The sequence below is a fragment of the Salvia splendens genome, chromosome 22 (assembly GCF_004379255.2).
Source record: "Salvia splendens isolate huo1 chromosome 22, SspV2, whole genome shotgun sequence".
NCBI lineage: Eukaryota > Viridiplantae > Streptophyta > Magnoliopsida > Lamiales > Lamiaceae > Salvia > Salvia splendens.
In genome coordinates, this window is record NC_056053.1 from 16,021,156 (window position 1) to 16,089,619 (window position 68,464).

The window sequence follows — 68,464 nt, forward strand, 5'->3', positions numbered from 1 at the left end:
CGGTGGCTTACATCATCAGTAATTATGTCGTGGATGTCGTGGAGGTCATGAGAGCCTGCATGGGTCCACCACTAGATAGATCGTGTCTCCCAGTCCGGTATTGCCGAGCAGCTTTTGCCGATGCTGAGACCGAACTGCTGAACTATTGCCGAGCAGCTTTTGCCGATCTGAGAGTAGAGCTTGATTGGTTGGTTTTTACTGAGCTGTAGGCTGAGGCCGAACTCTTTGGTCATGCCGAACTGATACTCTTTCTTGGGCTTTGTGCTGGCTTGTTTAGTACGTACTCCATCATATGCTGATGCAGCTCATTGCTACAAAAAGTGCAATACACAAGGTGTGGTTATCTTTCATCTGCTGAATTTGTCAGCCTTCGTAGCAAAAGTAGTTCGACATTGTTATGTTATAGCTCATAGTTTAGGTCAAAACTTGATTCTTGTAGAATTTTATTGCATTGAAATAGCTGAGTTGTATGAGCATGACCAGAACTTAATTGAAAGATGGCAATTTGACTATTTGAGAGATCTTAATTTTGCAGGAAATAGCTGAGTTGTATGAGCATGAACAGAACTTGGAACTAGCTATCGTGTATTTTGAGAAAGCTGTTGATCTCTTCCAAAGTGAAGAAGTATCAACATCAGCAAATCAGTGCAAGCAGAAGGTAGCTCAATATGCTGCTCAGTTAGAACAGTAAGTCTGTGTTCTCTCTTGTTATTACAAAACGGGCTGTTGGATGATTTTATTCCATTATCATTAGTTAAACCATTTCATTATGCTGCAGAGTGTGATATATATGAGTATCTCCAACCTTTGTTATTTTCTCAAAGTACATGTATATTATTGTTATTTATTGTATTAACTTGGAATTTTGTACTTAATCATTTTAGGTCGCATGGCGTTGGAGTGGTACTTTGCTCTTTTGACAGGCATAAGAGGCTCACATTTTAAAGAAACAAGCAATGTCCCTACAAGCACTTTTGGAATAGATTAAGACTTTATAATTTTTACTTTTTTAGTACTAATTTTTGTTTGTAGTTTAAGTAAAGATGACCAACGCTTATGTTTAATCCTTCTGTTTAAACGCATTAGATAACATCATTTGATACTTTGGGTATTATTGAAAATTGCCATTTTATTTGAATTAATTATTTATTAAATTTTGTTGAATGATTAATAATAATATAATGAATTTTGTACATTGAAACTAAAATGTAATTAAAGGATTAAAACATAATTTATGAATATTTGAAGGACAATAATATAAATTCTACAAATATGTAGGTGAAAAAATAAATAAAATAAAATGTAGGGTAAATTGTAATAATAAAAATTTATGGGGGTATTTTGTAAATTTTCGTCCAAAAGTTAGTGTAGGTTAAGAAATTATATTGTGGCATTTTCTAGTGACATTACACATTATGTTTCATGGCACCTTTGGAGTGTAATAAAGAAGGATTTATCTTCACACTTTGCTTGTTATCACACTTTTTTTCCTCACACATGCAATAAGTGTCATTACACCTAAAGTGTCAAGATAATAGTTTTCTAATTGCATTTATACATGTCATAATATGTGAATTTTCTAGTAGTGTCTGTAGTAGAGGCGTTTCATTTTGAGCACTTATTTTAAAAAAATGATAATAAATAGGTAAAGTGTAGAGGACGTAAAATAAGAGAGAGAATAATATAGATAATAGTCTTCTCTATATTATTCTATCTCTTATGTTACTTTTTCTATACTTTAACTATTTATTATTATTTTTTCAAACGGGTGCTGAAAATGAAAGGCCTCTACTGCAGAGGGACGGAGGGAGTAGTATAGAGTATTACTCCCTCCGTCCCTCAAGAATATGTTTTCCATTTTAGTTCGTCTCACAAGAATATGCACTTTCTAATTTTGGAAAGTCTTTTTCCTCTCTAATGAGTTGTGACACATTCTCCACTAACAATACTTTATTTACTTTTTCTCTCTACCTCTCCCTTACTTTTTCATATTTTACATTAAAACTCGTGCCGACCCCAAAGTGCATATTCTTTGGGGACGGAGGGAGTATAATTTAGGGATTTTCGCTCCTAATATCACAGATTTTCTTAAAAGTTATTTTTTTCCAACAAACCGTAAACTTGGTACGAAGTACTATAATATCATAAACTTAAATAGTTGTTGAATTTTTCCAATGACAAAAAAATCTAGCTACATTTAATTTGTTATTACATCACATAAGATATGGTTACCACTGAAAAATGGTAATGATATGATTACAAAGTCCATAAAAGTCAGATATGGTTATCCATCTCATTTTAATTCGGATTTTGTCGTTGGTAGAAAAAATTCACCAACTATTAAGTTCTTAATATTATATATCAAACTCAAAGTTCTTGGGAAATTTTTTTTAAAAAGTTTCATAATATTAAGCACCAATATTCCTATAATTAGTTATTCCAGGCATGAAACTTACCCTCAAGGATATAAAGTTGATTTTATTATTAAGGGTCATTACATAGAAACATATATTTACCATATGAATTCATTGAGTAGTGATAAAATGCAAAATCTATATATTATACAAACTCCAAACTTTTCAACACGTCAACACAATGTCGACACATTGTAAAATTTCAAGATTTTGATGTCAACACAATATCAATACAATGCCAACACAATGTCAACCGTAGACAATGTGTTGATATTTTTTGTTGATGTTATTTTGTCATCTGTTGACATTTTCTAACGGTCCAGATCATAGTTTGGAGTTTGTACAATATATAAAGTTTGTAATTGATTACATCCCTAAATTCATTTGTACTTTATACTATTACTTAGTATTTTTTTTTTATTTTTTACTCCCTCCATTCCATGTTAATAGATTCATTTTTCTATTTTGAGAAGTTCCAAGTTAATTGAGTCATATCTATTTTGGGAAAAAAGTAATTCTCCGTTTTACTTTATTCTCTCTTCATTTCACTTACTTTATTCTCTCTTACATTTTTCATCATCCATTTAACACACTATTCTTAAACTCCGTGCCGAAAAGAAAAGCCTCTTTAACATGGAACGGAGGGAGTAGGCCTGCAAATTTAATCTGCGGGTTTCGGGTATGCCCGACCCCTACCCAATACCCGACGAGTTTTGGGTACCCAAAACCCGAAATTATGGGTTCAGTTACGGGTTTGGGTAGTTAATGTTAGAATTTTTCGGGTTTAGGGTACCCGACTAATACCCGATTAATTATGTATTTGCGATAAATATTTTTATTTAGTATAGGGCCATAGGCCCGTAGGGTAAATCTAGGGTAAATTTATTTAATCTCTTTATGTTTCAATTTATGCCAAAAATTTCTTTATTTTAAAATTAAGTAGTGTCTATTTGACTATTTGTCTAATCTCTATTTTATATATATTAGAAATATAGAGAAAATTAAAACATTAAAAATTTAGAATTGAAAGAATTGAAGTTAGACTTTTAATAATAGTTAATAAATAGTAGTATTGTGTTATTTTTAATAATTTCTATTCTCATCACAATATAATTTATACTCCCTCCGTCCCAAGTTACTTAAGTCGTATTCCTTTATGGTTGTCCCAAGTTACTTGAGTCATTTCCCTTTTTGGCTAAAAACAAAACATCTAATCACACATATTTTATTCTTTCTCTTACTTTACTTTCTCTCATCTCTCTTACTTTATTCTATTTTCTACTTTATTTTACTTTATTTAACTCATTAAACACAACTTTCTTAAATCTCGTGCTGAAAAGAAACGCCTCAAGTAACATGGGACGTAGGGAGTATAAAATAATAATAATTTCGGGTTTATGGGTACCTGATTAGTTGGGTTTGGGTACCCGCATCGGATATTAGGGTACCCAAATTCACATACGGGTCGAGTACTGTGTACGATATTTTTTAGATTTCGGGTTCGTGTACCCGAATTTTCGGGTTTGGGCATCCACAAGTTCCCGAATTTACAGGCATAGGAGGGAGTATTAATTTTGAGAATCTTACTCTGATTTTCTTAAACCCCAATTAAGTGACTTTAGAATCCAAGCAGATTTACTTTTATTTTTAATTGATTTTTAATTCGCATGAATCTCGATTGCGTATTTACAAAATTTACTTTTATTTTTAAATGATTTTAATTCGCACTAGATTTTTTTATTTTCATTAATTTGATTTTTTGAATAAGGGTATTTATTAATGAAGTTAATATATTAATTTAATTTTTTTTATCCAAAATAGCATGCATATTACTATAAGATAGTATTAAATTATAATTATAAAAAATAAGAATACTACTGCACAATTCTCCTACCATTAAACTGAAGAATGTTATGTCGTCACTGACATCCCATAAAAATATAAATTTTAAAAACGACTCATTTTAATTTGAATATAGAAAGAAAAAATAATTAAACTATTACTATTATTAAAGAATAAAGGGATTCACATTGAAAAAAAAAGACTTAGTTTAAAAAAAATGAGTTATTTTTAAGTGATGGATTAAAATGTAAAAGAAATTATATTTATCTGGAAGAGGGAGTAATAAAATAATAAATTAAATAAAGGCCCATGATTTAGAGCATTCACAGTGGTGCAGATGTCCCGCCGGACATCCCAACGGACTTCTCAAAAATACATTCTGCCACGTCATAAAGACCTCCCACTGCACTGTCACGTCTTAAGGACATCCCACTGCACAATGGCGGACATCCCCAAGGACATCCCGACGGACATCCACAATAATAAAATTCACAAATTCAGAAATATGCAATTTAAGTAATTAAAATTTCGGCACGATTACAGGGAAAATGCAACGATTTTATTTTAAAAAAAGCATATATATATATATATATATATATATTTAAATTTTAAAAAAATACATAATTCACCTAAAAAACCATCCCAAACCAAAAAAAATGATTCAAACAAAGTTACATGTTATGCCTTGAATATAGAGTTTGCAACGAGCCGTATATATATAGTTTGCAACGAGCAGTATATATAGAGTTTTTAAATAAAATAAAATAAAAATCTGGACGTCTGTCGTGGCACCGCAATGGCGGACGTCACGACGGACGTTGTCGGAAAGTCGCGGATCTGCGGTGTCCGCAAGTGATGTCCGCTTCCGCTTCTCGCACGCCTAATGGCGGACGTCCCGCGCCGACGTCTGCCACGCCGGTCCGACGTCCGCCGGGACGTCCGCCATTGCTGATGCTCTTAAGCCGGATTTGTACATTCATTCCTATTTGGTGACGCAATTTCATGTACGATTTTTTTTTTCTTTCAAATTAGTCAACTTACACTCATGAGTCATGAGAATGCATGAATACGATTTTCATAGATGTTTTTATTGAAAACAATCAAAAGATGAATGTTTAGTTTTTTCAATTCAATGTAAGCATTCTGTTGTAATTCAGCAGTGTGTAAGCTACCGTATGTATATAAATTTAATTGATTGATGATTGAACAAAAGTAAGATACAAAAGTAATCGAAAGACGTAAATAAATTATGTCAATATCAATTATTAAAATATAAATAATAAGTCAGAATATTTGACCATTTAAAAAAAATTATGCATTTAGTTTACACGGGATCATAATTTATCAAATGTAGAATTTATTTGACAAAGTCAGCCCCGTAAAAATAGGCATCAATCTTTTTCGAAATTAAATGTTTGCACAACTATAAAATTCATGTCTTTATATAACTGATTTTTTTATTGTTTGGTGGATTATGTTGATAAATTAGTTTAGCACACGGTGTTAAAGGAATAAAAGGTAACCGCGGGAGCTTTACCGGGATCAAACCAAGAACAATACAAAATTGAAATAAAAGCTTGAAAATAAAAAAAGGATAATGGTATTTCTAGATTGATTGAAAAGAATAACAATGTGTCATATATATAACACTAGCCATAACTTAATAAACAAGAAAACAATATATGGGAAAGATATGATAATATAATACTAATAAGCTAAATAATAGATATGATAATTTAATAATTTGACCGTATCAACTCCCACACGGATGAAATCCACCTTGTCCTCAAGTTAGAAACCAAGATGCAACGAACAGAGGTGAAAGTGAAAACCTTGGTGAGGTATCTCCTCCTAGATCAAACACACACCAAATAATTGTGCATCTCCTTTCATCATCTCCATCCAAAATCACCAATGGAGGACTGTGTACAAGTCATGGCAGACTTCGAAGCAGCATTGTGGTCGTGATATCCCAAGGCTACAACGGAGAGCATGTCAACGCGTTCATGAATGCTCAAACAATGTGTGTTAATGCGCGGAGGGATCAACTGTGCATCAGCGTCGGGCGATGTTGATCGATGTTTCATACTTGCAACATCACCGACATGCAAATCCACATAGAAAAAGGCAATTTTCGTCAAACCTTTTGCAAGGACATGTGCAACAAATGCACCTAGTTCAGCAGCTCCTTTATGAACCAATTCTTCAGATTCTAATCTAAGCTCATCCTCAAACAATCTTCTCATCTCTTCCATTCCTACTTGTTTTGTTGTCTCCGATACAGTCTTGTGCTCATCAATATGGGAAAGATATGATAATATAATAGTAATAGACTAAATAATAGGGATGATAAATTTAATAATATGACCGTATCACTGATACGCGCTGGAGAGTGTACAAGCGCGGAAGCAGGGAGGTAGTTTGGCCCAACCAAACGGCTGAGTAAAAGAAGGAGTCAAAGCTAGAAAATCTCGGCAGTAGTTAGTTGTTATTTTATGATTTATTGTTGCATCTTTTTAGCATTATTTGTTATTGTAAGCCTATATATATTGATGAACCGAGAGATGAGAAATTATCTTCGGGGATCAATATTTTGGGAGAAATATTCGCATGCCTCCTTGGTGAGGATTGTTCTTTCAAATTCACTTCATTTCCAGATCATTAAATCAACAAAGCCGAGTTCTCATTTCCTATATTTATTGGTTTACTCTGTATTTTCAACATATATTTAGTTCTCCTAAACTGATTACCTTGAGCACTCCTTGTGCTCGTATATTTCGGTGGCCTTAACTCTAACAAATTGGTGTAGTGATGATGGTGGTTGGTACTCGTAGTACGGACTCCCAGTTGGACGGATTAGAGAAGGCGACCGGCGAATTGGAGAAAGGTGTTGATTCACTGCAAGTGTCGGTGGGTGTGTTGAACGCCCGGTTCCAAAAAACGGACGAATGGATCTCCGCAGTGGCTTCTCAACTCGAGTTGTTCATCGCTGAGGTACAGAAATCCAGTGGCAAAACGGGGTCAAATGATGAGGAATCTTCTGACAACTTGGAATCTAATCCCACGGACAAGACCAGCGCTGCGTCGCTGACTATGCCTTCTTTCGACGGATCCGAGGCTGTTGGGTGGCTAGCCAGGGCCGAGCAATATTTCTTGGTTTCGAATACTCTAGCTGCAAATCGGGTAGGCGATGGTCGCGTTAGCAGGACCAGCCCTACCTTGGTATCAACTCTTGATCAAACGAATCCCTACTCTTTCTTGGGATCGTTTTGTGCAAGAACTAATAAAACGCTTCAGAAACAATGGTGCTCTCGATGAATATGAGGCGTTCGCTGCTATCCGCCATACTGGAACCCTCGCCGACTATGTAGCGGTTTTCGAATCGCGACTCACCTTGGTACCAGATTTGGCTTACCACCAATATCTGGGTTTCTTCTTGGATGACCTTCGTCCTGAAGTTCGGTTGCAAATGAAGGCAGCCAAAATCACTAACTATTCAGATGCGGTCCAGTTTGCTCTTGACATTGACCAGGCTCCTGGGTCCCAACCGCTGGACTCTGGTCTCTCACTGAACTCCAACCAGGCCGTCAGTTCGGCATCTGCCCCTGGCCGGCCGGTCTCCATAGGTTACTCCCAATCTTTTTCTTCTCAATCAGTCGTGGGACCCATTCGAAACCCATCGCGCCGGTTTCGAAATATGACAACGGAGAAATACAAGAAGCATTTCGCAATAGGCACGTGCTTTCGATGTGGCCTGAAGTTCGGCCCTACGCATTGTTGTCCCCCTAAGATACTCAACGTGTTGGTGTTTGACGAGAAGGAGGTCTACCCAACCGAAGGGCTGGTCAGGGAGACAGAAGAGGAAGATGTTTCGGGCGAGTTGCAGCTATAAAAAATGTCCTCAAACGGATTGGATTCATCTCAAACCATGAAGCTATTTGGATAAATTGGTTGCTATAAGGTGATGGTTATGGTAGATAATGGTGCTAGCCACTGCTTTATCTCTAACCAACTCGCAACTTCACTGGCTTTACGGGTGACTCCAACAATTCCTTACTCTATCACATTAGGAGATGAATCTAGGATCCGGGCTGCCGGGATTTGCCGTGATGTCGCTCTAACATTGGAATTTGAGGTGTTTACTGTTTCTTGCTACGTGTTTCCTCTGCGGAACATCGACGTCATCCTCGGTGTATCATGGTTGGCTTCTCTGGGGGATGTCACAACAAACTGGAATGATCTATCTATGGAGTTCTCAGTACAGGGTCGACTGGTGGCACTTCGGGGCGACCCCTCCCTGACTCGGCGGGCGTGCTCGGCCCGCGACATCCAGGCCCTCGACGTGGGCGATTCTTGCTGGGTTATGCGCTCGATGGTCAGTGCCATTTCGTCAGACCAGTTTGAGCTCGGTGATGCCTTATCCGAGGCAGAACAACAACAACTGCGTGTGTTGACTGAACGTTTTCCGGCTGTCGTCAACGCTCCTGTTTCACTCCCTCCAGCTCGGAAAGTTGATCATCGCACCACCCTCCAGCAGGGCTCATCACCTGTGTCAGTCAGGCCTTACAGGTACAACCACCTTCAAAAAGATGAAATGGAGAAATTGGTGGCCAAAATGCTTGCGTCAGGCGATATTCAGCCTAGCACAAGTCCTTACTCGAGCCCTGTTCTCCTCGTTCGAAAGAAAGATGGATCGTGGAGGTTTTATTTTGACTATCGCGAATTAAATAAGCGGACGGTACCGGATAAGTACCTGATTCCGGTTATCCAAGAACTGCTTGATGAGTTACACGGCGTGCGGTGGTTCAGTATGCTCGATCTCCGGGCCGGTTATCACCAAATCCGCGTCGCCTCCTCGAATGTCCCCAAAACTGCGTTTTGCACACACTCGGGCCACTATGAGTTCTTGGTTATGCCATTTGGCCTCACCAATGCCCTGCCACTTTCTAAGGACTCATGAACGACATTTTCCGCTCCTTTTTGCAGCGACACGTCCTGGTCTTTTTCGATGATATCTTAATATACAGCAGCTCATGGGAAGCTCATCTTCGACATCTTGAGCAGGTTTTCCAGATTCTCTGAACCCATTCGCTGGTGGTCAACCTAAAGAAGTGTGTGTTAGGAGGTGGAGTACCTCGGTCATATTGTCTCCTTCGCTGGGGTTAGAATGGATCCCTCAAAAGTCTCCGCTGTTATGCGCTGGCCGAGCCCCTCCACCCTCAAGGGGATTCACGGATCCCTGGGTCTCACCGGGTACTGCCGCCGATTTATCAAAGATTATGGAAAAATTGCAGCCCCTCTCACTGCCTTATTGAAGAAAGCAGAACCGGCCCCACCTCGACGCGCTTGGAGTTGGCCAGCCGAGGCTGACAAAGCATATCATGACTTGAAACGCGCTCTCACGACAACCCCCCTTCTCCGCACCCCAGATTTCTCTAAGGAATTTGTAGTCGAGTGCGATGCTTCCGGTCGTGGCCTCAGCGCAGTCCTAATGCAAAACCGCTTGCCCGTCGCATATTTCAGCAAGACGTTGTCCTCTTGTTGGCTCGCTATATTAGCCTACGAAAAGGAACATATGGCATTGGTACTCGCCATCCAACATTGGCAACCCTATCTCTTAGGCCAACGTTTTGTCGTCTACACAGACCAACGAAGCCTGCGGCAGTTATTGGCGCACCCCCTGTCCACTCCAGCACAATAGAACTGGGCAGCCAAATTATTGAGGTATGATTTCTCAATTGTGTACAAGTAAGGACGGCTCAATCGGGCTAATGATGCCCTCTCACGCTGGACACCGACCAGATGGAGCTAGCGGCACTCTCTAGACCAGTTTGGGCAGACTGGTCTGCCGCGCAGTCCTTGTTGGCAGCAGACGCCCCGCTCCAGAGGATCAAATCGGAGCTGGAGGCCGGCCGACCTGCAGCACCACATTATGAGCTTGTTCACGACATCCTTTTCTACAAGGGATGATTCGTTGTTCCTTCCAACTCTTCTTGGATCCCGAAGCTGCTGGCAGAGTTTCACGTCACCCCAAGTGGGGGACACGCAGGAGCCTACCGAACATATAGGCGCCTTGCTTCGAACGTCTACTGGCCCGACATGGTCAAGCATGTGACAAATTTCGTTGCGGCTTGCGCAACCTGTCAGAGGAGCAAAACCGAGACTCAGGCCTCAGCGGGTCTCTTGACGCCCTTACCCATTCCAGAACGTGTATGGGAGGATGTGAGTATGGATTTCTTATCGGGTATACCGAAGGCTGGAGGCATGGACTGTGTGTTCGTGGTGGTCGACCGTTTATCTAAGTATGCCCACTTTTTGGCCTTCGTCACCCATTTTCCGCCAAACAAGTGGCTGAGGTGTTTACTAAGGAGGTGGTTCGCCTACATGGGATTCCCCGGTCCATTGTCTCTGACCGTGATCCTATTTTTCTCAGCTCGTTTTGGCATGAACTATTTCGGGTGACAGGCACTAAACTCAAAATGAGCCCAGCTTACCATTCGGAGACGGATGGGCAAACGGAGGTGCTGAATCATTGCCTTCAAACTTACTTACGGTGTTTCTCTTCCGACCAGCCAAAGCAATGGGATAAGTGGTTGGCATGGGCTGAATACTGCTACAACACCAGTACCCATTCCGCTTCAGGCATGCCCTCCTCCCACAATCCATGACTTTTTACCTGGGGAAGTCCATGCACAAGCGGTTCTGGACAGCCTTCGCTCCAGAGATGAGATGTTGGTCCAATTGAGGTCTCATTTGGAACGTGCCCAGCAGCGGATGGTCGCCTCAGCCAACAAGCACCGATGAGATGTGGAGTTCGTTGTGGGCGACATGGTGTTTCTTAAGTTCCGTCCTCACAGGCAGACCACTCTTTTCTCGGCGCCAAATAGGAAGCTGGCCCCTCGATTTTTCGGGTTTTTTCGGGTGGGAGCGCGGATTGGCAGTACTGCCTATCGTTTGGAGCTACCAGCAGACTTTCGGATCCACCCGGTTTTCCACGTCTCTTTGCTTAAACGAGCGATAGGTTCGGAGGTGCCCGACCAGGATTTACCAGAGTTTTCCACGTCTCTTTGCTTAAACGAGCGATAGGTTCGGAGGTGCCCGAGCCACTGGATCCCCCTGTGCTTCCAGAGCAGGTGTTGGATAGGCGTTCTGTGACACGGGATGGGGAGTCACATGATCAGGTCTTGATTCAGTGGCTCGGTCAGGAGGTTTACAACGCCACTTGGGTGGATGTGGCGGATATGCAGGGTCAATTCCCTCATTTCCACCTTGAGGACAAGGCTTCTTCGATGGCCGGGGCAATTGATACGCGCTGGAGAGTGTACAAGCGCGGAAGCAAGGAGGTAGTTTGGCCCAACCAAACGGCTGAGTAAAAGGAGTCAAAGCTAGAAAATCTCGGCAGTAGTTAGTTGTTATTTCCTAATTTATTGTTGCATCTTTTTAGCATTATTTGTTATTGTAAGCCTATATATATTAAGGAACCGAGAGATGAGAAATTATCTTTGGGGATCAATATTTTGGGCAGTATTCGCAGGCCTCCTTGGTGAGGATGTTCTTTCAAATTCATTTCCTTTCCAGTTCATTAAATCAATAAAGCCGAGTTCTCATTTCTTGTATTTATTGGTTTACTCTGTGTTTTCAGCATATATTGAGTTCTCCTAAACTGATTACCTTGAGCACTCCTTGTGCTCGTATATTCCGGTGGCCTTAACTCTAACAATCACATGGCTTCTCTCTATATGCATAATTGCATCATAGCCATAGGACTGTTTTTTCAAGGCAGATAAATTGACATATGAGATAAAGTGAGTGTCAGTTCAACATACTCATGATTTATTTACAATGAAAGATAGTAAAGTGATATATTCTGCTGGAATCGGAAATACTTGATAAGCATATATACAACAGCAACCAAAACGACAATCCATACAACAGATAGAAGCATATTCATCAACGAGCAGCCACCTTCAGTCCTCTTGTTCAATATTGCCACCCTTCTTCCAATTTACTGTAACATCCAAAACAAATGAAAAATATTTGGAAAAAATGTCATTCATAATCTCAGCATGAAGAACCTATCCATACATTACATTTATTCTAATGGTTTTTCTTGGTTTTCAGTTCTAAATTTGAGCCCGGATTGGAACTATACTGTGCATATAATATACTAGCACTGGTTTTTCTGGGAATTTTGTAAGACAGTCAAATCAAATATTATGCCCAAGAGTATTACAAATTATCACCTGTAGTTTGGAGTTTGAAACATCAACATCTTCACCAATTTTCTCCTTCAAATTGAAAGTCGCTAATTTCGTTACCAGAACACACTCTTATGATTATAATATACGGAATCAAGCGAAAGAAAGAAAAAACCCACGATTAGTCCCTTTTGCAGATCACGTTCTTCATTCACAGCCAGTGCAATGTGTTTGGTGCTTACAATTGTCACCTCCAATTGTTCAAGATCCTCGTCTTGCTCTGCAGGGGGCAACCAATATGAATCAAGATTTGAGGGGAAAAACCAATGAAGTTGAAGGACGGCATCACTAGAGAAACTAGCCTTTAATGATTTGTCTTTGAAGGCCGACAATCCCTTGATTGTCAAGGCCGGTAACTCTGCTCATCACATAAGGAGGCTTTACTTCAGGGCCAACTAAGCTGTCTCGACTACCAAATCTCGACATGTTCAATGTGGAAGCCATGTCATTTACTTTTGATCTCAATTTTGACACCATGTCCACCCGATGATCCATTTCATTCTTTGTCCTGTGCACAGAAGCACGCAGGATCAAGACACATGATTGTGTACCAAATTGGAAAGCAAAAAACTTGTTCACATCCGGAGGCACCATGCATCCAGGATTTATTCGCAAATCACAGTTAGATTGAATTAGGGTGGATGCACCACAGTGTGCCTCAATTACATGTTACAAGAAAGATAAAAAATGTTACTACTAGTTCGATTTTTCAGGAAGACTAGTAAAACAACTTACAACGAAGGAAGCCCTGGCAGAAGAGAGTGCAGGGTATCCAATCTTGTCCGCAATATGGATATTTTCCTTCGTGTATCAGACACATAACGCTGCGCTTCTCTCCCCGAAGCTGGCAGCAAACTTCGTTGTTCGGATATCATGGTTGTGATATCCTCAGAAAGTCTTAACAGCTACATTGTATTCCCTTAACCACGAGTCACCCATTATCTGATCAAAACATAACAAGGTTATCACAGCTGAGTCACTTTTTTTTACTAAACTAACAGCTTAATGCAATACAATATCAAATCCAAGAATCAATTTTTATTCGATTCCCCTAATACAGAGCATAGAACGTGATTCTTAGTCTTGAAAATCCAAGATTTTGCAATTTGTGTTATTTAATTAAGACGAGTTCAAAACAGTGTTGCATATCTTTGAATTAGCCTTGAGTAAGCTAGACAGGCCCTCTTGAGCAATCAAAACAAGCGACAGTAAAAGCCAATTCAAGATTCTGACAATCAAAGCATCATAAATTCCGGGGATAGAACAAGAAAACAGCAAAAAATCCTTGCAGAATTGCAGGTAATCGTGTATTCAAACACACAAATTTGAAAAGGCGGGTGGAAAGAACAATTTCACTGCATATAAAATTTTAAAAAAAACGTGCGAGTTGACAGAAAACGAAAGCGATGCGTGTTTTACCTTGTTGATTAGGATGGGGTGGTTGAATTATAGAGAGGAATTGCGCGAATTTTAGAGAGGGTTTATACTTTATAGGATAGTTGGTTTGATAGTAGGTGTGCACAAACCGAACCGTCGGTCCCCCCGGTTCATGAACCGGAACCGGGACCGGAACCGGCGGTTTGAACCTGCCGGCGGTTTCACGGTTCATAAGGGCCGGTTCAGGTTCGGCAATATATTGAACCGTGAACCGGCGGTTCGGCGGTTCGAACCGCCGGTTCAAAGGGTCAAATAGTGTTTCGTAGGTTAGGGGTTCAATTAGGGGTTTAGGATAGCCGGCGGTTTACAGTTGGAACCGGCGGTTTCCGGCGGTTTTCAAGTTGAACCGCCGGTTTGGGAGCCGGTTTCCGCCGGTTCCGGCAACTTTTCAGAGGCTAGGTCGTAGATTCAGTGTTTAGGCCTGCAAAAACCGGTCAGAAACCGCCGGTTTTCGGTCAGAAACCGCATGTTTTCGGACGCAAACCGTGGACAAACCGCTGGTTTCGGGTTGAACTGCCGGTTTCGGCGGTAAACCGGCGGTTTTCGGCAGAATTCAAATTTTCAAAATTTTTTATTTTTTTTTATTTCATCCAATTTTTTTTATTTTTTTTATTTCATCCAATTCAAACCGTGGAGCATTGCATGTACATATCCCTTGGTTTTAAAACTGCAATGAAAAATGCTTCCTCTTCTCCCGAGTTATATGATTGAAAAATGGCTCAAGTATTTTAGTGAGATTCCTAACGTGTTTTTGATTGCAAAGGTATTGGATCCAAAATGGAAATTAGCAGGTACCTCTAGAATTTTAGATTTTTATTATAACAATTTGAGTTCAATTGATCTTGGTCCCCTTCAAGCAATCCAATCCAATACCAGTGACGAATTTGGAGTCGACCTCTCAGAAACCTTTCAAATAAACCTCCCGGACCGGTCAGTTGTGCAACAAAACCTCGAGTTTAACTTGCGCTCTCTCTACACCGAATATGAAACCAAGTATAACACCACTCACCAAGTCAGGAGACCCCCTCCTCCACAACATAACTATGGCTTTGCATTTCAAGCCGATTATGATGACCCCGACGCGCAATCCCAACTAGCCGACCTATACAACTACAGCACCGGCGGAAGGTCCTCAGGTATGGTCAGTGAATTAGATTTATATTTTGATTCACTATTTTCCTTTGGTGATGAAGGTCCTACTCCTCCCGCCCAAATCGACGTCCTCGATTGGTGGGGAACCCACGAGAAAGATTTTCCCATCCTTGCTTCAATGGCCAAGGAGATTTTTTCTGTTTCGGCTTCCACCGTAGCCGTCGAGTCCGCTTTTAGTGTTGGTTCGCGCGTGTTGGATGAATCAAGAAGTAAGCTCTCGACGAAAAATATGGAAGCCGTGATGTTACTTGATGATTGGGCCAAAGCTGACGTCCGAGAATAAGAAAATGATTGGGATGATCGTCAAGAGGGATCACAAGATGAATTCACCAGGGATGAAGCTTAGGCCAACCGTCAACCGCCGCCGGCCAAGCCAAATAGGTAAGTAAGGTAAGAGAACTACGTGGACTTTGATTCCCTAATGCAAATGAGCAATTGAGATACGTAGGCACCTCAACTTAAATTTTAAATTTAAGTTGAGCTCAAGTCCTTTTTCTTTTATTTCTTTTTTTTTTCCATTAATTCCTACTTTAAAAATATGCAAATACAATTACATAATTGTATTTGTATATACTCTAGTCGATGAAGTATATTTCTCTATACGGCTAAATGAGGGAAACTTTTGACAATTCTACTATAATTGTTTATTGTTAGACGAAACTCAACATTTAAAGTTGAATTGTTAAAGGTGTCCTTAATTTAGTTATGTAGAAAGATCTTCTTCGCCGATTAAGAGTATATATATAATACACTTATACGTTTAAGAACTTCAACGTCGTTCTTGTCATTTGTAATTAGTTGTTGACTAGTAGTCTCATTTGTATTTAAATTTTGTTTAAGACTTCAAGACCGGCATATGTTTTCGATTTGTAATTGTTGTAACTTGTAAACATGCAATTTCAATAAAATTGCAACTTTAGTCGTATTTTTTTCAATTTTATTTACTCACATTTCATACATAAACAACTTTGAAAGTGTAATGTAATTTGATTAAAAATTGAATAGTTGAAAAATGCAAAAAAAAAAGTCGACGAACCGTCGAACCGGCCCGGAACCGGCGGTTCAAGCCGAAAACCGGCGGTTTTGAACCACCGGTCTTTTGAACCTGAACCGGAACCGCCGGGAGCTAGGCGGGCCGGTTCAGGTTCAAGCATTTCCTGAACCTTGAACCGCAGGTTCATGAACCGGAACCGGCGGTTCGTAACCCTTGTGCATGCCTAGTTTGATAGTCGTCGAATTCTATTCGAACTCGTTTTCACACAAAACACAATATAGAAGATGCTTTAGAGTTATACAAGTAATGTAGAAACACCGCGGCCACAAATCACATTATTTTATTAATCATTGATGTATTTTAATCTAATTAGAATAAAAATCATCAGACTAAAAATATTTTTAAAAAAATATAAATTAATTACAAATAAAATTAAAACTAAATATTCGTTGTATTATAAATACGAGAAAATTATACAACGAAAATTTTATAAAAAAACAAAAAACATAACACTGCCACTACCTACTCGGTGGCGTCATCGGATCCGCCGCTTCTTCTCCATCGCTGCCGTCGTCGCCCGCCACCCCCAACCCCAGCAACAGCCTCTGCCTCTACACGAGCTCGAAGTACACCCCCTTGGTGACCGGGTCGGTCGCGGTCTCGTATGCTCTGGCGTTCTCTTGAAGTTGCTTCATCATCTGGAGGTCCAGGTTCCTGGTCAACACCGAGACCGGGGTAGCCATCACCGTGCGCGATCCAGACGCGGCCGCAGAGAGGCTGGAGGCGACTCTAGTGTCTCGGATAGTGGATTGTTGGCCTTGGGGACGTGGGCGCCTGGAGAGTGTGGAGGGGGCTCCTCCGAAACATCGTCGTTGAGGTCGATGGAACATGAGCTGCTGCTACTGTTGTAGTTCCCGGCTATGCCGAGTCTTGTCCGCTGCGACCCAGGAGAACGAGAAGTTCGTCCCAGTAGCTGAACTTAGGGTGCCCTTCAGTGATGAACATCTCGAACGACAACGCTTTTATGTCGGCTTCGTTGCGGCCGCTCTCAGCTGTGCGGGGGTTGTTCTTGTATATGCCCGTGAACCTCTTGACGACTTTAGAGATCCTTGACCACTTTTTGCAGATCTGGTCCGGTCTACGCGGGGCGGCGTGTGCCGGCTTAAAGTCGTTGTAGGCCACCAGGACGCGCCTCCAGAAACCTAGTTCTGTCTTATCTGTGCCAATTGCGACATCCGATGTGATGGCATCTCAAGCCTTTGCCACAGCAACAGACTTCGCTGTGGAGTAGTACGTGGACGACCACCGCCCTCGCTGCCGCCCACAAGATCTCCATCGCCGCCAACACCGCGACCGACTCCTCCACGTGTCCGGATGTCGTGGTCTCCGATAGGCCCGGACTCATACCCATCATTTGCTTCAATGCGAATCTATCAAAATCAGACAGAGGAGATTGGCTGGGTTGGAAGTTGTGAGAAAGGGTATCAGGACGCGGATAGTTGATTGCGTCCATGTTGGGTCGGTAATCCCCGAACGCCGATTGGGGATGACCCACGTTCCTCTGATGAGAGGAGGACTGACTCCGAAATTGGCAGTCCTACTGTGGACACTATAATAAAGTATGTTACCCGCAATCCTTACTAACTAAAAAGCTGAATAGTCCATACATATTTTCGTGTAAGTGCGTCCACTAAACACAAATGTATAAAGAGAACTAAAATAAAAACAAAAGTGATTTTCTTCATAAATACTACCATGACACACTGAATATGTCCAAGACTACTAAATTTTTGTTCAACTTAGAATAGAAACTCCCACCAGCTGCTGCAGTATTATTCATCTAGAACAGAGCAGCATAAGACAACGATTTATTCTAAAGAGGGTAAACTGCAATTATTTCCATTTTGAATACGTATAACCAAAATGTTACATATATACATAGACAGCATGATCTAACTATACATTATTGCACAACTTAAGATTATTTGTGAGTGCTAATGTTACAGGAAATGGTTTCAGCATGAAACCCCCTACGAGCCATAGGAGCGATTCTTCGAAAAGTAGCGCTATCCCTCCCTCGACGTTGTGGTGGCTCAGCTTTCACAACTGCGGATCCCAAACGTATATACAGTTTTCCGGTCACGACTAAAACAGAAAATCAATATGCACATTTTTATCAACAGAGTCTATGTGGGTTCCTGGAAAACTTGCATCTTGAAGTTGATATAGTTTAAATGCACACAACAAAAGACCAGATTTCTTCACTTGACAGAAACTAAATGAGATTGTACTGTTTTGCAGGCGCAACATCACTGCATATCACAATCCAAGCATCTGTGCATAGAAGTTGGGCATATTGAAGCTCGTAGCCATGGAAGGGTGGAATCTGATATCCGGTGGTGAGTTTTAAGTTGACATACAGCAACACCAAAGTCCTCAGAGTGGCAGAAACTAGTGTCTGCATATTCACAGAATGTCACATGCTAAACATAAAAGAGATGCATATACATAACTTTCACAAGACATGAGCAATTAAATCTATGACCCATGTGAAACCAACTGCAAAAGCCTGCACATCAGGTAAATGATAAATGGCTTGTTGTTCCATTTTATACTTCATTCAAACTCATTGTCACCCCAGACATTATTGATGTAGTCGGCCCCATCCACAACTCTACGAGTCATGTAAGTCTTAAGACTAGGCAACATCATTATATTATCAAATGTTTAAGTACTCTAATTTATCATTCCAAAGAAAACACCCCCATGACTTATAACATTCCTAGTCATTAAGACACCTAAACCCACCCGTTTCTCTATTAAATTTATATAACTAAATAATATTTTTGGTATTCTGATCTCAAATTGTCTTACAGCTTACGATTCTCCAGAAGTTTTATATTATAGTGATTATTAGTTATTTTTCCTCCCCTCTACCCCCACCTCTTGGGACTTGGGGGGGCGGCAGTAGAGAAGAGTTAGAGGGCTGGAAGTGGGGTCACCAAACTATTTTTTCCAACTCTCTTAATACATTTTAAATGAGATCCCAATCAATGCAGCTAGGTGTCAAACAATGATCTACCAGAAACTAATACATGGAATTCAGAAAGATGAAAGAGGTACCTGGACTAGATACATGTGCAAGTCGCCAATCTTACTCCAGTTAAGTGACATAGTGAATTCATTTAATTTTGCGACTCCAACTAAAGTGTTTCCCAAAATCTCTGGACTAACAGAAGCATCAATTACCTGCAGTATAACAAATTAATCACTATAAAGTGTAGAGACTATGAGGGTGAGACAGAGAACGTAGACCTTGAAAGGTTCAAACTGATGGAGAAGGCTAGATGATCGATTTTCCTGATATAGCGGATGATTACCCAATGACAGTTATTACACTATAAATAGTTCAATATAGATAATTAAGTTGATACTCAAACATAAAGGACTCATATACATGTACTGCCCTTCACTATGAATCATTGGACATCATGAGATGTTTAGGCAAGGTTGTACCACGGTAGGCTTTCCATTTTTTTTGTTTTTCTCGTTCTTCCAGAAAAAGCATGTAGTCCATTTATTCAAATTATCTCAGTTCTAAGGGAATGCACCAAATGAATTATGTATAAGACTTCGTTTCAGAATTTGTGAAAAAGCAAAGGGGCTCAAAATATTTCAGAAATCATGTGTACTTATTTAATGTTACATAATATATACTCCATACTTATTTAGTTGTCTCACTGAGCTTACCACAGATATGCACACAACTGGTACAACTTGTCCCACATCCAAAACATCAATCACCACATCTAAGGGGATTTTTGCCTTAATCTGCCGCTTTTCAACTTCTATTGTTGGTGGAGAAGATACAGTGAGATTCAGACTCATGTCATCATTTGGATACCTCTTATACAACTGGGGAATGATGAACCTCCAACCAGCTGTGTTCAATAGAGATTGATCTGGTACTTTGTCGACAATCCAGTGCATCTTCCTTGCCTAAAATAAATATCAAATAATTTAGACTATAAGACGAGATAATTCGGCACTGCAATTTCAGCAAGACAAACACACAATCAACACTCAAATTGAACAGATACTCCAAAGTTGGTACTTGAAATCAGGGTTATCTTATATAAAATGACTCTACATTTGACCACTGAATAAACTTTATTACCCCATCTCTTTCTGATACATTAACAAAAGAATTAAAACTCACCTCAAAGTAAACTGATGATGCTGACCTGAACACATCTTCATGCAATGATATCTTGAGCAATTTTATCTGCTTCCTTGCAGGAACCTGATTCTTGTGCTATTCTGTGATAGGGGCTGGAAAGTGTAGCTTCATCTTTGGCTGATAATAACCCATCAATTTCAAGGTCAAGAGACAATTCATTCAATGCTGGATCGCCAACAAGTGTAATATTCAGTGCAGCAATGCTAGTTACTGATACTTCTTTAGGAAAATATTGCAGTGCATTGTCAAGCTTCACTATTGCATCTTTTATTTTCTTCGGAATCGCATCTTCAACAGCGGAACTAATTTTATCCTCAAAAGCATCCACCAACCTGAGACAAAAGGTTAAATTGACTGTCAAATTTTTAGGGAAACTAAATAAATATTCCACGACTGAAGGACTCAACAAACCAGTCAACAAGCAGGCAGAAAACACTTGGGCCACAATGGGAATAAACAACCGCAAGGACTTTTACTCAAGGAAGCGCATCCCAATGTTACAACTTTACAAGAAATAACAAAATGGTTCACAAGTGGTCCTAGGCAAGGGTAGTCCTAGGGTGGTCGAGATGGTCCAATACACCGGCCAGCCTGAAAGACCCAATTGTAATTATTACTTAACCATTAGTTTTGTTGTGGTTGTTGTTGTTTTGGTCATTTTCATCAAATATACATCTAAAAGATAATTGACTGCCTAAATAAATTGAGAATAACTTATCTCCTGTCCAGATGGCAAAAATACACTTTTTTAATGTACATGATAGACTGGTAGACCCCCTCTCAGAGAATATTATGTAATGTAGGAAAAAGCCACTAGTGAATCTTGGAAAGTAAGATAACAAAACCAAGATAAAAGGCACCTAAATGAAGCTGAGGGTCTCAGTTTTTGGCGCATTGTGTCCAAAGGGATACAATTTGTCACAAATTAGTACAGGTCAGAAGTTTAATGTCCTACAGCCATGATCCAACCAAAATAATACTCTGATGGAATTTTTATCTTAGTCTCGGCAAAGTTCAAAATTTATCACTACTGAGCAAACTAGATTTAGCAGATAATTTGTAGACTGGTTGGCATTAAAAAATAAAAAGAACTCAATGAGGAAACATACCATTGATAGAGCCACGATGCACCCCCGTTTAATTTTATAGAGATGCCATTCACATAACAACCACAATCCAAGAGTGACACCTTCAGAGCTCCTTCTACAGTTTCTAGACTGAGTGTAAGGCCAACTTCCAGTCCTTCAACCTTCAAAGAAGCATAAGCTTATCAGTTAAACTTCGATTACAATTTGTCCAGCACAAACATAGGATTTAACAATGAAAAGAAAAAATCTTTTGACCATTTAGTAGAATTAGCATGTTAATATCATCGCCCAAAAATGTCTTGATCATCCATAAAGCTAAGGAAGAACAGCTCAATTGTTCCGACCAGAAGAAGCAAGATGTTATCAATTCCTGGCTAAAATCTAAAATTAGCTAAGGTACTAACAACTTCCACGCAATCACCGTGAAGAAAAAATGCTGAAAATACCTGAATGGTAGCATTACCCTTATCAGAGACCGAAACCGGAAGCCACCAACTACTGTACGAATACTGCCAATTCATGCTCAAATTGGCGGTGGCGCCGGAGACATCGATTACTATCCCGCTATCCCCACTCTTGAGCGTTGACGACGTCACGTTGATCGTTTCGATCGTAATATCGGTAGCAGTCATTTGAACAGTACCTATAACAGGAATTTTTACGGACTTGACAATCTTGGGGAGATCGAGCGGGACGATTTCGAACTCCGCCTTCTCAATCAGCAATTCCTTTAGGAAATCAAGCCCTCTGTTGGTTATTTGGGCGTTGATGTGCCCTTGCTCGATGGATTGAACACGATTATAGGAAAATGTGAACAAAAGGAGCAATAGAAATGGGGGGATTAAAAGTCCGCCATGGAATAATTGGGTGAATAATTGATATCATTTGCTTGATGATGAAGTTGTTGGATTGGGAATTGGGTCTTGGGACGCAAGCAGAGTATAGTAGTATAGTATATTCTTCGAATTGTTTTGATTGAAAATTTTTGATCATTTTGGCAATAATTCTTTGCAATAACCAATACCACACCTTGCCTTGTCGTTTATATAACTAAGCATCTTGATAATTTGATTATTATGTGATTCATTTAAAACATATTACTCATCCGTACATGAAAATTTATCATACATTTACATTTCCGTTTATTCCACAAAATGTCATATTTTACTTTTTAGAATTTTTGGTAGTCAATCATATATTCTACAGACTCATATGCACTCACATTTTATTATAAAACTAATATTTAAAATTAAAACTCACATTCCACATACTTTTTCAACTAACTTTTCATTACATTTTTAAAACTCGTTCCCAGTTAAAATGTGACAAAATTTAAAAGACTATATTATATGAGATTGTTTTATGCGATAGGAAGCAAAAAATCAGTTTATCTTTTTTTGTACTACTAATAAACTCGTAGACTCGATGCATCTCAGGCTAGTAAACTTGTATTGTAGACTAATTGCATCTCAGGCTAATAAGATTTACTAATACTTTGGTCTTGTACTAATACTCCCTCCGTCCCTTGTGACTTGCACTTTTGCTTTTCGGCTCGTCACAAACTTCTTACACTATTTATAGTTTAAGTTAGAATTAATGCATTTAATTAATATATTAGATTAAGTTAAGAACTCCTTTATTAAGTGACGCCTCATTATACTTAAAATTCTAATTTAATTATACTAAAAAATCAATCTCAAATTTACGGCCTAAAATAAAAAGTGCGAGTAACATGGGACAGAGGGAGTATTTTTTTTTATCTTACTACTAAAATTAAAAAAATTTAATAACGTTCTATATTTACTTCAATATTAAATCTGATCAGTGGTCCGATCAATTATCAATTGAACCATTGAAGACTCTAGAGTTATGCTTTCACATTTCACAATTATGCTTCACATTTCAACCTCGTCTCTTTAACCTGAAAGTACCACCGTTTAGCCTTGAAGTACCACCGTTTTACTAGAGTTATAATCCAAGGTAAATATACTCCAAAATCAACAAAAAGTTCATAAGCTGCAAATACATGTTTTATATTTAGTGCAAAGCCTCAAAATCATGAAACCATATGATGATCAGCATTCAGCAATGCGAGAACCGTGTTCATCTCAGTTGAAACATACATACATACAAAGTTTTCCACTCGACATACAGTTAACAAAAAAATCATAGATGTATTTGAGAATCGAAACACACGAAATGGAGAATTTATCTTTCTCAAACTTACAAATATTTGACTAGCACATATATAACAGCAATCAAAACAACAATCCCTATGACTGATAGAAACAGACACATGCAGGAGCAGCCACCCTTAGTGCGTTTGTTTAATATAGCGAGCCTCTTCTGTACTCGCTGTTCAATTCCCAATAAAGTAAACAATGAGAAAAATTAAACCTCATTGCTTGCAGAATATAAGGAGAGGATGACGAGAGGAAAGAAGACAAAGGTTTACGATTACATAGATGTTGAGATGCAAAATCAGAGTTTTTCACTTCAACAATTTGAAAATACAGAAGTCTATTGCTTCCAGATTAAACTAATCCTTTCACAGGGACGGGAGTTTACTATGAGGGATAACATAAATTAAAATTAAAATTAAAAATAGGCTAGTTTACCAATGAGTTTGATGGATTGCTAAATTTTGATATAGTTTGATCATCTTATCCTTCAACTACTTAATATAACATTTTATGATTTATCTATTCATACTTATCACCAAGTAGTTTGCATCATGACAATGCCCTATTGATGAATCATGATTTCCATTCACACAAGCAAATCACTGGATTTGGCATTTGGGAAAATAACATCTAGAATCACTGACAATATCACTTTATTTTTAGTGAAATTTTCTTGCAGTTATATTATACTATCAAAGTGGACGAGCTATGCCTTACTTCATTTTAAAGTGAGATGAAAGCACTATTTTCAATGCACTTTGTTATGTAAATGATTTAGTATTAGAGGTAAATCAACAATGACCATAGAAATTACAGAGAAAAAATTATGGATGCATAAAATTTTCACCTGTAGTCTGGAGTCTGTAACCTCAACATGTTGATCGAGATCATCCTATAAATCAACAGATACGAACTTCATTATCAAAACACACTTCGATCACAATTTATGAGATCAAACAAAAGAAAACGCACAATTAGTCTTGTATGCAGATCAAGTTCTTCATTCACTGCAAGTGCAATGTGTTTGGTGCTTATGACTGTCTCCTCCAATTTTTCAAGACCTTCATCTTGCTCTGCAGGGTCAGAAGAATATACGAATCAAAGTTAGAGGGGCAAAACTAAATGAACTCAAGATCATAGCTAGAGAAACTAGCCTCTCATGACTTGTCTCTGAAGACTAACAACCCCTTGGTTGTCAAGGCCACTAATTCTGCTCATAGCATCAGCAGGCTTTATCTCCGGGCCAAGTAAGCTGTCTCTATTAGCAAAGTTTGACATGTTCAACGTGGAAGCCATCTGAGTTACTTTTGATCTCAAATTGTTTACCATGTCACTTCGACGATTCATTTCTTTCTCTGTCCTGCATACAGAAGAAGCAGGATCAAGACACATGATGACAATACATTTAGGAGTAAAACAAGTAACGGTCCCATCCGCATAACCCAAACACAGGGAGTTCTACAGTCAAAACACCTATTTAAACGAAATTAGAACTGAAGAATATAAATCCTGGTCCACAATCACAGACCACGGAAAAAAAAGGAGAGAGAGAGAGAGGAAAGAAAAATCCATTGGAAGCTCATAACACTGCTAGGCCAACTATGTCACGTAATTTTCCCAGGTCGTGATTAAAATTGTGAGTGCTATTTCGGGTTCAGATGCTAAAGTGGCATAACAAAGATTAGCTGTAAATAAGCCTTTAGGGATATATATTCTCCATCCATCAACGGAAAATAGTTTCACTTTTTCATTTTGGTTTGTCCACCAAATTACTCTTATTTCTATTTTTTGAAACTTTCTCATAACTTTTTCCCTTTCTCTCTCCTACTTTACCCACATTTTCTCTTTCTCTCTCCTACTTGACCAGTTACGCGGTAAACTTCGTGCCATCCACAAATGAAACTATTTTTAGTGGATGGAGGGAGTACAAAATAACTGCTCCTATGTAATTTGAGTCTTTCAATAAGTTTCAGATATTTATCAAAGAGCAATTCAAAAACTTACAGAGATTGCTTTCCATGAAGCTTTTGCAGAAGAGACTGCAGACTATCCAATCTGGTTCCCAATATGGTAATTTTCCTCCGTATGGTCGATGCATGCCGCTGTGCTTCTTGCCCGGAAGGTGGCAATGAACTTCTTTCAGATATCATGTTAGTGATATCGTCAGCAAGTCTAACTGCTTCATTATATTCCCTTACCCATGCGTCATTAGAAGCTGCCATTGTCTAACAAAAAAACACACTCACAGCTAGTCAAATTGACTAAACCTAAAGGTTAATCTCCATGAATGCAACAAATCACATCAATCGAATACTTTTTTTACAAGATACACGGTCATACTCATGTAGGTAGTGATAATCCAACATTGTGCAATACAATTCACCTTTCACATATGTAACACAGAGAATTACGATGACAAAGCTTCAGAGATAAAAGCAAGATGGACATAAATAAAAAATCGTGATAATATTGCATCTCTTGGATTGAATAACAAAATTTCACTGCTAATAAATAATTATTCACCTGTTCTAACACCAGTAATTCTTAAACCTAGTCTTGATTAAGCGAAATAAAGAGGACGACTTGAATCGGAAAAAAAAAATCATCAAACCGATCCCTAGCTTATGCAAAAAGTCGAAATTTTAATCATAAAACAGATCTCGAATTAACGCCAGTCCAGATAAATTTCATCGAGAACGCAGCTGAAATACGTGTAAGAGAATGAAAGAGATGAATATTTCACCTTGGGGTTAGGATCGACTGTTTGAATTATCCTGACAGGAATTGCACGAGAACGATTTTATGATTTGTTTCGATAATTTGGGTAGGCGACGGGCGGCGCCACCGGCTATCGGCGAAAATTGTCGTACCTAACCGTCGTATACGCCAATTGCGTTTACACCACAAATCTACACTTTTTTATTCCTCTACTGTTTTTTCCTCTTCATCAATCAGATTCCGACGAGTGCAGAATTCCAAATATAATTGTTAGAGTATAGTTTTAAAATAGTGCGAATGTCAAATTTCGAATGCGAGAACATGGAATTGGACGTATGGAATTGGAATTGGAATTGGAATTGGAATTGGAATTGGAATTGGAATTGGAATTGGAATTGGAATTGGAGCCTATAATTTCAAATCAAATGTTTGGTAGTATCATAAAATATTTGAATTTAGAATTGAATTGTAATTCTAAATCTTTCATAAATCTGTGCATTTGAAATTTTATTCCATAAATAATAAATAAAATTTCAAACTAGAAAAACTCTTTGTAGAATTAATTTAATTCAGTCACATACCAGACAAAGAATTAAATTAATGGATTAAGATAATCTTAAACGTGAGAAATATTATAAAATAAAATGGAACTCAAGTTTTTCGTAATTTGGTGATTTAGATGTGCGTTAAATAATATTTTTTAGTGAAATAAAATAATATATAATTGGATAATATATTAAATCATGTGTTAATTGATTTAATAAGCTTATTATCTGATGGGCTAGCCCAACATCTAATCACTCCATGGATCTTCACTTTAGCCCAATAAGTTAATCTTATAAATAGTGAAGATACGTGGGAAACCCTAGCACACAATATACAATTAACACCTCTCCAAACCCTAGCTGCCCCTCACATGGCTTGTTTCTCTCCCTTGTCTCGATTTTCGAGCCCGACAAAAGGGAGAGCTAAAGTTTTGGTTCTTGTCTTGTCTTGTTCATTTTAATTCATAAAATTGAATCAAGATAATTTGTTTTGTGTATTGATCTCCCAAGATCTCATCCCACTATTGTTGATTCTTCAAGATCCGTTCATCCGAATGAATAATCAAGGACGTGGGAATAAAATGGAAGACTTGTGGTTGAGAAATCATGGATTGCCGGGAGATTCAGCAAGCAACGTCGATCAATTCTTGGATCAAAAGGTAACAATCGGTTCTCTACATCAAATAGCATGGTTATGTGTGATTTGAACTGATTTTCTATAAATCTAAATTAAATTGCATGAAATTGGAATCGAATACATAATCACCTAAATAGATCCGTAAGGATGTGTTTGTTTTTCGTGTCTTCCGTTGCGGTAACCCCAACATCGGTCGCGGTTTTGGTTTCTGTCCCATTGTTTTTCTTGTTTTAGTTTGGTTTCTTGATACACAAGTATATAATTTTAGTTTAAAATCCTTAATCCAGAAGAATTACTTAACTTGTGAGAGATTGGAATGATTAAATTAATTAATCAAGATTTTCAATTTGTAGAGAATTTGTTGACTTCTTTAAAATGGTCAAAAACAATTGACTCAATAATTGATTTAATTTGTTAATTAACTGATTTAGATGGATTCTTTCCATCTTGGCAAAGTCAAAATAATTAACTTAAGGAAATTCAATATTCAATTGACCAAATTTTTGGCCTTTCCATAATTGGATTAAATTTTAAAGGAATATTTTCTCTAATATGCTTTCATGTTTTATTTTAAAGTTTAATTGAAATTGTCTTCATTTTAATTGGTGGTTTGTGGATTTATTTCCTATAAATATATGTTGGAAAAAGACATAAGTCTTTCAATTATTTAAAGGCCTTAAAATTTTGAAAATTACATGTTAATAATTGGATGGATTTTAATTGGAATTCAATTCCTAGATTAAAATTTTGAATGTTGTCTTTAATTTGATGAAGGTGAATTTTATTTCATCTAGAGAACGTCAATTTAATTTAAAGATCTGAGAAATTCTTTTGGCACTGACATGCTACTAAAATCCTCAATTATTAAAGTTTGAAATAATTAATTGGATTTTAATTGAAATTCAATTCCTAGACTAAAATTCGAATTTTATCTTTAATTTTGATGAAGGTGAATTTGTTTCATCAAAAGAACATCAAATTTAAATTAAAGGTATGAAAGATTCACATAGCATTAATTTGCTACTAAAATCCTTAATTGTTTACTTAAGTTGAATTTTTTCATCAATCTTTGATGATGGTGAATTTTATTTCATCTAAAGAATGTCATTATAAATTAAAGATGTAAGCAAATTCTTCTTATCATGTGATTTTGTGAAAGCTATGAGAATTTTATTTCTCGAATTCAATTGGTGTTTTTAAACGGATTTAGTCTTAATTGGATAAATGCGGATTTATATATCCATGTGGGCATTATCTTACTAAATTAAAGACTTGGCTAATATTTTATAATATACACCTAGAAATTAATTTAGGATAATGATGGGTTATTTCTATCTAAGTAAATCATAAGTATATTAATAGGTACTAATAATCAAGATACGTTGTTTTAATTAATAATGTATGATTATTTAAGATTAGAATTTAGATCTAATCTTGTTTATGTGAATGTAGAATTTTAATTCTATCTATATTAGATGCTCAATTAAATAATCAACTTTCGTCATTTTTATTATGTGAACTACTTGTAAGTGTATTTACATGTTTTATGATGATTGATGGTTATTTAATTGTTTGAGCTTTATTTGTTAAAATTTAGTTTAACTTAAGCATCGCCTATGTACTTGTTGTATGCTATGGTCAGTTGTGGATTCAAGATTTTAACGTTGGGGGGTTCAATCTCTTGAAAACAGTTGTAGGGTATTTTTTGATGTCGGTGTGGCTGAAAGTTACTACATTATTATAATGCTAGAAAGATGAGTAACAAGATAAAAATAATTAAATGATATAAAAAAAACTAGAGGTTTGTATATAATATTATTAATTATGAAATTTTTTGGAAATAAGTTAAGTAATGTATAACATGAAAATTTTGTGTGTAATAGTAGTAGAGAAATAAAAAATTATCACAAAATATAGCTAAAATAAAATTGAAATTATTGAATAAATTTTGAAACAAGTTGACTAATAAAGTATTATAAAACATGAACTTTTGTATATAATAAGAAAATTTTAAAACATCATAAAAAATAGTAATATAACATATAAAAATGATAAAAGTCCAGCTAGGTTTGGAAGGGAACCCAACTCAATCTACGAAGTCCCTTGCCATAGAAGCTGACCAATTGAGTTAGCAAGTGAATATGTCAATTGTGTGAATAATATAAATTATAAAACAATTTGAAATTATTGGGGTTTCAATGGGTCCCCCGAGCCCCTATATAGGTTCGACCTTGGCTATGGTTTATGTGCTTTCAATGCCTTAGAAACTTGCATGCATGACTAGTACATGTTTAGTTATCTTTTGAATGTGAATGTATGTCTGATTTCCTTAAGTGATAATTGAACAATAAAACCACAAACTCCAAAATATAAAGCGATAATTACAACATGTTTGTATATGTTCTCCATAAAATTGATCTAAGTACGACGTAGTGACCGACCTGTCTTTACGGAAGGAACAATACTAGTTTGTACGTTTAGATTTCTCTAAATAAAGGTTATTAAAATCGGTAAAATTAGTTTTTTAGTAATATCACGACTGGTCTTTACGGGAGCAATATTGTTGCGAAATTATAAACACTTGTATTTTAATAATGTTTGGAGAGAGTTATAGGAGGAATTGCTTGTCCGGTTCCACCCTTCTTTAGAGGAGTTCACGCATAAGTAAGAAATCCTTAGTGCTTAATTTTATGCTTAAAGCGATTTAGCAATCTTAGTCAGCCATGCCATTTTAGTGGTCTCTAGACTATCTGTCGATATTGTGGCCAGTAAACCTAATAAATTTCTTGCATGAATATGACATTGCTTCCTAGTTGAAGACCTTTGTGCTTGATTTTTATAGATGTAAGATGTATGAATTTTTTTTGTGGTTATTTGCAGTTCCATGATATTTTACATATTTATATTATTGGTGTTTGTTCTAAGCTTGTACAAAATGTGCTTACAACTTGGGATATTTATAGTGTCATTCTTAAATCAAAGGAACATGATTCTGATGTATATGTGTAATGGAAAAAGAGACTCGATACTGATCGGTTGGCTAGTGATCTGAAATTGATCCTCACTGAGGATCGTCCTTTTGCCTTTCATTCATCAGACAAGGATAGAGAAGCTTATGATCGGTGGCATGCTGCGAGTAGTAATGTCAAGTAGTTTTTGTTGGCCTCGGTCAGCAATGCTCTTTGCTGGATTGACAAGCCCGACCGGCCGTTGATACAAGAGCCCAAATGGTTTGATGGGGTGTCCACCAAGTGTCTTATGAGATCGGTGGTGAACACATTGAGGAAAACTGTCTTGAAGGAAGACCAAAACATGAGCGACTATGCCGTGGATATGATGGATGATTTTGATAGACTTGAAACGTTGGGTGGAAAATAAGCCCGGAAATCCAACAACTCATGATCCTCGATTGTCTTCCAAAGAACACGAAGATGTAAAGAAATCATGAGTTGTTGGGTTTCCGGGCTTATCTTCCCAACCAACGTTTTAAGTCTATCAAAACCATCCATTATTTCCACGACATAGTCGCTCATGTTTTAGTTTTCCTTCAAGAAAGTTTTCCTCAATGTGTTCACCATCGATCTCATGAGACACTTGGTGGACACTCCATCAAACTATTTGGGCTCTTGTATCAACGGCCAGTCGGGTTTGTCAATCCAGCCAAGAGCATTGCCGACCGAGGCCAACAAAAACTGCTTGACATGACTACTCGCAGCATGCCACCGATCATAAGCTTCCCTATCCTTGTCTGATGAATGAAAGGTAGAAGGACAATCCTCTGTGAGTATCAATTTTAGATCACCAACCAACCGATCAAAATCAAGTCTCTTTTTCCATTCCACATATACATCAGAATCATGTTCCTTTGATTTAAGAATGTCACTATAAATATCCCAAGTTGTAAGCACATTTCGTTCAAGCTGAGAACAAACATTAATAATATAAACATGTAAATATCATGGAATTGCAAATAAATATAAAATAATTCCTACATCGTACATCCATAAAAATAAGCACAAACGGTCTTCAACTAGGAAGCAATGCCATATTCATGCAAGAAATTTATTAGGTTTACTGGCCACAATATCGACAGATAGTCTAGAGACCACTAAAATGGCATGGCTGAATAAGATTGCTAAATCGCTTTAAGCATAAAATTAAGCACTAAGGATTTCTTACTTATGCGTGAACTTCTCTAAAGAAATGTCGAACATGATAAGCAATTCCTCCTATAGCTCTCTCCAAGCATTATTAAAACACAAGTCTTTATAATTTCGCAGCAATATTGCTCCGGTAAAGACAAGTCGCAATATTACTGAAAAACTAATTTTACCGATTTTAATAACTTTTATTATACACAAAAATTTCATGTTTTATAATACTTTATTAGTCAACTTTTTTCACAATTTATTCAGTTATTTCAATTTTTATTTTAGTTATATTTTGTGATGTTCTTTTATTTCTCTACAACTATTATACACAAAATTTCCATGATATAGTATACTTCATTACTTAACTTATTTCCAAAAAAAATTCGTAATTAATAATATTATATACAAACCTCTAGTTTTTATATCATTTAATTATTTTTATCTTGTTACTCATCTTTTCGCACCGTAATACTGTCGCAACATTCAGCCACGCCGACATCAAAAAATATTCTACATCTGTTTCCAAGAGATTGGACCCCCCAACGTCCACTGACCATAGCATACAACAAGTACATAGGCAATGCTTAAGTAAAATCACAACTCAAACAATTAAAGATCCATCAATCATCATAAAACATGTAAACACACTTACAAGTAGTTCACATAAACATAATGATGAAACTTGATTATTTAACTAAGCATCTATAGATAGAACTAAAATTCTACCTTCACATAAACAAGACTATCTAGACCTAAAGTCTAATCTTAAATAATCATACATTATTAATTAAAACAACATATCTTGGTTATTAGTACCATTTAATATATTTAGGATTTACTTAGATAGAAATAATCCATCATTATCCTAAATTAATATCTAGGTGTATATCATAAAATATTAGCCAAGTCTTTAATTTAATACGATAATGCCCACACGGATATATAAATCCGCATTTATCAAATTAAGACTGAATCTATTTAAAAACACCAATTAAATTCGAGAATTTAAATTCTCATAGCTTTCATAAATTCACATGATAAGAAGAATTTTATTACATCTTTAATTTATAATGACGTTCTCTACATGAAATAAAATTCACCTTCATAAAAAATTAAGGACAAAATTCAACTTAAATAAACAATTAAGGATTTTGATAACAAATTAATGCTATATGAATTTCTCATACCTTTAATTTAAATTTGACATTCTTTTGATGAAAGAAATTCTCCTTCATCAAAATTAAAGGTAAAATTCAAATTTTAATCTAGGAATTGAATTCCAATTAAAATCTAATTAATTATTTCAATATTTAATAATTGAGATTGTAGTAGCATGTAAGTGCCAAATGAATTTCTCACATCTTTAAATTAAATTGACATACTCTATATGAAATAAAATTCACATTCATCAAATTAAAAATAAAATTAAAATTTTTAATCTAGGAATTGAATTCCAATTAAAATCCATCCAATTATAAAAATGTAATTTTTGAAATTTTAAGGCCTTTAAATAATTGAAAGACTTATGTCTTTTGCTAAGGTATATTTCTAGGAAATAAACCCACAAACCACCAATTAAAACAAAGACAATTTCAGTTAAGCCTTAAAATAAAACATGAAAGCATATTAGAGAGAATATTCCTTTAAAATTCCATCCAATTATGGAAAGGCCAAAAACTAGGTCAATCAAATATTGAATTTCCTTAAGTTAATTATATTGACTTTACCAAGATGGAAAGAATCCATCTAAATCAGTTAATTAACAAATTAAATCAATTATTGAGCCAATTATTCCAATTGGCAAATTTAAAGAAGGCAACAAATTCTCTACAAATTGGCAATTTTGATTAATTAATTAAATCATTTCAATTACTCACAATTTAAGTAATTTTACTAGATTTAAGATTTTAAACCAAAATTATAAACTTGTATATCAAGAAATGAAACTTAAACACGAAAAACAATGGGATGAAAACCAAAACCGCGGCCCAAATCCTAATTAGGGTTTCGGGCCGCCGTCGATCGCTGCACCCGTTGCTGCAACCTCCCACCGCCGCCTCTGGTGGTCAGGAGCTGCTCCACCCACGAATGGTGTCTGGAGCCATCAAACGCCATCGTCGTTTTCTCTAAGAACCGCTGCGAGTGATGGGTTGACGCCGCCAAGCAAGTACAGCCGCTAAACAAGACTGTCGTCGTTCGAATTCGACGTCCCCCCCCCCGACCTGCCGCCATCTGGAACACTCTTTCGACGTTTTGGATTCATTTTTGACGAAGATCAGCCGATGCAACAGCCATCGGAGGCTCACGTCGCCGGATCTACCGAAGCAGACCCGATGCGTCGTCGATAGCGCTGCCGCCACCCTGATCCGTGACCTGCTATGCTCCCACTGGACTGGAGCAGTCGCCGGACGAAGACCAAGATCAGTCGTCGCCCCGAGCTCCTCCCGCGTCGCTGATCTCCAGTGTGTTCCAAGCTAGGGTTTTCGAAACCCTAGTTTCAAAAAACATTTTTTTTCGATTCAATTTGATTTCTCGTTTCTCAATAGTAACAATCACTTATGTTCATGTCAAAATATGTATATTTAAATTTCAAGCTTTTAGCAATTTAAATCGCTCTAGCATATTCAAGAGCATAAATCGATAGATCTATAAATACTTGCTTAGATCTAGAATATTTTTGTGAAAAACTTGAATTAGATCCAAGGTTCATAATATTCTTTCATCAATCCAAGTATTCAATCATGGATCACCTTATTTCTTGATTCAAACACACACTCACTCACACACATACACACACACACACACACACACACACACATATATATATATATATATATATATATAGGATTTTGATCAAAACAAGTATCCCATTAAATCAAGAAATACAGACCGCATTTAGACCATTGGATTAGGTGAGTTAATCTTATGATTAGAAGATCTTATGGCTTTAATTATTTTTCAAGTATTATTATTTTAATCACTTCAAATACTAAGGGGTTACTAATGTCATTCTCTTCCATCCGACTGTTATTGCAATCCCTATAATCATGCACCTTTCTCTTCCATTAACAAATGTTAGCGTGATTTTGGAGTTAACATTCATCATCTTCAACTCCTGCGTATTTTCCATCTTCTTCAGCCAATCTCCCATTAATATTCCAGTATACTTCTTTTCATGAAGATTTATTATATTCAATCAATTAGTTTTCTGATTAATCAGTGTTGTTAATATCGTTGTACACTCCGTCGGCGTTTCTTTCATCGGTAATTTCTGTTCTTATCATTCTCTCATTTTGTAATTAACTTCCTCAGTCGTTTATCATTATTAAACCTGTAAATTCACTTTCTTAATTTCCTCTAATTATGTTTCATGATTTCGTAACTTACATTTGTTGGTTTTTTTCCCATAGATTTCTGTAAATCTGTTAAATTCACTTTCTTAATGGAAACCTTAACGCATACTACTTCGCTTGGTTACAATTAATCATCCTCCGATGATGTTTTAGAGAATATAGGTTATGTTTTTAATTATTTTCGTTACAGTTTTCGTCCTTTCTGCTGGGCTTTGTTGGGAATTGCGATAAATTAAAGAGAAAGAAAAGCGGCGGTCTAGAAGAAATTCTGAAGTTTGATACCATGTATTCTCTTTATTGAAGTAACGTCAGTTTAAGTTTTTTATTGGACTCCATTTTATTTGCATTGTCAGGTTGTTTGAAACTCCCTTCGTTCAGATTTGTATTAGGCATCCTAGTACTCGGTAGTTTTATGTAATGACTCGAATATCGGATTATTATGACCCAATTTACCCATAAGTTGACATGACCCAAATATTCGTTTAGTATGACCCAAAGAATGGATGATGTTTGGGTTATTGTTTGTGTAATCTTCGGCCGTATTAATATTGGGTTTTTTAATATGTCAAAAACACGAGAATAATCATGTATTTTACTTCAGTTTGTTTGATACGAACATTTCAATCAGATTTGTACTCCTCAGTGTTATATAATGACCCAAATGTTTATTTATTATGACACATATTAACCATATGATGCTATGACCCAAATATTCATTTATTATGACTCAATGTATGAATTCTCAGATACTATTATTTTTTTGCCTAATTATGCTCATAATGACTCTTACCTGCATATATTATGACATGAACTGCTAATTTACTTAATCAATTTTTTCTCACAAGTTGCTTAGTTACAGTACAAAAATTCCCGCAACAAATTAATAATTTTATTTTTATCTTTTTTGCTCAAAATGACTCTAACATGTATGAAGTATGACATAGAGTCATCTTATACTGTGTTTTTACTTTTCAGAAGAGATCAAACAACCATCATAATTTACCTTGGTCATAGAGTCAGAAAAATAATTCATATTAAAATCTAATTTGAAGAAACAATAAAATCCAATGTCATTTTAAAGTATCACCCTTTGATAAAAATAAAATGTTTGAAAATCCATACGTTAAATACGCACATAATTATATCAATGAAACATACTTTAAATCCAAAATTTATGACATGGCCATTACAGAAGCTCTGTAGCTTGCTATCATCTTTTTAACGTCGATCTTCATCTTCTTGTTGTCTGTTGCATAATGTTTGGCTGTCGATGTTTTATTGGAAATGGAGCTGTGATTATTTTCGGTCAACTTCAACACAATAGTTTTTAGCTCTTAAATACTGAAGCACACCCTTATATGTAGTCGATAGTCCACAATTCCAATGGCTTCTCACCCATGTTGACTTCCATCTAAGAAAATAATCACTGTAGTCACTTATGACATAAAAGTGATACAAACATGACCTAATTCATATATTTCACTTATGACATAAAAGTGATACAAACATGACCTAATTCATATATTGTTACTACATAACCCATAAAACTATTCCAATGCTAATCAGTGACCATTACATTTATTTTAGGTGATTCCAGATTGAATGCAACTTATAGAAACAATAATAATTTGTAAACATGACACAAAACTGTTACATATATGACCTAATACATTTCTGGTATATGAAATGAAATTCTAAGAGACATTCTTAGTTTTTTCTGGAAATCTATTACCTTTTAAAGCATTGGATCCATCAATTGTGGGAGCCTTAGTAGATTCCTTTCCAATTTCTGGTGTTGCCATTTCGTTTCCGATTGTGCTGTAGATTAAATGCCAGCAGTTATTAATAAAAATTATTTTTCCAAAAATTTAACTAAACCCACATTTAAGGTCATGTTACCCATTTTCAACAAAAAATATTAAAGTTCAGTTCACATTTCTCCATTACTGAAAAAGACATCTCGGTAAGTACCTTTTTCAGAACCATTCATATTTGCTTAGGCCTCGCCTTTGCCATCAATGATTCCCTCGGAATTGTTCTTCAAAGTTCGCCAACCAGATTGAGCGGCTATTCGAAACACAACCAAGGTTAGAAAATTAGGACAAAATTTAAAAATCCAAACAATTGACACCGAAATGACCCAAATCTAGGCAGCCAAATACCATTTTTCGGAGGTTGGTTTTGTGCTTCTTTCTTGCTCACCTTCATCCTTTCATGAACTTGTGGATAGCGAATAAAAATGCCAGAAATCGTGAATCAATTTTGACCCAAAAAATAAAAATAGAAGTTATTAGAAAGTTTTATTAACATTTATGGTCCACGATCCCTGCTCCGGCAGAGCGAGTGGTCGTCGGCGCTAAAGAAGCGTCGCTGTTGAGAGATATCGCCGATTTCGCTGAAGCGTGTGAAATAAATTTATAGGGTTTTTTGGTTTAGGAGTGAATGATTTTGTGTTGTTTGCTTTGAAGAAATGATAAACTTTTTCTCTCTCTCACCTTATATCTAGCGTAGGAAATGAAAATGCATTTTGTTGTCAATATTAATAAATCCCATAAAATCCGCCCACTAAAACGGCAGTTGACGGTTCCACTTATTTGTTGTACCGAAAATGCCCTTCTTATGACCGAAATTTCATTTGTCATGACACAAGCGAAATGAATTATAGACTAAATCGTGGCCCTTAATTACTAAATCTGATGGTTGATATTTGGGCTGTATGTTGTTACTTAGAGGGATTTTTTTATAGATTAAAATATATATATATATATATATATATATATATGGGTGTGTTAAGGTTCGTAGCTTTTCAGTCCAAGCTTCTTTTTAATCACAGCCCTTGGATCCTTGAATTGGATGGTTGTGATGATCTGCATTATTACACTATAATGGTGCATTATTAGTCGGTGTGCATTATTCAACTGAAAATCTGTATTATTACACTATAATGGTGCATTATTAGTCGGTGTGCATTATTCAACTAAAAATCTGCATTATTAAATGACACGTGGCATCAATCTAACCGTCGGATGACAAAATCGTGGGGCTGAGATTAAAAAGAACAATAGAACAAAAGATACAAAAAGGAAATGAATACATCCATATATATATATATATATATCAATTTAAACATATAATCTAATATATATTACTTAGAATATATAGATCTAATGATGTTCATCATAGATCTATAATGCTTTATAGATTTTAGGATTTAAATCGAATAATCTCAATATTCATCGATCTAGAACATCATGTCATGGATCTGAAAACAAAATCAGAAAAACATAGATCCAACACATATTATAAACATATAACATGTAATTGCATGATTTTTCGAAAATCCCTAGCTTTTTACACTAATTTTCAAAAACTTCAATTAATCAAATACATAATCAGAGCCGAAGAAATTGGCTCTGATACCAATTGTTGGGGTTACCACACGGAAGACACGGATCTAGATCTATTAAGGTGATTATGCATTTGATTCCAATTTTATGCAATTAAATCTAGATATATAGATCTATAAAGATCGTTGATTGTAACCTTTTGATCCAAAATTGGATCGACGTTGCTAGCTAAAACTCCTTGTAATCCTTGAGTTCTCGACCACGAATCTTCCATTCTATTCCCACGTCTTTGATTGTTCATCCGGGTGGACGGATCTTGAAGAATCAATATAGTTAAGTGAGATCTTGGGAGAACCATGCAAAAATACGATATTCGTTTGATCTAATCCTATGAATTAGGATAGAACAAGAACAAAATCCAAGGCCCTAATCTCCCTAGAGAAAGGGCACGAAAAGCGATGCAAGAGGGAGAGAGAGAAGACCGGCGATGGCTAGGGTTTGGAGAGGAGTGTGTTGTGCCTTTATGTTCATGGGTTTTCCACCTCTTTTCACTATTTATAAGATGGATTTCTATCGGGCTAGAATGGGGATCCATGAAGTAATTAGATGTTGGGCTAGCCCATTAGACAATAAACTTATTAAATCAATTAACTCATGATCTAATATATTATCTAATGGAATATTATTTTATTCCACTAAAGAATACTACCTCCGTCCCACAAGAATATGCACTCTTTCCTTTTCAGTCCGTCCCAAAGAATATGCACTTTCCAATTTTGGAAACTATTTTCTCTCTAATGAGGTAAGACTTGTTCTCCACTAACAATACTTTAATTATTTTTTCACTCTACCTCTCTCTTACTTTACAATTTTGCATTAAAATCCGTGTCTAACCCAAAGTGCATATTCTTTGGGGACGGAGGGAGTAATATTGAACTCCCATCTAAATCACCAAATTACGAAGAACTTGGGTTCCATTTTATTTTATAATATTTTCCGCGTTTAGGATTATCTTAATCCATTAATTTAATTCTTTGTCTACTACGTGACTTGAAATAAATTAATTCTCCAAAGATTTTTTCTAGTTTGAAACTTTATTTATTATTCATGGAATAAAATTCCAACTGCGCGAATTTCTGAATAATAAATTCCTTTTTCAAACACCTCTTGGAGGATAAAATCATACCACACTTGGCACGCGAATTCTATGAAATAATATTCTAATATTTTCATGTTATTCAATTACTACCACCCAAGATACCATGATTCAGTTGCGGAAACTCTCACATATTGATAAGTCAAAGTGATGTCTGATTAAATAAACAATATTAAATTTGCACAGACTAAGAAATACTAAAATTTCTGAAGTATATTCTTTTAGTAGATAGCAATAAAGAATATATTTCGGATTGATCCTTTAAGTGCTTGATAAGTCGTATTCTAGACTTTGGTTACTAGTCAGTATGATGAGCCTAACATGCATATTCTGCAAGAAAAATTGTGTAAGTGTGCAGGAAATGGTATAAGTCAGCAGGGAAGGAATCAGAGGTTTCAAGTGATAAAAGACACCAGAAGGATGCAATGCTGACCAGGATGCATGCCCAAAGGCTCGAGATGGAGAGAAGAGGATTGCTAGTAGACGACCAACTATTTAACGGGGGCAAAAACGACAATGAACAGTGAAGAGCAACCCTAATTTTGGGGCAAACCACCCTATAAATAGAAGGTCACATGAAGAACGAGGGGGACTACTCAATTTTAGAAGGCACCTTTAAAGCCACTCTCGGAAGTCTTAGTTCCGGAGCGGAGGCTAGCTCCACACCTTTCGTTCCTCGCCACCAGTCAGAATCACTTGAAGATCTCAGAGTTCTACCGTGATCGTTCACCGTCAGCTCCACCAGCCGTAGTAGTCGCCAGAATACTGTTTCATCACTCAGAGTGGCAAAACAATCTCTACTTGCTTTCTTAGTTTAACTTCGTATTTTGTTTTATCTCGTTGGATCTACTGTTGAAACTTATTTCTCTTGTTGTTTTTGAAGTATTGTGTTGAGATCCAACGCTATGATATGAAAGTTGGTTTTTATTTCATCTTTTCGTGCAATCGTATTTTATTCTGCCTAGATTAGTTAGATCCAGTAGTTTGCAAGAATTTTCTGAGTGTCGAAGCATGTTTTCATTTCAGTAGGGTAGATCTGAGTTTGTTAGTCAAGATTCTAAGTGTTAAATCGTTCGATCTGAAGTTTAATGCATGAAATCTGAGTTTACGTGGCTGTCGCCACCTTGCATGTTAGTCAGTATGCGTAATATGGGATTATCGATTGTTAATCTTCGAGTGTTAGCCTTTTAATTGTGAATCTTAATTTGTGGAAGGTGTTGATCTGAGTTGTCATCCATGGAACCTATGTTTATCTGAGTTTTGTGCAAAGTTGTTGGAGAAGACGACATTCACATCCACTTTGTGGATCACTTTTACTTTTCAGCTGCTTTTACCTTTTGTCCTTCCACTTTTGTCAGACTTTTGGCGGATCTAGCAGTTCATCAGCCAGTTCGGTCGGAGATCCGTTTCTGTCACTGTCTACCTAATTTAATAAACTCTCACTTTTCACATGCACTATAGTTGTACCAGCCCACCTTTGACGTACCCATTCTGGTCCCGATATGCGAACTTCTTACTAGCCAGTCGAGTACAGGTCCACCTTTAGTTGCATCTAGATAGAACCTCAACCCAAGCGTGGTAGCTAACCAACCCCATCCAGATTATCACCACAAACACAAGAAGCAAACATCCATCTCTGTGGGATTGACCCTTGCTCTCACTATACTAACCAGTAAATGTGGGTTGAGGAAATTGTTAATATCAGGTTTTTAGGTCGTCGTGCCAACGACACAACTAGATTAGGAGTCACCCTCTTGACCAGTTGATTACACGAGCCTGCACGAAACCTGCTCTTTCAAATGGCGTCGTTGCCGGGGATGGATGGCGTTTTTTATTTGCTATTGTGTGTGATACTTTGGCGTACGTATTGTTCATAAATTTTCCTTTCTTTTGTTTTTCAGTTTATGAGAAGAAGCTCAACTTTTGAGAAGTGGAGGCCGAAAATACTCCCACGAGGATCGATACTTGTTACCACTCATTCTAGCCTGTCGACAGCCCTGTCTGACCTAGGCACGAGTAGCGACAAGGACAAGAAAACCATAGAGGAAGAGGAGCCAGTATCACCAGTTAAGTCATAAGGAAACCCAATAAGGATGGTCGAAAACATGGAAGACGATCTGGAAATCGGGTCACTGAATGGAGAGCCCCCACAGGCTATAGTTGTCACTCCAGGGCAGGCCGCATGTGATGTCAAGCCTCATGTTATAACAGTTTTGCCCACCTACCATGGGAAAAGCAATGAAGGACCTTACGAGTTCCTGCATGAATTCTGTAAAATTTGTAAGGCGCAAAAACGGCTAGCAGGGTCAAGTGAAGATGATTACAGGTTGAAGGTCTTACCGTTCGTCCTGAAAGGAGAAGCGAACACATGGTTCATGTGTCTCCCACCCAACTCCATCAGAACTTGGGTCGATTTCAAGTTAGCTTTTTTGGACCAGTTCTTTCCGTCAACCAAGACGAGTACACTACAAAAGGAGATAACGTGCGGCAGGCAAGACTATGAGGAGTCCCTGAGCGAATACTGGGCGCGATACATGAGTATCTTGGACGCATGTCCCAACCATCGCATGTCTGAAGTGGAGATCTATAATACCTTCTATGAGGGAATGAACAAGGAGACCAAAGATTTGGCGAACTCATTAGTCGAAGGAGGTTTCCCTCAATTAAGAGTCAGTAAGGCTAAGGAAGTCCTGGGAAAGCTTTTAAGTGGAAAAAGGGCTTACAATAGCCCAAGAGACAGCTACAGCAGAAAGGGAGTGGCGAGCGCTTCATCGGCCAAGAAGGAGGATAAGTTGGAAACGCGCATGGATAAGCTGGAGAAGGCGCTCTTAACAGCAATAGAGAATCATGCACCACCTTCCCCAACTGAGAAGCGGCAAGTTGCTGAGCCAAGAGACAGTGATCCTGAAGGGGTTGGAACAGATCCTACCTATAATCAACCTGAAGATTTGGACAACATGGCGCAAGTCAATGCAGCTAGGAACTGGAATCCTAATGGAAGTTGGAACCCAGGGAAACAGCAGGACGCACCATGGAGGGACCATCTAAATTTTTGATGGGGAGATGGAAACCAAAACCAAACCCAAACCAGAGCCAAAACAAGGGCCAGAATCGGTACAACCCCCCACAAAATCAGAATCCCTACCGTGGACCTGTAAACCCAGACCATCAATCCAATTGGCCAGGATGGAACTAACAGTCGCAGAACCCAAATCAACCCCCGCAGAATCCAAATTCGAGTTCCACATATGTACCGCCCCACCAGAGGAACTACCAAAGCCATCAGAACCAAAACTCTCAACCTCCACACCATTTCCACCAAGACTAACCAAACCACTCTAACCAGTACAGTTACTACCCACCTAACCCAAATCCACCCCATTCCACCTTCCACTCAAATAACCCCAATTACCAGCAAAATCCTAACATCCAGTATAACTCTTACTACCAGCTAGGACCCAACCAATACCAGGATCCCAACAAGCTAAGAAGGTCGATCGAGAACATGATGGGAGAGCTACTTTCCTCATAGCAAAATATGAGGAATGAGTTACAGTCCAACAACGAAGTGGTGCAAGGGATGCAGAGTGCTCAAAAGGAACACAAGGTTAATATGGATATGATGAACAAGTAGCTATCCCACATGGCAAATTCGATGAGTGAGATGAAGGGGAACTCAGGGACGCTTCCTTCTACAGTTCATATACCGGGGAAAGCGAACGTGAGTAAGGTTACACTACGATCTGGAACATCATACAAGGAACCTGAGATGAAGAAGCCAGTAGGAAAGCCGAGTGCAAGGGATGAAGTCTGGAGAAAGGGGATAGGAGGGCCAAACCTTCAAGTGATGGAACCAGTACAAATTGGAAGGGACTCGTGTGAGAGTAAGAAGGAATGAGACCTACTGCCTGGGAGGAATGGCCATAACAAAACCGGGTCAATTACGGAGCCCCAACTAGCTGATAGGTCATGCATTAATCTGGATGGCGAAGGGAGAAAAGTCATTCCCATATCGCTTGGTAACAAAAAGAAAGAAGAAGGACCCCGTGGATTATTCATCCATATTTGGGAAGCTAGATGTCACCATACCATTTCTCCAAGCTGTAAAGCTGCCCCCATTGGGGAAATTCATCAAAGATTTCATCGCAGGAAAAGCTAAGGAGGACGGAAAAATCGTGGTGGAGGGAATAACGTCGGCTATTGTCCAGGAGAAGCTCTCACCCAAGAGAGCCGACCCAGATATGATCACACTGCCTACAACCATTGAAAATGTAAAAATTGACCATGCAATGTGCGACCTAGGAGCATCCAAAAATGTCATGCCTATGTCAATATACAAGCGTTTGAAGGGAGTGAGGTTAACAAGCACTAGGGTCTTAATTCAACTAGCTGATAGGTCATGCATTAATCTTGAGGTTTCTTAGAGAACATGTTAGTGAAGGTGCATGATTTTCTGTATCCTGCTGACTTTTATGTGATAAAAATGAGTGAACCTGAAGCCAGAGAGTCTAGTGGAATACTTCTGTGGAGGCCTTTCTTGAGAACAACGAAAACGATTGTAGACATGGCTAAGGGAACAATATTAATAGATTTTCATGGCGAAAAATTCACATTCAATATTGATGAAGCTATGAGGAAACCCATTGATTCTGATAATCTATGCTATGTTGATGTGATTGACCCTGTAGTCCAAGAATACCTAGAGGCTGAGTTATTGCAGGAGAAACTTCAAGCCTTAGATGTGTATGAGCAGGCAGACGTGGACGCCGCTGCATGGTGTGAATTGATCAACAGTCAGGAGTTTACTAACAAGGAAGTCGAGGAAGCTATTAAGGAATTCCGTCAGAAGCCAGAGTTCGCGGGAACCACCGGCGCTAAGCTACCAGCTAGTACAGAAGGTATTGTCGAGTTAGAAACAATGAGAGAAGAAGAATCAGAGAAAAATCCTTTGCCGTCAGATACACCCTCCCCCCCCCCACAAGTTGAATTGAAGAAGCTGCCAGTCAATCTGAAGTATGCCTACCTAGGGGAGGAAAATTCACTCCCAGTAATTATCAATAGCAAGCTGACAGAGGAACAGAAGGCAAGGCTACTGGTTGTGCTGAGCAAAAACAAGAAGGCCATCGGGTGGAGTCTGACAGACTTAGTAGGAATAAGCCCAAATGTATGTATGCACCATATCAGATGTATGTAACCCGAGAGCCACAGCAGAAGTTGAATCTGAATATGCGGGAAGTGGTTTTAAAGGAGATCTTGAAGTTGTTGTCAATAGGGATTATCTACTCGGTGCCCGATAGCTAGTGGGTCTGTCCAATCCACATGGTTCATAAGAAGTCGGGCATCCAGGTGGTGAAGAACGACAAGAATGAACTGGTACCCACCCGTTTAGTTACTGGTTGGCGGATGTGTATAGACTACGGCAAGCTGAACGCTGCCACCAGAAAGGACCACTTCCCCCTACCATTCATCTACCAGATGTTGGAGCGGTTGGCTGGGAGGCAATATTTCTGTTTCCTGGACGGATACAACGGCTACTTCCAGATTTACGTGGATCCTGAAGACCAGGATAAGACCATATTTACCTGCCCGTTCAGAACCTATGCATATAGGCGGATGTCGTTCGGTCTGCGTAACGCTCCAGGAACGATCCAACGCTGCATGATGAGCATTTTTTCCGATTTGATCGAAGATTGTATAGAAATCTTCATGGACGATTTCACAGTCTACGGAGACTCTTTTGACTCCTGTCTACGCCACCTAGACGTGGTTCTGGAGAGATGCCAAGCAAGGAACCTGGTCCTAAATTTTGAAAAATGTCATTTCATGGTTACAGTGTATTGTTTTAGGGCATGTGGTGTTAGATAGGGGAATCCAAGTGGATCAAGCCAAGATCGAAGTCATATCCAAGCTTCCGTTCCCTACCAACCAGAAGGAGATAAGAGGTTTTCTGGGGCATGCAAGTTTTTATAGAACGTTCATTAAGGATTTTGCCAAAATCGCCCAACTTCTTACCAGACTCCTCCAGAATGACGTCGAGTTTGTCTTTAACGAGCTTTGCAAGACTGCTTTCAACCTCCTCAAGGAAAAGTTGATATCCGCGGCAATCATCCGGGTACCTGACTGGGGTCACCCCTTTGAGGTGATGTGCGACGCCAGTGACTATGCAGTGGGAACCGTCTTGGGTCAGAAGATTGAGGGAAAGAGATACATGATATTCTATGCGTCGAAAACCCTAAACCAAGCCCAGCGGAACTACAACACCACCAAGAAGGAAATGTTGGCCGTGGTGTATTCATTCGAGAAATTCTTACAGTATTTATCTGGGTCCAAGGTCATCGTCTATACTGACCATGCGGCTATTAAGCACCTAATTGCCAAGAAGGAATCAAAGCTTCGACTGATCAGATGGGTGCTACTTCTGCAAGAGTTTGATTGGGACGTGGAAGACAAGTGAGGAGTTGAGAACAATGTAGCAAATCATCTAAGTAGAATCATGCAAGAAGGGAGCAGCGAGGATGTGCAGGACAGATTCCCGGAAGAACACCTGTGTGAAGTGGTTTTCTCTTCCACATGAATTGATTGGGAAGAAGTGATGAAGCTTACTGGCCAGGATGTAACGACCAAAGGAAAAGAAAAAGTTGGGCAAGAGCCATGGTTTTCCGATCTTGCAAACTACCTAGTAACAGAAGAATTCCCAGACGAGCGTTACAAAGGTCCAGAAATTGAAAATAAAAAGTGAAGTGAAATACTATTTTTGGGACGACCCATACCTGTGGAAAGTAGGAGCCGATCAAGTGATAAGAAGGTGCATCCCTGACAGGGAGCAAAGGGAAGTTTTGATCCATTGTCATTCCTTGGCTTGTGGAGGACATTTTGGGCCCAGGAAGACTGCAAGGAAGGTCCTTGACAGTGGATTCTACTGGCCGACGCTTAACAGAGACGCATATGAGTTCTGCAAAAACTGCAACCGTTCTCAACTGACCGGGGGGATCTCTGCAGAGACGAAATGCCACAAGTACCGGTCATAGTTTGCGAGGTGTTCGACATCTGGGGTATGGACTTCATGGGTCCTTTTCCCTCATCCTACGGGAACTAATATATTCTGGTAGCGGTCGATTATGTCCCTAAGTGGATCGAGGCCAAGGTAACAAGGACATGTGAAGCAAGAGAGGTTGCCAAGTTTTTTAGGAGCAACATATTCAGCCGATTCGGAGTACCAAGAGCGATTATATCGGATCAAGGAACCCACTTTTGCAATCAAACCATCAAAGCATTGATGAAGAAGTATGGGGTTCATTATCGACTGTCTAGCCCCTACCACCCGCAAAGCAACGGTCAAGCTGAAATCTCTAACCGAGAGATAAAAAGCATCCTGGAGAAAACAGTCAACCCTTCAAGGAAGGACTGGAGAGCAAGGTTGGAGGATGCTCTGTGGGCTTACAGGACAACCTACAAAACACCGATAGGGATGTCCCCTTACCGCATCGTTTTCGGGAAGATGTGTTATTTACCAGTAGGGATTGAACACCGAGCATACTGGGCAGTGCAACAAGTTAACATGGATGCTAAAACCTGTGAGGAGGAAAGGAAGCTGCAGCTACAGGAGTTAGAGGAACTCGGGTTGGAGTCGTTTGATTTGGCCATGTGGTACAAGGAAAGAACAAAATATGGCACGACAAAAATCTGAGGACCGTCCCTGCCGAGAAGCATCACTGCACACAATGAATCCTCCTATACCTGTCGGAATAGTCAATATGGGTGTTGTAGTCAATCGATGCTTCAACTCATCAAAACTCTTCTGACATTCTTCACTCCATATGAAAGGGGCATTCTTCCGTAATAATTTTGTCATTGATCCCGAAATAATCGAGAATCCTTCCACAAAACGTCTATAGTATCCGGCCATACCTAGGAAGCTTCGAACCTCTGTGACTGTAGTTGGCACTTTCCAGTTGACAATTGCTTCAATTTTCTGTGGATCCACTTCTATCCTCGACCTGACACCACGTGTCCCAAAAATACCACATGATCTAACCAAAACTCACATTTACTCAACTTTGCATAAAGCTGTTTATCTCGTAGAACTTGTAATACTGACTGCAAGTGATTAACATGATCCTCTGTGCTTCGCGAGTAGACCAATATGTCGTCGATAAAAACAATCACAAACTGATCCAGAAATGGTTGAAATACTTTATTCATCAGTGTCATAAAAGCTGCAGGTGCATTCGTCAGTCCGAAAGGCATAACCAAAAACTCATAATGGCCGTATCGAGTTCGAAAGGCTGTTTTCGGAATATCATCTTTAGCAATCTTCAACTAATGGTACCCTGATCGGAGATCTATTTTTGAAAACACTTGTGAACCCTGAAGTTGATCAAATAAATCTTCTATTCTCGGCAATGGATATTTATTCTTCAATGTGACTTGATTCAGTTTCCGATAGTCTATACAAAGTCGGAATGTACTGTCTTTCTTTTTTACAAACAACACTGACGCTCCCCAAGGTGAAACACTGGGTCGAATAAATCCCTTATCTAACAACTCTTGTAACTGTTTCTTCAACTCCTGTAACTCCAATGGAAATATTCGATAAGGAGGAATTGAAATAGGTGCAGTACCTGGTAACAACTCAATAGTAAACTCTGTTTCCCGATCAGGTGGTAATCCAGGTAAATCTTCAGGAAAAACGTCAGGAAATTCTTTAACAACAGAAATGTCTTTAACTTGATCATTAACCGTAGCACAATCTACAACATGGGCAAGATATGCTTCACATCCACTTTGAATCAGTTGAAAAGCCATTGTAGCAGATATAAGATAGGAGGGAACAATATGTCGACTGCCGTAAAATATCACTCGATCTCGTCTTGGTGACTCCATTACCACTTGTTTAGCATAACAATCGACCGTAGCCCGTTGACGTGACAACCAATCCATACCCAAGATGATATCAAACTCATGTATGAACAAGGGAATCAAATCTGCCAATAATTCTACTGAATTGATTCTCACCGCACAATCTCGATATACTGTATATACTAAAATAACTTCACCCAAGGGTGTGTGTACACCTAGTCTGTGATCTAGAGGTTCAGGTTCTTTATGCATATGTGATGTGATGACAGGTGATATAAATGAATGAGTAGATCCTGGATCTATCAAGGTATATATCATAGCAACAACTAAATTAAGTGTACCAGTAATGACCTCCGGTGCTCTAGATGCCTCCTCCTGTGTCATAGCAAACACACGAGCATGTCCCCGGGGTGTAGATCCATGTGCCTCTGACTGTTCTCACCCTCGACCCATAGGTGCACTCATAGCTTGTCCTCTTCCACGACCGCGATTAATGCTTGCACTCGATGTTGTGGGTCGCACATTCTGTACTGTTGGTTCCGTCATTACTCTTCCACTTGATATCATGTTAGACCGAAGTGGGCATTCCCTATAATAGTGTCCTTTCTGTCCGCAGTGAAAACAACCTCCTGTAATTGTTCGACATTCCCTTGTATGTGGTCGTCCACAGTGCACGCATAAAGGTCGAGCACGTGTTGTCATACCAGATCCTAGTCCACACTCATAACTGAAAGGTGGTGCACGTCTGCCTCTTTGACCCAATGGACCCCCTCTACTGAAACTCGATGCCAAAGAAAAAGAACTAGGCCTTTTTGAAATGCTCGAGCTTGATTCACCCTTATACTCCAGTGGTCCCTCTTTTGTCTTTGAATATACACATGTCTTTATTTCACTAGTCTCTCTACTCGTATAGCCGCTGCACGTAGATTATTATAAGTACGAAAGTCTGAAGGTGTGATTTTGCTTCTTATCTCATATATCAATCCTTCTTCAAAACATCTGCACTTATCTTGTTCTGTAGGTAGCAATGCCGATGCATAACGAGAAAGCTGAGTAAACTTCACTTCATAATCTGCAACTGACATAGATCCTTGTTTAAGGGACAAAAACTCTCTTTGCTTCTCATCACGATACACTGGTGGCATATACTTATCACTGAACTCTCTCAAGAAGTCATCCCAACTGAGTACTGGAAGATGTATCATAGCTCGTGGGACAGTCTCCCACCAATAGTAAGCATCGCCCTGAAGAACAGACACTGCGTAATCAAAACGTTCTTTTGCAATACAACCCATCTGATTAAACACACGTAATGTCCTCTTCAACTATATCTCCGCCTCGGCAGGATCAGTAGTCCCAACAAAGTTAACGGCTCCCATCTTTCGTAGTTCTTTAAAATTTCTACCCCTTAGTCTCATTTCTTGCCCATGTACTTCTTGTTCAACTCGCCTATGTATTGGCTGGCTACCCCCAGATGATGCAACAGGTGTATGAGATGCTTCTGCAGTTAATGAATTTTGCGGGGCGGCTGACCCTTCTCTCCTTGATGACATATGTTCAGGAATATCCATGTTCCTGATAATTCAAATGCAAATACAACTTATAACCAATACGTATCATATGCAAGGCATGGATGCAATGTCCCAGCGGGATCCTTATCCCTGCTCTGATACCACCTAAACTGTCACATCTCAACCCCTCTGACGTATACTCTTTTAATAAATAAATCCCTTATCATAAAAGCAATCAATACACGTGTCTAATTCATAGAACACTCATATTATATAAGTTCAAACCAACACTTATCCGATACATATTTCAAAATATCTTGTAAAGTAGTGGAACCCTCTCACCACTCTATATACTATACATTTATCAACATGCAAAAAGATGAGGAGGAGAAGGTTGCCAATATGCGTCAGCCGCCGAACCTGATAACACGTGGAGTTCCTATGACCCACGTCAGTCAAAACTTTACTACTATCTTATTCCTGAAAAATTTAGTGGTTTATATGAGCCACAACTCAGTATATACAAATTTCCACCTTTAATCTCACATGATACAAACATCAAGCATATTCTTTTATCAATACCTATAATCAGAAACAATATATAACATAATTTAAAAACAAACCATTTCATATTCATATGCATATGCCACTCTATTCAGTTTATTATTCTGTAACAGTCAAGCCTGGTATCTACCCGAGATTTCCAATATGATTGACCCGTACGTCCCATTATGATTTGACCCGAAGGTCCCACTGTAATTTAACCCGAAGGTCCCAATATGATTGACCCGGAGGTCCCACTATGATTTGACCCGTAGGTCCCAATATGTTTGACCCGAAGGTCCCAATATGATCGACCCGAAGGTCCCAATATATCCACTGTGATTTGAGATCCAGGGCAAAACCGTCACAGATCCTCTTTAATGCAATGATTCACATAATCGGTATCATAAACATATCCTTTGCACCAATAATATATCCATATCATATTCCATCAAATTATCCATTATATCTAAACAAACATGTCAATTTCAGCAATCAAATATTCATATCATATTCGACCATCAAAATCAAATAATTCATAATCATATCAATTTCACACCATATAATCCAATAATTCACTCCAATTCAACACATAGGAATTAACCATATAACGCATGTAAAATTAAAAGTGTGATTTATACACACCTTATCACAATATGTAATCTGGTCGAACACTAGCTCTTGGTTCCCGATCTATGTTCCTTGATCCTATACAATTAGTACACATTTAATTTCATAGACATATTTACACACATTAATTGATAAATAAAAATATTACTATAAGCTAAACTCTTTTCATAATCCTTATTTTAACATCCTAGATATAAAACTTAAAGTATTTCCATTATTATTCTTTTACCTTCTAATCCTTACTGCACTGGACCAAGTTTTTACTATTGCTATTAATTCATTCGGAAACATTTAGAGGTTTGGCTTACCATATTCATATACCAATAGAAGTCTAATTTACAATCCAATAAGATTCACTTAAAGACTCCTAATAGTTCGGGAGATATTCTCGTTTTCCCACAGACTACCAAAATCAGACAGCTTCTGGCAGCATTTTCTAAACAATATTTATAAATGGTATTTATACTCTGTAATTCATCATAAAATTCTAAGAACACCCGGACACCATATAGTTAATTTAAAAATTATTTATTCGATTTTATCTCTAGTTCAAGTACCCAGAATAATTCTGATAAAATGTACAAAAATAAGGCAGTTTACCAGAATTTTGACAGTTTATGGTCATACGGTTCAAACAAATTATACATACAGTAGTCAAACTCCTAAATTCTCCATAACAATCAAGAAACCTCTAGACTCATCAGAGTTATTATAAAAATTGTTAAACCAAAGTTTTAACCTGTCTAAACATGCTTAATAATTCAAACTAGGGGGCGGCAGAATACACATACCTAACTACATAAGCTCAAACTATGATCTTATACTCTCTGCACTCCGTCTCCTTCCTCTTCTTTTTCTTATTTCCTCAATTATACTCTCTAGTATATACGGAGGTGTCTCAAAAAGCTTACTCACTAGCTTTATATTAGTCCAACTAATAAAATAAAAATGCTTGCATTGCTTCTCCAATTCCCACGTATTATCTCATTTTATGCACATACACTTTAATTAAAATATTATGGCGGCTAAGGTTTTGTCAAATTAAAATTTTTCCTAAATTGGGCGTACCCCAAATGTACATATAATATAAATAATAATAAAAAGAATTACCTATATAATATTAAAGAAGATCACTAAATATAACAACTCTTAAAGTTGAACTCACATACACACACATACTTATATATGTGCATGTAAAACTATATTAATTTCACATAATTTACTAAAACACAATATTATGTAAGCAAACTACTCAAAACTCTATAGTTCTAATAAAAATATATCATGTAATTATAATAAAATATGTAATTATGCAATATGATGTATGATTTGGGTTACGGATGTCACATGTACCCATTCCAGCACACTTACGCAACTTTTCTTGCAGAATATGCACATTAAGCTCATCATACTGACCAGTAACCAAGGCCTAGAACACGACTTATCAAACTCCATAATCCATATTCTATATTACTTTCACTTTGCAATATGTCTTTTCTCGTGGTGGTGATCGGGGCAAGGGAATTGCCCAAGACCAAACTACTCGTTCTCAAAGATCCCGACGACCTAGTCGTCGAGAAGTTTTGGATGAGGTTGAATTGCTAAAGGTTTCCTCAATTTAGTTATGTAGAAACATCTCGTTCGCCGACCAAGAGTATATGTACTTATAAATTTATTATTTAGAACTTCAAGCCTTTTTGTAATTTGTAGACTAGTAGTCTCGTTGTATTTTAATTTTTTTGTGATTTGTAATTATTGTAACTTGTAAACTTATAGTCTCTCAATAAAATTGCAATTTTCATCATGATTTTTTGAATTTTATTTACGCACATTTCATAGATAATAAAGAAAAAAATGCAAAAAAAAATTAAAATTACGAACCGCCGAACCGGCTTGGAACCGGCGGTATTGAATCGCGCCGGAATTGGAGGTTTTTTGAACTGGAACCGCCGGAAACCTTGGCGGGCCGGTTCAGGTTCATGCAAATCTTCAACCGTAAACCGCCGGTTGCGAACTGGAACCTCCAGTTTTTGAAGCGTGTGCATGCCTGGGCCTAGATCTTTCATTTCAAATTCCTTGAACAAGTTCTTCCTTAGCTTGCTCATCTCCTCTTCGTCATCCCTAGTGATAATCATGCAAGTATACAAGGTATATATAGTAAAGCTAAAGGTTAGTATCGAATATCGAACACAGGGAAAATAAACACAAATTGTCTATCTTCCACTAAGCTTCTTCTACTATTTGGAGAAACAAAAGATTTTGGATTTTTTGGAAATAAAACTTGTAAAAACAAAGGAAATACGAATGCAGATAAAACACAAAGAGAAATCAAATGAGATTAGGGAATTCCAAGTATGTGCTTTCACAGTTATGGTTATACAAATTCCAACTACAGCATCCTAACACAGTTCATACTTCACTAGAACGAGTCACAAATATATTGTCCATGCGGCACAAAGTGGATTATAGACACTAGGGGCGTCAATCCTAGATTAATACTCCCTCTATCCCGCTTTAGCAGTCCCAGTCACTTTTGAGCACTTGTTTTGTAAAAATGATAATAAATAGTTAAAATGGAGAAATGGTAAAGTACGAGAGAGAATAACTTAGATAAGACTCTTCTCTACATTATTCTCTCTATTACTTTTACCATTTCTCTACTTTAACTATTTATTATCATTTTTACAAAATGAGTGCTTAAAAGTGACAAGGACTGCTAAAGTGGGACGGATGGAGTAACTTCTAAAAGCTCCTAAGACTCTTTATGTTCTCGCTCTCTATTAACAATGTCGTTTTATGGGAAGCTAATTGTAACGTCAACTAAGCTCTTCTTACTCGCAAACCTCCTATCACGATTATGTTGCAAGTCCATAGATCATCACAGAATGTGTCACTCAAACGTGAAACAATTATCCAACACTTAGAATAGAAACGAAGTAATGAACAAAACGGATATTAAATAAATAGGAATTGTATAACCAAAGTCGTTACTAACACATCCCTAGAACTCTATGAATTTAGTTACACATAATTGAATAATCTAAAAACATAGTTTGTAGAGAAAACATAAGAACCAAAGTGATAAAACACAAAGGTATAATCTTGTAGCCTTGATCTTCTTTTGAATTATTCTTCAAACACCTTGAACTTTATGAAAATGGAAGAACTCTCAAAATATTCTTGCTCTAGAATTATGCAGCAAAAACTCTCTGTTGATGAAGCTTGAGGGGGTATTTATAGCCTTATTTTCGTGCTCCATAATTATGGAAAATATTCAGCACAGTATGATAAATCTTGGAGAGAAAGAAGGTCAACTCTGTGTGCCACGTTTTCTTAGCGGGCCGTTGCACTATGTCCAGCAGTCACTGTGCATTGTTCCGTAGCTTCTGTCTCTTGATCAGCAGTCATTGCTCCTGTTTCAGTGGTCGCTGACAATCATCCCGTAGCTACTGGATCTTCCAGAGCAGTCGTTGCACACAACCCAGCGGTCGCTGGGCGTGTTCCTCTTTTTCAGCTCAACTTTTCTGAAGCGGATCAATATCTGTTCAGCGGTTGGGGGTGGCCAGCGGTCGCTGGCTGTGTTGCAGTGGACCACTAGACTTCTCGAATGCTCCAGATTTTCAACTTCGACTTTTGGCTATCTTTTTAGGCTCTATTTTGCACATTTCTCACAACACAAGTCAAAATACCAAAATAGATTAGAAATACAATTTATGGATATGTAATGCAACTTTGACACTCAAAACGAACCAAATAATAACCTTAAAACAGTGCAAAATCCTAGCGTATGAACATGTAATCTGAAAGGACCAGCGGTGCGTAGGTGTCGTTCAAGCAAGGATATATCCTACTGGTCAGGATACGAGATCCTAACTAAGCCTAGACCCTGGTTTCAAAGAATCCTCAACCCTCTTCTACTGGGTAGTATAGTGAAGGTAGGGGTCGAATCCCACAGAGATGGTGACGGTTGGACAGATTGCGGTGATATTCTGGATGGTTTGGTTAGCTACCACGCTTGGGTTGAGTCTCTACCTAGACGGGAAATTAAGATGGTGTCCTACTGACTAGGAAGGGTGAATGGTGGTCGACATGTAGTGGTGTACGTGGAATTATGGTGGATGCGGTGTAACAGAAAATATGCGGAAAGTACTAGGTTTCTATAAAAGGCTAAACAGAAAAGCAGAGAATAAGTGGTAGTTGTGGTGACTAGGCTGACAGATCTGCAGGGTGTACTAAAGGTGAAGGACAAAAAGCAAAAAGCGTCTGAAAAGCAAAGTGGTCCCAAACTTGGATATGGACATCATCTTCTTCAACAAACACAAACTAAAATCAGAAAACAAACCAGATTCAGCACCATAAAAACACAGATTAATAACTCACGAACACAGATCTACAATCAAACATTCCAAATCGAAAATCAAACATCGAAACTGAAATTCCGCATACTGATCAGCATGGAAGAAGACAAGAAACACATAACTGCACATTGCATGAAACAAACCTCTATGAAATAAAAGTAAACAGATTATGCTAACTCGAAGAAATAAACTACTAACTGGAAACACACGATTCGATACTCAAAACGACCAGAAACTCTAGATCTAAGCTAACTAGGCAAAAGGAAAAGAGATCAGCGAGGTAAACTGAACAGAAAACAATTTCATAGCATAAAACAAGTTCGGATCTGCAAGCAAAGTACTTCTAGGCAATGAAATTCAAAAACAAACAAAGATCCAGCGTAAGGAAAAACAAGCAATTTAACTACGAAAGCGAAATAAAAGTGTTTTGCCACGCCGGGCGATGGAACTTCTAACTACGATCTTGCTGACTGGATGAGAACATCTGGAACTCTGGGAACTTCTTGATCTTCAAGTGACCATGGCAGTGGCGAGGAACGAGACTCTTGACTGGGCTGAAGGACTGAACTACCGAGAGAATTCTACCTAAGAGTGATGATGATGAATCTGTTCATGATCCTTTCTCTCTCCAAGTGGCTTCCTTTTATAGGGAGGCTTACCCTTGATTTTAGTGTAAAACCTTGTGGTGAGATGACTTCTTTGCCCTTAATTGTGGTTGATCAGTCCCAGCTATCCTTCTTCTCCATCTCGTGCCATTTTTGCATGTATACTGGTCAGTACGTAATCGTCCTGACGCCCTTTTCACCTGAAGTATCTGAAGCTTTGCCTACTGGCTAGAACACTCAACCTGCACGCTTAAGCAACTTGTTTTGCAGATAAAGTTCAAATATGCACATCATACTGACCAGTAACCAAGGCATAGAATACGACTTATCAAACTGCTCACACTTACCACATGCTTGTCCTCAAGCGTGAAGAACAAACAAAAAAAAAGAAATAAGTCGAATTCTAGCCTGGTTACTCCCCTGACTGACTCTACCTAAACTAGACTCTATACTACGACGCAAAGAAAAACACTTGAACAAACATCGAAAAAACACACAAACAAACATAAAAAGACTAAAACACAAAGATCGGGCTATATTTTCAACCATCCCTCCCATCGAGATCAGGTGCAATCCGGCCTTAGACGGCCTTGAACTTCTGCCGCCCCCTTTTCTTTCCTAGTCAGTATATCCGCTTGTCAAGATCGCCCACACTCTCGGCCGAACACTAGGTTAACTCAGTCACTCATACCTCAGCAGGAGTATTAGGACTGTTCTCTCTAATTGTTGGACCACAAAATGCTTCGGACTTAGATCTCACGTGCAGCGACTAAAGGACTTAAAAGCTTGTAAATGGGCTATTGGCTTGTAATGTTTTGGGGTGGATGTTCCTAAGGCTCTAGGTTCAAAATTTCTGCTTCATTGAGGTGGGGGAACTGTGTGCATTTGGGCCTCTGGTTAGTTGCTTTTCTTGGCTGGCGCTTCTGGTTTTGATCTCCAACTGGTCAGTAGCTTCTTGTGGCTTCGCCACCCTTATGTCTTCTTCATTTTTTTTGTGGCCAAGTTTTTCTGACCATTTTCCTTCATCTTTTCTCTCTTTTTTTCTTTCTTTCCCCCCTTTTTTTCTTTGTGGCTTCGCCACCCTTATACCTTCTTCTTCTTTTTTGGACCTGGGATGACTCCCTGGTCGATTTTCTTCCAAACTTCCTTGCCCAGCTGGTTCCTGCCTTCTTATACACCTTTCTGGCCAGTAAGCTCCAATCGTCTCATGCCTTGCACACACAATCCCTGTGGCTAGGGGTATATATCTGGGTATAAAGAGTTAAGAAAATGGGTTCTAAAGGTGGTTTTTTTTTTGGGGGGGGGGGGGTTTCCTACTGCCTTCAGTGTTGCTACACGCAGTCACTTCACCATAGGCACCCTGTGGCAGCCACTCTTTTCTTTTCTGAATTAGTGGAAAGTGGTTCCACTTTAGGTTTTTAACTCACATTTAAAGAGGGCTTTTGTGTTTTGGCTCTAAGTGTGGGCTTTTCTTTCATACTCGCATCATCTATCCTGGCTAGGAGGTACTAAGGGGGGTGGTTTCTATTTTCCAGCATGTCGTATCTCCCTCAATTCCCCTCACCGTCAGCTCAGGACAGTTGAGTTTTAAGCCCAATCAACACACAAAAGAAAAAAAAAACTAGACCTAACAAGACACTAACACAAGCACAAACACAAACCACACATATACACATACATCATATTGGCCATTGCGTCCCCCCTCCCACTTCACAAGTGTCTGCCCTCAGATAAGGCTGTGAAGTGGAAAAGGTAATGGCCAGTACGGTGGACACACAAACATGACAAACAAAACGACATGCTAAAAACTAAAACTTCTCACACTTAGACTATAAAGTAGGCTAAGTGGGAGAGTTTAAAACCTAAACAGAATCCAATAATTACAAAACACATATATACATAAACTTCTCACACTTAGACCATGCAATGGGCTAAGTGTGAGCCAACATGCTTATGAAAACAAAACAAAGAAAAAAAACACAACACATGCGTCAAAATAGCGAACCCTGACTTCTCACACTTAGACTATTGCGTAGGCTAAGTGTTATGAAAAGGGTTTGCTCACATACTACACGGATTATACTACCTAAAAAAAAACAAAACACAATTAAAATACGAAAAACTAAAAACTAAAAATAAAAAGAAAACTAACTGGTCAGGTGGGGTGGTGGTCACTTGTTCCTCCTGCTCCTTCGCGGGGCAGGTTGTGGTGCAGGTGGTTCTTGCGGTTGCTCCTCCTCATTCTCGGACTGTTTTGCTTCAGGCTCGGCCGACTCCTCGGCATCTCCGTCCTCTTGTATCTCCTCTTCTGTTTGGGGTCCTTGTGATCCGACTTCCTGGCCTCCGTGGCCGCTTGTACCAGCTTCTCGTACTAACTTTTCAGCAGCTAACTCCCTCAAGATTCCTTCCATCACAGTTGCCAAATGGTTCAACTCCGCCCTTGCTTTCCTATTTTCATCGGCTAACTCCGCCACTGCTTTTTCCAACCTCTCATGCCTCTGCTCCTTCGCTGGTGTTCCTTGGGCTGCCGTCGCTCTCCCGGCTGGTATAATTCCTTTTCCCATCGCGTAGAAACGTGGTATGCCCTTCCTCATGTAAACGGTGTTCGTTCGGATGAACAATGGTGTATCAAAGAGGCCGAGAGGGTCGACCAATGTCAAGGGGGATAAGTCCTCTCCCTCCGAGATAGCTATGTTGTTCCTGACAAAAACTTCCAATATATGGCAGAGGGAGAGGTTCCTCGCTGGGTGGGTGGCAATTAGATGGCATTGGTAGGCGGTCCAAAAATCCAGATGTAACTTCCTTCCGTGCTTGGTGCACCAGAGAAGGTATAACTCCGTCATCGATGTCCTAACAGCGGAGTTCGACTGCCCCAACAAATTGAAGTCCAAGTGAAGCTGGACTAGGCGTAGGATTGGGTTATTGAAATGGATTGAGCGAGAGAGAGTGGATGCAAATTCTCCAAAGACTGGGTGAGTTAACTCCTCCCATGCCTCCTGGGGCTCAAATTCCACATGTCTGCGGGGAATTCCCCGCTCCCTACTTCTCCACTCAGGCCCTATGGTCTCTCCTAAACTACACATTCCCAATCTGACCGTCCACTCAATCAAGCTCATGCTCACCTCTCTTCCGAATACCCTAAAGGTTATGGACTCTTCAACCAGATCTGTAGTGACCTTGAATCTAAAGGTAGTGAAAAACTCATTTGCTAGCCTTATAGGTATACTCGGATCCCCATTCTCCAACAACCAATCAAATCCCAACGCACGCAAATGCAACAAGAGAGTCTCACGGGAATTCAATTCATCAAGTGCTGGGAAAAAGAGTACCTTCCCACTCTTAATCTGCTTGTTGTCGTCCTTGTCATCAAACGCATCCTGAAGCTTTTTAGTGCTGAAGTGCTTCATGTCTTCTATTAGCTCGTCAGTGAGCTCCACCTTCCGACGCTGGTACTTCAATCTTTCCACGGGAGGATGCATCAACTCTCGATGGTTGTGTGGGAGCTGATTCTCCCCATACTCCTCGTCCTCTAGGGAGACGTCGCTTTCTGACCCCGATTCTTCACTCGCGGTATACTCACTGTCACTCGACTCCTTTCGGCGCGGTGGGGCTCTCTGATCTGACTCTGTGATGGCGATGCAGGTGTTGACCGTGCGTTGCTTCTTACTGCTTGGTTTCTTCTTAACAGGGGCTTTCCCCTTCCTTTTCCTCTCCTTGCGGTATCTGTCCTCATCTCCGTCTTCATTTTCCTCCGGTCTCTCCTCTGTTGGTGTTGAAGGCTCCTTCTGGGCAGTAGACCGGGTCTCCAAGCGGATATGGGTACTGTCATCTCCTGGCTCTGGGTGCCCTACTGACTCCGATGTGAGGTCCAGACCCTCAGCCATCGTGTCAGTTTCTTCCCTCCGGTCACTCGGCGTGGGTGAGACCACCTCGGCTGCTGTCGAGGCATCTTTCAAGTTGGTAGCCGACAAGGATTCCTCCCCAGGTTTTGTAGGAGTAGCCCTGTGTTCTTCACTAGAGATTTCCAACGCACTTGCTGCCGTGTTTGCTCCTGCCTTGTTGGATGTCCATTTCCCGAAGCATCTTTGCGATACTCTCTTTGGCTTCAGCCGTTCTGCCTTTGGATCACCTTTAAACACTAATTTTCTTTTAACTGCTTTCGGTTTCAATACTGGTGGTACCACCTGCTCTGGTTCCGCTGGTTGTACCTCGGTATTCTTCTTTTCGATTTGTGTATCACTCTCCCCTGCTTCTGGCGGGGGAGTCACCGACTTCGGCTCTCCCTCTTCGGTCTGTTTCTCTTCCACCTTGTCTACTGGCTGGTGGGCTAGGCCTTCTGGGTCGTTCCTTGTACCAGCTTCTTCACTCTCTCCTACTGCCTCCGATGCGAGGTCCAGACCCTCAGCCATCTTGGCAGTGCCATCTTCCATCCTGGTTACCTCGTTCGAAAGCTCCTCAAACTCCTCATCAGTCATAAGGACTTTCTTTCTGGCCGTTTCATTCAGATCTATCCTCTCCATTTCCATTTCTTGGGGAACAAGTTCCGCTACCGGTGTTCTCTCCAATTCATCTTCCTCCTCCCGGCGCTTCTGCTCCTCGCTTGCTTTCCATTCGCCTTCCCCTAGGTTAGAGTCATAATAGGCAGAAAGAGGGTCAACATCCATTGGTTCGATTTATTGGCGAGTCGGGGAGGGTTTTGAGGATTCTAATGGTGCGGTCGTCAAGGGAGATTTATTTTCTGGTGGGATTGTTGAGGAAGTTGGAATGGAAATCGGTGGGTGCACTGTGGGCTGAACATTTGTTTCTGGGGTAGGTACTATCGGGGTTCCTCCGGTCATGCTTGATCAGCCTCCGATTTGGTTAAAACCCGCCAACACAGCCGCCCAATCTTTATTTGGGTCCTGCTGCCTAAGGAACTCCGCCAGTTCGTTCAAGGGAATCATCGCCGGAGCCTGAGGAATCGGCTCTTGTGGTTGCGGTTGTGGGTTTGGCGGCCGCTCTTCAGTCGGCGGTTGTATTTCTGGAATTTCATCTCGGAGGTTTGAAAAGGGTCTCACCGAGGCTTGTTTGTTAGCCGTTTTCTTTAAATCTACTTGTTGGGGAAGTGTGTCTGCGGGTAGAAGGTTTTTTGCAGCATCCCCCTCTTTTTCTAATTCACCATCTGAGAATTCCTCTGTACTGGCTGGTAGTTGAGCCCCTGCGGCTCCAATAAATTCTGATTTCTGACAAAAGTTCATAATTGATTTTTCTATCTCTTCATCAGTCAACCCTTGGCTACTGATCAGATCACACCATGCAGCAGCTTCTATGTCAGCCTGTTCATAAACATCTAAAGCCTGGAGTTTCTCCTGCAATAGTTCGGTCTCAAGAAAATCTTGGACTAGGGGGTCAATCACATCAACATAGCATAGATTTTCAGAATCGATGGGTTTCTTCATGGCATCATTTATATCGAAGGTAAACTTCTCCCCATGAAAATCAATGCAAATAGTCCCCTCAGCCATATCCACTATTGTCTTGGCCGTTCTCAGAAAAGGTCTTCCTAACAAGACTCCACTAGACTCCCTCGCTTCATGCTCACTCATTTTGATTACATAAAAGTCAGCAGGGTATGTAAAATCATGCACTCTTACTAACACATTTTCTAAAACTCCCTCAGGACTTATGCACGACCTATCAGCCAGTTGGATCAACACCCTAGTATTTGACAGCCTCACTCCTTTCAACCGGTTATAGATAGACAATGGCATGACATTTATAGATGCCCCCAAATCACACATTGCATGTTCGACCTTCACATCTCCTACAGTTATGGGTAGGGTGAACATACCTGGGTCGGCTCTCTTGGGTGGTAACTTCTCTTGCACTATTGCTGACGCTATCCCTTCCACCATAATCTTGCCATCCTTCTGGGCTCTCCCGGCTATGAAGTCCTTTATGAATTTCCCGAGAGGGGGTAGCTTCACGGCTTGGAGGAATGGTATGGTGACATCCAACTTCCCAAAAATCGGCAAGTAGTCAACAGGGTTCTCTTTCTTCCTCTTTGTAACAAATCGGAATGGGAATGGTTTCTCCCCTTTTTTCTCCTCTACTGGTCCCTCAGCAACCTTCTTGGAGTCTTTCTTGGGTAGTTCCTGGGTCTGGGCCTCCATTCTGGGCTCTTCCTCTTGAGGAGGTTCCTTCCTGGTCAGTAGGGTGTCGGGTTCACCTCTTACACTTGGTGTATCATCCAAGAAGAATGGATCCTGCATCAAGGGCATAGGTCTCCCTAATTCTTCCGCTGAAATGGTATCGCCTCCTATCTTCGTTCCATTGGATCCTCCACTAGGTCGTTTCGGTTGAGGCGCGTCATAAGTAGTTCCTGACCTCAACGTAACCTTACTCACATTTGCCTTTTCGGGCATTTGGACTGTAGATGGGAGTTTCCCCGCATTTCCCTTCAAATCACCCACCGAACTGGCCAGTTGAGCTAACTGCCTATTTATCATATCCATGTTCACCTTATGTTCCTTCTGGGCATTTTGCATCTCCTGCACGACCTCATTATGGGATTGCAATTCTCCTTTGATGCTCTGTTGTGACGCTAGCATTTCACCCATCATGTCCTCAACGGATCTCCTTGGCCTGTTCGAATTTTGGAAATGACTCGGCCCTTGGTGTTGATAGTTCTGGGAGTTTTGTTGGCCTTGATTAGGCGGGTATTGGTTATACTGGGCAAGAGGGGTGTACTGATCTTGAGGATATTGATTCTGGTGCTGGCCTTGGAATTGATTTTGGTTCTGATGGTGTTGGGGTCCTGGGTTCGGCTGATTTTGGAAATTTTGGAAGTTTCTCTGGTGGGGCGGCACATAGACAGGGTTCGGGTTCTGGTTTTGTGGGTTTTGGTTTTGGGATTGTTGGTTTCTTCCTGACCAGTTGGGCTGGTAGTCTGGGTTTGCTGGTCCACGGTTAGGGTTTTGGTTCGGATTGGGGTTATACTGGTTCTGACCTTGGTTCTGATTTTGGCTTCCGTCACCCCATCGGAAGTTTGGATGATCCCTCTATGGTGCATCTCGTTGTCTACCTTGAATCCAATGCCCACTAGAATTGAAGTACCCCGCAGCATTAACTTGCTCCATATTCCCGAAGTCATTAGGCTGATCATAGTTCGGTCCTTGATTTCCCTGCTCTGCACCCTTGTAATTCCCAGCTGGGGGAGGTGGTGGAGTGCTCTTCTCGATCTCACTCAGAAGTGACTTCTTCAGCTCATCCATTTTCAAATCCATTTTCTGCTCCAGCTTATTTTCCTGATCAGTAGACGAGGCAACAGCAGCCCGCTCTCGGTTGTATCCTTCCCTTGAATGGTCATACTCTTTCTTTGCATTCAGTAGCTTCCTTAGGACTCTCTTCGCTTCGCTGACCCGTAATTGCGTGAAGCTTCCTCCTGACGATGAATTTGCCAGGTCCTTGGTTACCGCTTTCATACCTTCGTAGAAAGTATGATGTACTTCAATGTCCGCCATGCGATGGTTGGGACATGATTCCAAAAGACCCATGTATCTTGCCCAATAATCACTCAAGGGTTCATCATACCCTTGCTTCACATTAGTTATTTCCCTCTTCAGCGCGCTTGTCTTGGATGACGGAAAAAACTCGCCCAGGAATGCTGACTTGAAATCGGCCAAAGTCTCAATAGAGTTGGGGGGCAAGCGCATGAACCAGGTGTTAGCTTCCCCCTTGAGCACAAATGGCAAAGCCTTCAGCCTATAATCATCCTCAGTCGCTCCTGCTGGTCTCCTATGCGCCCTACAAATTTTACAAAACTCATGAAGAAACTCATACGGCCCTTCATACCTCTTCCCACAGTACGTCGGCAGAATGGCGATAACATGGGGCTTCACATCACAGGCAGTTTGCCCTGGGGTGACTACTATAGCTTGCGGCGGCTCTCCTTCAGTGTGCGCATTCAGCGTCCCAAGCTCTAGATCATCTTCTATGTTAGCAGCCATCTCCCTTGGGTTGCCTTCCAACAGCGGTATCTCTTCTGGTATTGGTCCCTCTATGGTGCCCTTCTCTTCGTCACTATTCGTGCCTAGGTCAGACAAGGTGGTCGACAGGCCAGAACGAGTGGTTACGAGTATAGTTCCTCGCTTGAGTATTTTCGGCCTCCACTGATCAGGAGACGAGCTACTGCTCATAAACTGAAATGAAAAAAAAGGAAAATTATACACAATATATACACCAAAGTATCACACACAATAGCAACTCAAAAACGCATTGAAAGGACCAGCGGTGCGTAGGTGTCGTTCAAGCAAGGATATATCCTACTGGTCAGGATACGAGATCCTAACTAAGCCTAGACCCTGGTTTCAAAGAATCCTCAACCCTCTTCTACTGGGTAGTATAGTGAAGGTAGGGGTCGAATCCCACATAGATGGTGATGGTTGGACAGATTGCGGTGATATTTTGGATGGTTTGGTTAGCTACCACGCTTGGGTTGAGTCTCTACCTAGACGAGAAATTAAGATGGTGTCCTACTGACTAGGAAGGGTGAATGGTGGTCGACATGTAGTGGTGTACGTGGAATTATAGTGGATGCGGTGTAACAGAAAATATGCGGAAAGTACTAGGTTTCTATAAAAGGCTAAACAGAAAAGCAGAGAATAAGTGGTAGTTGTGGTGACTAGGCTGACAGATCTGCAGGGTGTACTAAAGGTGAAGGACAAAAAGCAAAAAGCGTCTGAAAAGCAAAGTGGTCCCAAACTTGGATATGGACATCATCTTCTTCAACAAACACAAACTAAAATCAGAAAACAAACCAGATTCAGCACCATAAAAACACAGATTAATAACTCACGAACACAGATCTACAATCAAACATTCCAAATCGAAAATCAAACATCGAAACTGAAATTCCGCATACTGATCAGCATGGAAGAAGACAAGAAACACATAACTGCACATTGCATGAAACAAACCTCTATGAAATAAAAGTAAACAGATTATGTTAACTCGAAGAAATAAACTACTAACTGGAAACACACGATTCGATACTCAAAACGACCAGAAACTCTAGATCTAAGCTAACTAGGCAAAAGGAAAAGAGATCAGCGAGGTAAACTGAACAGAAAACAATTTCATAGCATAAAACAAGTTCGGATCTGCAAACAAAGTACTTCTAGGCAATGAAATTCAAAAGCAAACAAAGATCCAGCGTAAGGAAAAACAAGCAATTTAACTACGAAAGCGAAATAAAAGTGTTTTGCCACGCCGGGCGATGGAACTTCTAACTATGATCTTGCTGACTGGATGAGAACATCTGGAACTCTGGGAACTTCTTGATCTTCAAGTGACCATGGCAGTGGCGAGGAACGAGACTCTTGACTGGGCTGAAGGACTGAACTACCGAGAGAATTCTACCTAAGAGTGATGATGAGGAATCTGTTCATGATCCTTTCTCTCTCCAAGTGGCTTCCTTTTATAGGGAGGCTTACCCTTGATTTTAGGGTAAAACCTTGTGGTGAGATGACTTCTTTGCCCTTAATTGTGGTTGATCAGTCCCAGCTATCCTTCTTCTCCATCTCGAGCCATTTTTGCATTGTATACTGGTCAGTACGTAATCGTCCTGACGCCCTTTTCACCTGAAGTATCTGAAGCTTTGCCTACTGGCTAGAACACTCAACCTGCACGCTTAAGCAACTTGTTTTGCAGATAAAGTTCAAATATGCACATCATACTGACCAGTAACCAAGGCCTAGAATACGACTTATCATAATCTTTCCACCTTTCTTCTTGAGAAACAGCGGATCAGAGTTACTCTACTTGTAACCATACTTGTTCATTACTTCAATAAATCGTCCAAACCATGCCCTCGAGGACTATTTTAGTCCATACAATGTCTTCTTGAGCTTACTGGCAGGCCTAACGATCGCGGCTTTTTCTCTTGAATTCAAGTTATATGGAAGAGATAACTGAACCGGATGGATCAGTTAGCAAATGTCGTTGCCACTTGATCAAGTTGATCTCGCTATCGCACGCCACCAATGTAATTTATAAACTCCCAATTTTGCACTACTTTAACAGTAAAGCGGCAAGTTCAAGGTCGATCCCACTGAGAAGCTAGTGTATCGAGTGTGTGAGTAGTGAATAGGGGGTTGGCTGCTGCCACGCTTTAACTTGGGAGTTTTTAACTACTGATTTTTACTCTAGACAGAATTTAAGTCACTAACTTGATCAAGGAAATTTTAACTACTGGGTCAAGTGAATTTCAGACTGGAATGAAAATTAACTATGTGAAACAGTAAACACCATGATGAAAACAAAAACAGCTTTGATTAAAACTAAAACTCAGAACAGTACAGCGTGAAATTTAAACTAAGCTAACACTTCAGAAATACGAAAGTAAGTAAAACCGGGGAAATCCTCGGCGGGAAACCGAAGAATACGCTGACAGATATCAAGTATTCTGCAACGCTCCTTCAATCGCCCTTTCTAACTAAGCGTTACTTTATCTAAGCTATCTAGAGAACTGAACTAGACTAGAGAGCTAAACTAAACTAAACTAAGGACAGAAAGTAAAGGATCCGATCTGCTTTGCATGGTGGCACATCCTCTATTTATAGGCTAGACATGACTTCCAGCAGAATAACGATCTTGGCAGGGAATATTCGCTCATGCTGAGAGTGAGCGACTCATTGATTGCTACGTGCTTTCCTTCTAGAATGACGACGTTTTTCTGTAACAGATTCGTGACTCAGCTCCGTCCTTGTGTCTCATATATCAGCACGTGTCCCCTTCTAGAACGTTGTCCTTGATAATAGAATGTTGCGCACCATCCATCTCATAGCCTCATGTGTCCTTCTTCTGGAAGCCAGCGGTCCCCTCCTTGATGCTTGATTACTCCCCTTGATCAACTCCCCTGCTTTCTGGTCTTTTTAACCTATTGTACTTGCTTGATCAGTCTAGCCTTGTTGCCTTGGTCAAGTGGCATTTCTGCACATTTAACACTTGTTTTGCGTGATAAAACTGATCAAGTAGCGTACATTTTACCCCCAAACCGATGCATGAAATGAGATTTATCACTTACATACTTCACCAGGTTGGAATTCTTCAGTGAATCCGGGTGGAGGAATCATGAACTCGAGCTTTGGTAGTTCTCTATGTAGGAATGCATTTGTCACATAAAACTGGTGGAGAGGCCCATCTTTGTTTGCTGCAATCGAGAATAATACTCTTAGAGTATTGATTTTTTCCACTTAGGAGAAGGTCTCAGCGTAATCAACTCCATATGTCTGAACTATACCCTTTTGCCACGAAACAAGCCTTATATCGCTCAATTGACCCGTCTGGTCTCCGTTTGATGGTAAACACCCATCTGCATCCTACAGCCTTGACTCCCTCTGGTACTTTGCCTTTAACCTGGTTATTGTGTCTCATCAAGGCTTTCATCGTAAACATCGCCTATCTCCAATGCTTGACTTTCATTGATTCTTTAGCAGTCTGTTGCATTTCCTCTTCTTTGTATAGTGCTACCTCAAAAACTCGGGCCATTTTTGTCAGATTTGCTTGTGCAAAATTCGCCACTCTAAATCTGTTTTTCAGCCAATTTTCTCAGGAGACTACCTTTTTGGAGGAATGCCTCGAGTACTCCGGTGAGGAAGAATATAGATACATGTATCACCATTGAAACGGTCGCTTGTCGTGTGAGTGTATGCGTAATAAACTTCTAGGTCGAGCTACCAAGTCCAATGAATCCACAAAACACTAGGTCTAGGAACTCAAGGTGACACGGAAGACTCTGTCTATGAACACACAAACTCTTGCGTCTCAAAGATCCCTCAACCCGTTATACTATAGATTAGTACAGAGAAGCAGGGGTCGATCCCACGAAGATGGACGCGTAAGAAAGCATCTAGAGACTTTGGTTTAGAAAGCGGTTGCTGCCACGCAAATTTGGGTTGAGGTATAACTACGGCTAGACCTAGGCACAAAATCAAACATTAGACCTAGGAAACTGTAAACGTCATGCTGAGATCGAACATCCTTAGGGCTACGTAATTTTAAACTAACTTCCTAGACCGAGCAACAATTACCAACTATAGCTAAACAGAACGCAAATAAAAGTGGGGACCAACTCCCAGAAATATCAAGTACGGAAGATAAGTTGCAACTAACTAACTAAGGATTTAACTAACAGCAACATGCATCTCATCGGCTAAATCAAATACGAATATGAAGAAAACAGAGCACATACCCAGATTCGAACAGAATATAGAAGTTCAGACGTCGGAAACTTGCTACTAGCCGGAAATAAAACAGATCTACATATACTAGACGGAATGAAATGAACACACGAAAACTAGGCATGAATCACGATCACTCTGTTTCAGCTTCAACGTCGGAGGCTTAATCCACTCCGAATCCAAGCAATCCGGTCCCAACAACAACCAGAATCAACTCCATGA

The 68,464-nt window shown here is 39.3% G+C and overlaps 1 protein-coding gene, 1 long non-coding RNA gene and 2 pseudogenes across 2 annotated transcripts; all 4 read right to left on the reverse strand.

Moving 5' to 3' along the window:
* Positions 1-12,044: 12,044 nt before the first annotated feature.
* Positions 12,045-13,915, reverse strand: LOC121786341 (annotated as a pseudogene).
* Positions 13,916-17,964: 4,049 nt separating this feature from the next.
* LOC121786808 lies at positions 17,965-22,303 on the reverse strand (annotated as a pseudogene).
* Positions 22,304-23,481: 1,178 nt separating this feature from the next.
* On the reverse strand, positions 23,482-26,603 carry LOC121787286 (syntaxin-52-like). Its single transcript, XM_042185967.1, has 6 exons — positions 26,352-26,603; positions 25,613-25,833; positions 24,763-24,968; positions 24,581-24,681; positions 24,456-24,500; positions 23,482-23,780 (listed from the first exon to the last, which is right to left on the reverse strand). Exons 2-6 carry the CDS (start codon positions 25,828-25,830, stop codon positions 23,649-23,651), a joined length of 702 nt encoding a protein of 233 aa, XP_042041901.1. The 5' UTR covers positions 25,831-25,833; positions 26,352-26,603; the 3' UTR covers positions 23,482-23,648.
* A 10,142-nt stretch (positions 26,604-36,745) lies between these two features.
* On the reverse strand, positions 36,746-37,204 carry LOC121787180. Its single transcript, XR_006047289.1, has 3 exons — positions 37,175-37,204; positions 36,984-37,079; positions 36,746-36,830 (listed from the first exon to the last, which is right to left on the reverse strand). It is a non-coding gene; the product is annotated as an uncharacterized LOC121787180 (long non-coding RNA).
* Positions 37,205-68,464: the final 31,260 nt, after the last annotated feature.

What these genes read in the sequence shown, in the direction of transcription:
- LOC121787286 (XM_042185967.1), bottom strand. Translation starts at nt 25,830, where the DNA reads ATGGCAGCTTCTAATGACGCATGGGTAAGGGAATATAATGAAGCAGTT. An exon ending in CTTCATGGAAAGCAATCTCT is followed by an intron (nt 24,969 to 25,612) that starts GTAAGTTTTTGA and finishes TTCTGTATGCAG; the next exon opens with GACAGAGAAAGAAATGAATC. An exon ending in TTACAGACTCCAGACTACAG is followed by an intron (nt 23,781 to 24,455) that starts GTGAAAATTTTA and finishes GGAATTGAACAG; the next exon opens with CGAGTACAGAAGAGGCTCGC.